Source organism: Somniosus microcephalus, chromosome 22, assembly GCF_052327205.1.
Source record: "Somniosus microcephalus isolate GS21.2 chromosome 22, FLI_Smic_1.0, whole genome shotgun sequence".
In the NCBI taxonomy this organism is placed as follows: Eukaryota; Metazoa; Chordata; class Chondrichthyes; order Squaliformes; family Somniosidae; genus Somniosus; species Somniosus microcephalus.
In genome coordinates this window covers 30957932-31030020 of record NC_141008.1, presented here as the reverse complement: position 1 = coordinate 31030020, position 72089 = coordinate 30957932, and the positions used below count along the sequence as shown (strand labels likewise).

Sequence of the window (72089 nt, the reverse complement as noted above, 5' to 3'; positions counted from 1 at the left end):
CGGAGCGCAGCCGGCACTCTGTGGGGGGCCTGAAAAGGAGGCCGGGGACGGCAACGGGGGCAGGTGCTGGCAGGCGGCCAGCAACAAAAATGGCCGCTCGGCACCTCGCCTTTAATTAGCGTTACCACAGCCGCAGGTAGGCCCCCCTGACCCCGTCGGACATAGCGTCAAGCGGTAGGTCAGGGGGCGCTACCGAAGATCGTGGTCGGGGCGTGAGTGGGGCACAGCGCACACTGATGACGTATTCGCCGGCGGCAAAGCTCCGCGGGGCGCTAACGGCATTCTCTGTAACAGAGCATTATCCCTCTTGACCTTTCTGCATTTTCATCTCAGTCAACCACACGATCCTCACCCAATGCCTCTCTTCCATTGTCCAGCTATGTGGGACTGCCCTAATCAGGTTCCACTGTTATCTGTCTGATTATAGCCAGAGAGTCTGTAGCAATGTATTCTCTTTCCACCACTGTTTGTCAAATTTGAAGTTCCCCAAAGATCCATTATTGCCCCTTTCCTCTTCCTGATCTGCATGCTGCTTCTTGGTGGCATTATCCACAGACGTGGGGTCAGCCTCCATACCCAGCTCTGTCCCTCCAGCACCTCTCCTGACCTTAGCACTGCCTCTGTACTGTTAGGCTGCTTGTCTCTCATCCAGTCTTGGATGAGTCTTAATTTCCTCAGCTAAATATGGGGATTCCTCCATGGCCTTGCCGCTGCGCCCCCTCCCGATATTTGTGGCCTCCTCCAGCATTGCAGCCACCCCACCCTCACCAATTCATCGTTTCTCTGACCGTCCGGTCTATTACGCAGTCCCCCTCCCTTTCCCCCCAAATTGGTGGCTATGCCTTGAATCGGCTAGATCTCTCTAGGATTCCATCCTTAAACCCCTCTGCCTCTCCAGCTCCCTCTCTTCCTTTAAGTACTTTTTAAAAACCCACCTGTGAGCAAGCCCTTCCTAATCTCTCCTTTTGTTCAGTGTTCATTTTTACTCTGGGAAGTGCCTTGGGATTTTTTTTTATATTAAAGGCACTATATATGATGTAAATTATTGTTGCTGGCACCCATGAAGTGTTTTGAGAAGGAAAAAAAAACAGGTATTAAACAACTTGCATTATATTGTGCCATTAATGTAGGAAACGTCTGAAGGAAGAGCTGGCCTGAAATGTTGAGCTGTGGGTTCTCTCAACATAGGCTCACTGATCTGCTTTGTCTTTCCAGCATTTTCTGTTTTTATTTCAATAAACTAACCTCTGGCACAGTGCAACACTGACATCTTGTGAACAAAAATCAAAATACTGCAGATGCTGAAAATTTACACTGCACTTTTATATGCACAAGTGTTGGGGAGTATATCACGTGATTCAAAACTAAAAATTTCACTGGGTATGTTTATGTATGACAGGGTTAATGATCCTCTGAATTTCTGGTAATTTTTTTGGTACATAATGCTGTTGCTGGCAAGATCAAATAAGCACCTTAATAGATCCACTTCATAAAGTACAAATAAGGAGACTACAGTTAAAGTATTTATAAATGCACTAACAAATGCACTCATTCAAATCACATATTAAGGGGGAAAAATTCAGTTCGTTGCGCCTCTCGTTAGCGCCTTAAGAGGGCGATAACGGGACGCAAAGCAACTAGCGCCCAGGCACGGCACTGCCCACGCCGCCCGCAAAATTCAGTGGGAGGTAAGTGGTGGCGCTAACCGGTAGCGCCCTGTGGTGCTGCGCCGCTGGCGATGATGTAATTGGTGTGCGCAGCGCCCCGCTCACGATCTTCAGGAGCGCCCCCTGACTTACTGCCGGACGCTATGTCCGACAGGGTCAGGGGGATGTACCTGCGGCCGGGGAGGCGCAATTTAAAGGCGAGGTGCAGGGTGGCCATTTTTGTTGCTGGCCGCCTGCTAGCACCTGCCTACGCTCCCGTCCCAGACCTCCTGAAACGCCCCCCCCCCCCCGCGGAGTGCTGGCTGCGCTCCAAGAGCCCGGCACTTCTCTTGAGTGCTGGGCTCTTTTGCCTGCACTCCCAATCCCCGGGGGCCCAGCTGGGCCCCAGGTCGCGCTGCACAAGGCCCCTCCCCTTTAAGAAGGGGAGGAAGGCCTGCAATACCACGGCGCGATGTGCCGCAGCGTGTGGCGCTGCGGCACATAACGCTGCAATATTGACTCACAGCGCCCCAAGAGGGATGCGGGGCGCTTCCAGTAGCGCCCCACTTCCCTCTTGGGGCGCAACCACTCAATTTCCTGCGCGGGGACGCTAATTTTTCTGGGGTGCTACTTTTAGCACCCCGGCAAAGTTAGTGCCCCAACTCAATTTTTAGCCCTAAGTGTTTTACTCCTACCCAGAGATTTTTGATGTAACATATAACAAATTTTGGTTCACTGACTGTGCAGCAAATTTGAATACCCATACTGTCCTAATAGGCAAAGGATCCTCCTCTCTCTGCTCCCCTCCCAGTGTAACATTAAGCTATACAAACCTAGGTTTGATTTATAGTTTGTGTTAAGCCAGGGCAGTATTTGGAGTGCTACAAATTCCTTTAGCAACCCTCAGCTAAGGAGAGGGAAAAAGATGAAATAGTCCGAGTTCTCACCCCTAATTGCCGTCAGTGATCCTGGCTGGAAAGTGTGTGCGTGCTTGTTACTTTACTTGGTTGAATAGCTTGCTAACACTCATTGTCTATGCTCACACATGAAGTTAGCACTTGAGCGAGGTACCAGAGAGCTGCTGGCATCCATGGAACCAATCCACATTGCAAATTAGTACCTGCAAGGGAGAGACATTGACAAAAATGCCGTCATTATAATTCACTATACTCAAATTACCCAATGTACCTGTTTAGTATATTGGTGATTAGTTGGTGAAATATTAGTTATTTCTACAAATGTTGCTAGCACTATCCAGCTGCAATTATCAGCCTCTTTTTATCAAAATGAAAACATTGGCTGGGATTTTATGCTTCTGCGCTTTTAGGCCCATTCATTGTAAAGGGAATGTAGAAGTGGAAAATTTTCTCTTGACTACTTAAAAAAATAGAATTCATACTAATTGAGATAAAGGATAGGAAGGGATTGGTCACACGAATAGGGGCATACTACAGACCACCAAATACAGGAAACTCTTTTTTATCCGGCACCGACGGGACCGGCATGGTGCCGGCTCATCAAAACTTCCGGATAACCGAGAGCTATAGTAAAAGATACGGAGAGCTGAGAGCTCCGTATACAGCAACAAACCCTGTTGCTTAGCAACAGGTGCAGAACAATGGCCACAATATCCAAGCGTCCCTGTTGCTTAGCAACAGCTGCAGCCACACCCGATTGCACAGTCATAGATCGAGGAAGGCCAGTAATATGAAGTGAAACTTACCTGAACCTACTCCTGAATTTTGCTGGTTAACTGAGATTTCCGGTTATTTAGGTGCCGGTAAATCGAGAGTTTCCTGTAGCGGTAAGGAAGTGGAGGGAAAAATATGTCGGCAAATCTACGAAATTAGCAAAAAACAGAATCATAATCATGGGAATTTCAACTACCCCCAGATAAACTGGCAAGCAGAGGGAGTGAAAGGGCAAGATGGGATGGAGTTTCTACAGTGTGTACGACTGTTTTCTGACTGAAAGTGTAAGTCCAATAAGGGAGAAAGCACCACTCTACCGAGTAATGGGAAGTCAACTGGAGAAAATAAGAGAAGTAAGCATGGGAGAAGATTTAGGAAGTAGTGATCACCTATAATAAGGTTTAAGATAATGATTGAGAGAGATATAGATAGTACAAAGACAAAGTAGATTGGAAAAAGAAACAACTATGAGGAAATGAGAAGCTAAGGGACGCAAACTGGAGAAAAATATTGAGAGAGGTAGATCAAAAGTGGGCAATATTCCAAGGAGAGAGCGATAGATGTCAGGAGAAATATATTCCACTAACAAATAAGTACAAACTAGCCTGGAATTAGATGCCATGGATAAATAAAGAGGTGAGGATCAAATTGAATCTAAAGAAAAAGGCCTATGAGAGTATTTGAACAATAAAGGAAAGGTTGCCAAAAGGGAATATTATGAGCTTAGGAAAGAGGTAAAAAAAAAGAAAATGAACAAAAGGAAAATTTAAATAGCCACTAAGGGATGAGCAAGATAAATTCACAGGAGATGATACTGAAATGGCAGAGATACTGAATAGATTTTTGGCACTGATTTTAACTCCAAGCGAGTTTTGGTTGGGTGAGTAGGGAGCTGGTAATGCACCCACTGTTCCAGAAATGAGGTCTGGATTATTTTAACACTAGAGAAAGTACAGAAAAGATAGAATCATAGAATGGTTACAGCACAGAGGAGGACATTCAGCCCGTCTAGCCCGTGCCGACTCTCTGCAAGAGCACTTCAGCTTGTCCCACTCCTCCGCCCTTTCCTTATAGTCCTGCAAAAAAATTTTCTTCAGGTACTTATCAAATTCCTTTTTGAAAGCCACGGTTGAGTCTGCCTCCGCCACCCTTTCAGGCAGTGCATTCCAGATCCTAACCACTCGCTGTGTAAAAAAGTTTTCCCTCATGTCGCCTGGTTCCTCTGCCAATCACCTTAAATCTGTATCCTCTGGTTCTCGACCCTTCCGCCAATAGGAATAGTTTCTCTCTATCTACACAGTATAGACCCCTTATGATTTTGATCACCTCTATCAAATCCCCTCTTAACCTTCTCTGCTCTAAGGAGAACAACTGCAGCTTCTCCAGTCTATCCATGTAACTGAAGTTACTCATCCCTGGAACCATTCTTGTAAATCTTTTCTGCACCCTCTCTAAGGCTTTCATATCCTTCCTAAAGTGCGGTGCCCAGAAATGGACACAATACTCTAGTTGAGGTGGAGTGTTTTATAAAGGTTCATCATAACTTTCTTGCTTTTGTACTCTATGGCCCAGTAATTCGGGTCCCAACGCGTGAGTAAGCACCGTGTACTCACACGTGGGCCCGATGGAAGTGCCGGTTTTCAGCATGCACAGCGCATGCGCGGAAAACCGGCATTTCCTTTCCTCTGAACCAAGGGGTTCAGAGGTGGAACGCATGCGCGCAGGAGTCTGCGCGTGCGCGCTGAAATTCCTTTTTTTTTTACAGGGTTGCCCGTGCGATAAGGCCTCCAGTTTTTACGCGAGAAAAAAGCAGACGTAAGTACTTAGTTTTAAAAGGTAAGTGGTCTATCAATTAAAGTTAGAATTTTTTTTCCACAGTTTTATTATTTTTAAAGACTTTTCAGTAAGGTAAGTGTATTTTTAGACCCGATTTGTTAAAAAATTATTTTTTTCAAAAATTTGAATAATTGTTTAAATTAGTTTTTTACAGTTATTAGTTCATTTAATTAGTGGGATTTTTAAAAACTTTTATTTGAAGTTTAAGTACTGTTTTGGGCACCCGGAGTTTTCATGAGTTTGACAGTTCTTACTATCAAACTCATGAATGAACTTTTGCAACCTCCGATTGGTTGCCCAGTGCTCACGTGATCCCAGCCGGCTCATTGCACTAAGTACGCCGCTGGGTCACGCAAGCACAGCGCGCCGGGAGCTGAACCGGGCCACTGACAGGAAACCCACGCAGGGCCAGGCTTCAACTGTCGGCGCACTATGTAAGTGTAGGTTGGGGGCTTGCACTCGCGGGAAGCCCCGACACCAATTTCTGGGCCCATGCCTCTATTTATAAAGCCCAGGATCCCGTATGCTTTGTTAACCGCTTTCTCAACCTGTCCTGCCACCTTCAATGAATTGTGCACATATACCCCCAGGTCTCTCTTGTCATGCACCCCCTTTTGAATTGTACCCTCAGTTTATTATGCCTCTTCTCACTCTTCCTACCAAAATATATCACTTTGCGCTTTTCTGCATTAAATTTCATCTGCCATGTGTCCGCCCATTCTACTAGCCTGTCTATGTCCTCTTGAAGTCTATCACTATCCTCCTCACTGTTAACTATACTTCCAAGTTTTGTGTCATCTGCAAATTTTGAAATTGTGCCCTGTACACCCAAGTCCAAGTCATTAATATATATCAAGAAAAGCAGTGGTCCTAGTACCGAACCCTGGGTAACACCACTGTATATATACCCTTCCTCAAGTCCAAAAAACAGTAATTCGCCACTACTCTCTGATTCCTGTCACTTAGCCAATTTCGTATCCATGCTGCCACTGTCCCTTTTATTCCATGGACTTCAACTTTGCTGGTATGCCTATTATGTGGCACTTTATTAAATGCCTTTTGGAAGTCCATGTACACACATCAAACGCATTGCCCTCATCAACCCTCTCTGTTACCTCATCAAAAGACTCAATCAAGTACAGCCAACCTTTCTAGTACCTCCTGTTTATCAATTTTTATCTTAACTACCTCCGCTTTCACTATGACTTTGGCAGCATCTTCTTCCTTGGTAAAGACAGATGCAAAGTACTCATTTAGTACCTCAGCCATGCCCTCTGCCTCCATGCGTGGGTCTCCTTTTTGGTCCCTAATTGGCCCCACCCCTCCTCTTATTACCCGTTTACAATTTATATGCCTGTAGAAGACGTCTGGATTCCCTTTTATGTTAGCTGCCAGTCTATTCTCATACTCTCTCTTTGCCCCTCTTATTTAGTTTTTTACTTCCCCTCTGAACTTTCTATATTCAGCCTGGTTCTCATTTGTATTCTCAACCTGACATCTGTCATATGCCCCCTTTTTCTGCTTCATCTTACTCTCTCTCTCTTTCGTCATCCAGGGAGCTCTGGCTTTGGTTGCCCTACCTTTCCCCCTCGTGGGAATGTACCTCGACTGTACCCAAACCATCTCCTCTTTAAAGGTAGCCCACTGTTCGATTACAGTTTTGCCTGCCAATCTTTGATTCCAATTTACCCAGGCCAGATCCGTTCTCAACCCACTGAAATTGGTCCTCCTCCAATTAAGTATTTTTACTCTAGATTGCTCCTTGTCCTTTTCCATAGCTAATCTAAATCTTATGATACTATGATCACTGTTCCCTAAATGTTCCCCTACTGACATGTGCTACACTTGACCCACCTCATTCCCCAGAACCAGATCCAGCAATGCCTCCTTCCTCATTGGGCCAGAAACGTACTGATCAAGAAAGTTCTCCTGAATGCACTTCAGAAATTCTTCCCCCTCTCTGCCCTTTACACTATTACTATCCCAGTCTATGTTAGGATAATTGAAGTCCTCCATTATCACTACTCTATAGTTCTTGCACCTCTCTGTAATTTCCCTGTAAATTTGCTCCTCTATGCTTCCCACTAGTTGGTGTCCTATAGAATACACCTAGTATTGCAGAGCACTTGGAAACAGTGACAGGATCAGACAAAGTCAACATGGATTTACAAAAGGTAAATCGTGCTTGACTAATCTACTGGAATTTTTTGAGGATGTAACTGGTAGAATAGATAAGGGAGAACCAGTGGATGTGGTGTATTTGGACTTTCAGAAGGCTTTCGATAAGGTCCCGCATAAGAGATTAGCGTGTAAAGTTAAGGCACATGGGATTGGGGGCAAGGTACTGACTTGGATAAAGAACTGGTTGGCAGGCAGGAAGCAAAGAGTTGGAATAAATGGGTCTTTTTCCGAGTGGCAGGCAGTGACTAGTGGGGTACCACAGGGATCGGTCCTAGGACCCCAGCTATTCACAATATATATAAATGATCTAGACGAGGGAACTAGATGTATTATCTCCAAGTTTGCCGATGACACAAAGCTGGGTGGGCGTGTGTGCTGTGAGGAGGATGCCGAGAAACTCCTGTATGATTTGGACAGGTTGGGTGATTGGGCAGAAGCATGGCAGATGCAGGATAATGTGGATAAATGCGAGGTTATCCACTTTGGGGGCAAAAACAGGAAGGTAGATTATTATCTGAACGGCAATAGATTGGGAGAAGGGGAAGTGCAACGAGACCTGGGTGTCTTTGTGCACCAGTCACTGAAGGTAAGCATGCAGGTGCAGCAGGCGGTTAAGAAGCCAAATGGTATGTTGGCCTTCATAGCGAGAGGGTTCGAGTACAAGAACAAGGATGTCTTGCTGCAGTTGTACAGGGCCTTGGTGAGACCACACCTTGAGTATTGTGTGCAGTTTTGGTCGCCTTATCTGAGGAAGGATGTTCTTGCCATGGAGGGAGTGCAGCGAAGATTCACCAGACTGATACATGGGATGGCAGGAATGACGTATGAGGAGAGATTGGGTCGATTGGGCTTATACTCGCTGGAGTTTAGAAGAATGAGAGGGGATCTCATTGAAACGTATAAAATTCTAACAGGACTAGACAGACTGGATTCAGGAAGGATGTTCCCGATGGCCGGGGAGTCCAGAACCAGGGGTCACAGTCTAAGGATAAGGGGTAAGCCATCTGGGACAGAGATGAGGAGGAATTTCTTCACCCAGAGAGTGGTGAACCTGTGGAATTCTCTACCACAGAAGGCAGTGGAGGCCAATTCATTAAATATATTCAAGAAGGAGTTGGATATATTTCTTAAGGCTAAAGGGATCAAGGGATATGGGGAGAAGGCAGGGACAGGGTACTGAATTTGGATGATCAGCCATGATCTCATTGAATGGCGGAGCAGGCTCGAGGGGCTGAATGGCCTACTCCTGCTCCTATCTTCTATGTTTAACTCTAACCAAATAGATTCTGTCCTTGACCTCTCCAGGACATCCTCTCTCCAGCACTGTAATATTCTCCTTAATCAATACTGCCACCCCACCTTCTTTCTTTCATTCCCTATCTTTCCTGAACACCTTATATCCAGGAATATTTAGTACCCAATCCTGCTCTTTTTTGAGACTCGTCTCCATTATCACCACAACATTATAATCCCCTGTGGCTATTTGTGCCTACAGCTCATCAACCTTATTTACCACACTTCGTGCGTTTATACATATGCACTGTAAACCTGTCTTAGACCTTCTTGTCTTTAACAAACGCCTTTTAGAAATCCATATACACGTCAAATGCATTGCCCTCATCAACCCTCTCTGTTACCTCATCAAAAAACTCAATCAAGCTAATTAAACACGATTTGCCTTTAACAAATTCATGCTGGCTTTCCTTAATTAATCCACACTTGTCCAAGTGACCATTAACTTTATACCTGATTATCATTTCTAAAACATTTACAAATTTGTTACCAGAATTATGAGGATGGAACTATCTGGAAAGATTGAGCAGCCTGGGCTCTTTTCTCTAGAAAAGAGAAGACTACGAACAGATCTGATAGAGTTCGATAGGTGGACATGGAGAAATTGTATCCACTTTTGGATGAATCCAGAACAAAGGGGCATAAATACAAGAAGGTAAAGTTCCCGCTTTGGGCGTAAACACTAAACTGGGCGCAAATTGCACTTGAAACTGCGCTATTTTTCTTAAGGGAAGCTATGGTTTAAGTTTGTGGCCAAACTCATTTGCATATAGCCGAACGTAAGATTTCCCGTGACTCAGCACAATGGAGCAGCGTGAATGGGCGTCATCAACAAGTGACTGGGAACAGAGCCAATCAGACCTCAAGTATCTGGGGAGGGCTCATATAAAAAGCCAGTGTGAAAATTATACCATCAGAATGAGAATGAAGAGAAAAAAAGAGGCACTCTCCTCTATCTGGAGAAAAATGCCACGTGGCCTGACGTATCTGATTGATTGATTTAGTGCATAGCAGTAATGAGTGGTTTCATCGTGCAAATTGATTTAAGGAACTGCATTGATCTGATTGATTTAAAAAGCAGTGACGAGTGTTTTCAATCTGAGCAGTGTGCAAATTGATTTAAAAAAAACTGCATTCATTCAATTGATTGATTTAAATTAATTTTATTTTTAATCATGCATAAGTTTTATAAGTTTCAATCTGAGCAATTTCTCTCTCCCTGCGGATGACTAATTCAAAAATTTCTAAACATGGCCGCAAGAGGGCATACAACTTCATGTATGAGAACTACCACGAACTCCTTGATGAGATCGAGGCACAGTGAAGGAGCCTGGTTGCATCATGTGGGTCGAGCCTTCACGGGCAGTAAGGAGGTGTACCTGGAGGGATGGTGTAGAGATGCCGGTGTTGGACTGGGGTGGACAAATGTAAAAAGTCACACAACACCAGGTTATAGTCCAACAGCTTTACTTGAAATCACAAGCTTCAGGTGACGAAAGAGCAGCGCTCCGAAAGCTTGTGATTTCAAATAAAGCTGTTGGACTATAACCTGGTGTTGTGTGACTTTTTACATTTACCTGGAGGGAGGTAGTGGAGGAGCTGAGTGGGTCAACGTTGATTCCCAGGATGACAGTCCAGTGCCAGAAGAAATTTAATGATCTGACAAGATCAGGGAAGGTGAGAAATTTGTCAAAGCAACAGGAGCAGCAATCTGTCAGAGAGGACTGAACCCTCGTCTCCCAATATATGCACTGCAGTAGATTGTTCTAATTACTTGTCACACATTTTGATCTTTTCCTTTTGTATTTGCAGGCCAAAAATGCCAGAGGATGGACACAGAGTGGTGAGTGAGCAGAGTCTGAAATGTCTGCTGAAATGAGGATGCAACTGGTGATGTAGCACCAGAGGGGGATGGGTTCCCTGTCCTCCATCAAGGACACATTGGACAACCTTGCTGGTCTGGTCTCTGAATCTACTGCACAGATCAGTGACAACATTGGAGACACAGAGGCTGGGGTCCAGGAGCCCATCCAGCAGTTTGCTCACCAGGTGACTGCTGCCTTGGGCCATTGAGCAGGTGAGCTGCAATGAAGTAGAAACCAAGGTCCCCAACTCGATGGATATTCAGGCTTCTGTGGTTCAGGCCTTAGGAGCCAGACTGGAGGTTGTCATAATAGACAGCTTACAGTGTGTTAATGAGACATGGTGGGGCATTGCAGCTGTCATCCTTCCACCCATCAAGGCATTTGGGGAGCTTGTTGGTGAACTCCGCACTAGTGGGTTGGCTTGTAGGGTCCATGTGGCTGTTGCTCCATGGGTGGCAGCACCACCCTGGACTCCAACCTTACAGCAGTAGACACATTGGCAGCTGCACATGGCAGGCCGCACAAAGCAAGTCAGGCTATGAATCCTGGGATGCAGGCAGCAGCATCTCTGCTCCATGAGCAGATGGCCATAAGAGTGGGAGAGTGTCAGACCCATGGCTCATTGGACCTACATTCTTCCACCACACCGCAGGTAGACCTGCCAACCACAGTGGCTGGTAGACAGCGCAGGGGACAGCAGGAAGATGAGCTTGTCTGGGCACAGGGGCCAAGCAAGGTGCCTGTTCACAACCTCCTCTTTCTCCTCCTTGCTGTCCAAAGTGGGGAGTTGACAGAGAGCTTTTTTTAAACATTATTTCATTTCATTGTTTGCACATTTATTATGTTTGAATAGTTGTTAGTTATTTGTGTGCACTTTACTAAAGTTAAATTTTATGAATAGTTGTTAGAATAGTTATTAGCGTTTCTTTGGACTTTTCCAATAATTGTTGAAGCTTCACCTTTGCACTTTTTGAATAAATGTTGAAGTTTTATGTTTGCATTTTCTTAATGCTGAATAATTTTTTTTTAATTTTTGTACTTTCCCATGGGTACATCTTTGAATAAATCTTCCCAGTCTTGTTGATTATAAAGTTACCAAGTTTTATGAAAGAAAGGATCAACGTTTGCTATAACAAACGTGAACAAGAAACAAAGTTAGCTACATTATTCAACTGCAAAATTTTATTAATTTAACGTTAACAGTTAACAATTGGAGATATTTTTAAAATAACATTATCCGATATCCGAATCTTCTTCTGCTCTAAGTACCGGGGGGGGGGAGGGGTTAGGCATGAGGTGGGGTGCATTATGCAAAAATATGCTGGAGGCGCTGAGCCCTGGCCTGTCAAGTAGTTGCCTCCTGTGCAGGCTCAGCGCCCCTCCCGCCCCTCCCCACAGCAGGCAGAGCGAGTAAGTGAGAAAGTGAAGTGAGTGACCATCATGTCTAGCAGCTGAACACTCTTGTTATAAAATATTTGGTAGGAATACAGTAGAAAAGGGAGGAGGAATGGCAGTGTTAATCAAATACAGGAAACTTTGGCCTAGGAATTGGGTATAGCCCCACTTGGGGCGGTAGAATTGGCGCTGCGCAAATTTTATAGCCAGACGCAACTTATCGCCACCTCGCGCGATATTGGGTTGCAGCGCCCCTAAAGGTGATTGTGGCGCAAAATCAGGCGTTACATGGGACTCCTAAGGCGCTAGCCTGGCGGCACTACTCAATATCAGCGCGGGCGGGCGCAGCGCAGGTGCTGTCAATAATCGATGACCACGAGACTTTCAGGCGCCGGCCAGCTCTTAAAGGGGTGGGTCAGTAAGGATCAGCAGCCACACTCTGCGCCTTGTAGGCCTCAAAATCGGCGCTGGCCATTCTGTGGCGTTACAAACTTTGAGAAGATGGAGAGGGTGAGGCAGAGAGCAGAGCGCTTTACCAATGGGGCATTGGATGCTTTGGTAGGCGCAGTGGAGCGCCAGCGAGCTGTGCTGTACCCCGACAATGGCAGGAGGCCTAATCAGAAGGAATACCGCAGAGCTTGGAGGGAAGTTTCTCAAAAGGTCAACTCCAACAGCATGGTGACCAGGAGCCCTGTGCAATGCAGGAAGAAATTCAACGACCTCACTCGGGTCGTTAGGGTGAGTGGTGTTTCGGCAATCTTCTTCATCCCTCCATCTGCACCTGACTTTATGGCCAGAGGGTGCGCGATGCCCCATTGGCCATCTGTCAGCAAGCACCCATGGCCCTTTCTGGGAACACACATGCACATTAAACTCAGGGCATCATGTAAGGGCTATTCCACCATGGGGGGCATGAGATGACAACTCAGGGCATGATGTAAGGGCTATTCCACCATGGGGGGCATGAGATGACAACTCAGGGCATGATGTAAGGGCTATTCCACCATGGGGGGCATGAGATGACAACTCAGGGCATGATGTAAGGGCTATTCCACCATGGGGGGCATGAGATGACAACTCAGGGCATCATGTAAGGGCTATTCCACCATGGGGGGCATGAGATGACAGCTCAGGGCATCATGTTTCATCACTTCCCGTCCTTTCTCCTGCAGGCCAAGCTGGCCAGGAACCGCAAAGAGCAGCTTCGGACCGGAGGAGGACGTCCTCGCCTCCAGACCCTCACGGACCTCGAGGAGAGAGTTCACCAGATTGTTGGAGGCCGGATGACTGGACCTGTCACCACTGGAGCTGCCGACCCCATTGTGCACAGCGATGGTAAGGTCATCACCTTTTTGATCTGTCTCCTTCCACTTGTTCCCCCCACCAGCATGCTTTTCACTCCAGACCCATGTCATAGCATTGCAGCAATCTTGCATCCCTTGCTGCCACCCTGTCCTTTCGCTAAAGCCACTCTTCAACCTCCCTGCTTTCAGATGCTGCATCACCAGCTCGGGAGACAGGCCCTCAAGCTGCCATTGCCACTGACTCTGGAGGCGACCAGCAGGAGGAAGCCGGAACATCCGTGCCAGCCTCAGGCGAGCCAGCCCATCTGGAGACTGGGGATAGTACTTCCCTGGAGGGGAGCGGGGGGCGTCTCCCCGGAGGGCGAGTCAGGCCACGATGACTGCTGCACAGAGCGCGGAAAAGGTGCGGTCCCTCGCTGAAATGAGCGCCCATGCTCTGCTCAGTTACACTGAGCTGATGGCTGCAGTGGCAAGGATGCCTGAATCCGTCGAGACACTGGCAAGGAGTGTCCAAGACTTCGGGGCAGCACAGGCAAGGAGTACGCAGGACTTCGGGGCAGCACAGGCAAGGAGTGCGCAGGACTTTGGGGCAGCACTGGAAAGGACTGTCCAGGACTTCGGGGCATCACTGGAAAGGACTGTCCACGGCTTCGGGCAGCACTGGAAAGGACTGTCCAGGGCTTCACCGAAGCAGTGGAAAGGACTGTCCCGGCCTTCAGCGAAGCACTGTCCATGGCTTCACCGAAGCACTGGCACCTGTCATGCAAGTGCTGAGTGCTGCCACGCAGTCACTCGCTGGCCTCATGCAGACGCAGATTGAGGCCACGCGAGCACTGACTGCTGCCACCCTCGATGGATCAGGCAGGATTACCCGGGGCCCTTGCAGCACCACAGCAGGCCGTCAATCTGTGGACCAGCCGATTGGGGCGCATGCTGCGGTGTTGCCCCGTCAGAGTGCCAGTGTGTTGGCTGACCACGGAGCAGGTGTCCGCTCTCAGGATGTCAGCATTCCTGATGCCACCACTGGGACGTCTCCACTGCAGCTGCCACCACCTGCAGGACAGACTGCTTCCACCCATGCACAGTTGGAGCAGTCAGCATCCGGGCCCTCCAAGCCCAGAGGTCGACCACGCCGTCCCTCAGGGGCTTCTGCGCTTTCGGACACTCAGCAGGCGTCCCCCAGCCTTGATGCAGCTACTGGGGTCCAATTACGGAGGAGCTGCAGGGAGGGAAGGGGGCGATCTCGTAAGAGAAGTAGATCACCTTCAAGGGGTAAAGAGTAGAGGGAGCTGCTGAGACGTCTTATTTGTAGAATTCAAGGCCGTGTACACCTGCTGTGAATGTTAGTAATGTTTTGGGTAGTCTGGCGGGTTTGCGAGACAGTTATGTGTTATTTCGTTAGTTATGCTTTCGGTTGCCATTGCTTTGTCATGTTGGAAGGAAGCACATTTTTGAAAATAAAGAAAAGGTTTTATTTACAATGGCCATCTATACTATTTGCAATCATTCTGGCCTTCATAGGCTTTGGGTGACCCGGACGGTTCTCTCCCAATGACACCAAGCATTCCGTCAGAGGGGCCTAGAGCCGACCCCTTATGAGCCTCTGACGGACGGCCCTTCCAGTTTCTGGAACCCTCCCGTCTTCCTCTTCCTCCTCCGCCTCCTCATCCTCTGCTGGTCCTTCAAGGTCGGCTGGCATTGGCTGGGTGCATTGGATGGCGAGGTTGTGGAGCATGCAGCAGACAACGATGACGTGGGCGACTCGCTCTGCAGGGCGCCCCCCGAATGGTCGAGACAGCGGAACCGCTGCTTGAGCACACCGATTGTGTGCTCCACAATGTTCCGCGTCGCCTGATGGCTGGCGTTGTACTGCTCCTCTGCCGGGGTGCTGGGCGAGTGGAGCGGGGTCATAAGCCAGGGGCACAGAGGATAGCCCTTATCTCTGAGAAGCCAGTCTCGTGGGTGAGCCGGGGCCTCGAAAGGGTCTGCCACTGAGGTCTGTCGCAGGATGAAAGCGTCGTGGCTGCTGCCAGGGTATTGTGCGTTGACCGCGAGGATCAGCTGCCGGTGGTCACAGACCAGCTGTACATTGAGGGAGTGGAAGCCCTTGCGGTTGCGGAACTCCTCGGGATTATGTACAGGCGCGCGCAAAGCCACATGCGTACAGTCAATGGCGCCCTGCACCATGGGGAAGTCAGCTATTGCCGCAAAGCCCTGTGCGTGCTCCCGCTGCTTCTCCGGTGTCAAAGGGAACGAGATGAATTGCCACCTCCTCTTATATAGGGCATCTGTAACTTGGCGGATGCAGCAATGCACCGCAAACTGGGAAATGTTAGCAATGTCCCCAGTTGCTGCCTGAAACAAGCCGCTGGCAAAGAAATTCAGGGCTACAGTAACCTTTACAGCCACCGACAGATAGGTCCTGCACCGTATCTTCAGCTGCAAATCGTCCTGAAGCAGGTGGCACAGCTCAGTCACCACTTCCTTGTGGAATCGCAGCCTTCTGACACACTGCTCCTCCGACATGTTGTGGCAGGAGAACTGCTGCCTGAAAACCCTCGCCGCGTAAGGTCTGCTGTGGCGACATCTGTTGGCCCTCCCCCGTCTGGCCACTCCTGGCCCTCTCTCCCTCCATCTCTGTGCCCTCTCAACATGGTCGACCAGCAGGGCGTTCCCCTCCAGAGCAGCCCCCATAATAAGAGTGAACAAGGTAAAGGTTGTAATGTCTCACCAGCAGCAAGGTAATGTTCACAGGGCTGACGGTCCTCTGGCACCGCTGGCTGAATGGCACTAAGGCTCTCCCACTGCAGCTCTGCAACTCTCTCAAACCAACCAACAAGTTGCGCTCTCAAAATGGCTGACGCTTTGATAACAGTGCAGTCCCCTTTAAAGAGCGCCCCCCTAGCCCGAGAGTGCCTGGGGAATGTTCCAGTGAGCTGTCACTATTAGCGCCAGGCGGAACGGAGGCGGGCGCCACTCAATTTCCGGTCCGGGGCGCCAAAAAGGCATTGCACACTGAAATGACGTCATGATCAGCCTGCGCCCGCAAGCGGGCGCTAAGTTTTTGCACCAGCGCTAAGAGCCCACTCAATATGGGACGAGGCGCTCGCCTCGCGGCGCCCGGCCGCTAGCTGATTAGCCCCCCGCTCCTCGGCCTCTTTAGGCGCTAAGCCCTGGCGCTACCAACCGAATTTCTCCCCCTTTGTGTTATCCGGAGGCTAAATGTCCGGCAAGCTCGAGCCACCGGCAAAAATCAGGAACCGTTTTGTTAGGTTTTTTTTCTTCTCGTGGCTTTTTTTTCCAACAGTCAGGCTCTGCAAAGTCTCTGTAGCTTGGCAACAGCTTCAGGGAGACGCTTCCAAGGTACGGGCCAACTGTTTAGAAGCTGTTGCTAAGCAACAGTGTTTGTTGTCAGATACGGAGATGAAAAGCTCCGTATGCTTCAACATTAACGCTGGTGTGTCCGGCAGTTTTGAGGGAATGGCAACAGCTCGGTCCCGTCGGTGCCGGATAGCACAAAGTTTCCTGTAATACATTACAGCACTAGAACATAGGGATGAAATAGGGGATGGTGCAAATGTTGAACTAAATGGGTTAGAGTTAAGGAATATGAAGGGAACTGTTACTCTAATGCAAGTATATTAAAGATTGCCCAAGAGGGGAAAGGAGATAGGGGATGAGATAGGTAAACAAATTACAGGAAACTTTGTTATATCCAGCACCAACGGGACCGAGCTGTTGCCGATCTATCAAAACTGCCGGACATACAAAGTTAATGTTGAAGCATACGGAGGTTTTCATCTCCGTATCTGACAATAAACACTGTTGCTTAGCAACAGCTTGTAAACAGTCGGCCCGTACCTTGGAAGTGTCTCTGTAGCTTAGCAACAGTTTCAGAGAGACTTTCCAGAGCCCGACTGTTGAAAACAAAGCCACGAGAAGAAAAAAAACCTAACAAAACGGCTCCTGATTTCTGCCGGTAGATCGAGGTTTCCGGACATACAACCTCCGGATAAACCAAAGTTTCCTGTAAAGAAAAATGCGGGAACAACAAGGGCTTAATAATAGATGACTTTAATTATCCAAAAATAAACTGGGGCGAGAGAAATATAACTGACAATTTATCATGCTACTTGGCCAACATCCATTATTAGATGAGCAGAAACTTCTTCCACCCGCCACAAACTCTGTTCTCTAGCCACCGGCTCCATCCCCCTCCCTGGTCCCTGTCTGAGGCAGAAACAGATTGTTCGTAACCTCGGCAGCCTATCTGACCCTGCACTGAGCTTTCGACCCATATCCTCACCATCACCAAGACTGCCTACTTCCACCTCCCTAATATCGCCCATCTCCACCCCTGCCTCAGCCCATTTGCTGAAATCCTCATCCATGCCTTTGTTACCTCCAGACTCGACTATTCCAATGCACTCTTGGCTGGCCTCCCACCTTGCATCCTCCATAAACTTCAGCTCATCCAAAACTCTGCTGTCCGTATCCTAACTTGCACCAAGTCCCATTCACCCATCACCTCTGTTCCTGCTGACCTACATTGGCTCTCGGTCCGGCAACACCTCAAATGTAAAATTCTCATCCTTGTGTTCAAAACACTCCATTGCCTCGCTCCTTCCTAGCTTTGTAACCTCCATCTGCCATACAACCCACCGAGATCTCTGTGCTCCTCCAATTCTGGTCTCTCACGCATCCCCGATTTCAATCGCCCCACTATTGGCAGCCGTGCCTTCAGCTGCGTAGGCCATAACTTCTGGAATTCCCTTCCTAAACCACTCTGCCCCTCTACCTCTTTCTCTTCCTTTAAGACGCTTCTTAATAAAGTTTCTTAAAGATCTAGGGCTAGAAATTCATTATAGCCAGGAAATGGGCAGTGTTTAGACTAAAAATGGTTAAGTAGCGCCACCTGAAAATCGTCTAGGATGCACGCAAAATTCTTCTTACTCTTCATTAAAATGATTGCAGTCATGATTCTCGTCTAAAAACTCAAGCTCATTGGAGTTACACTGAAAAGATGGACCAATATCAGGGACAGTATAAATGCAAGTAATGATTGCCACAGGCTTTTTTCACTACTTAAAGGGAAGGTTCATTGATGCTCCAGCACCTCATTCTCAGCATTGTTGGGTGTGCAGCTGCTTCAACAACCATAAGAAGGACGACAAGGAGAAGTAGCACTTATTTGCAAATCCTGATGGCAGATCACTGCCCCATGAAGAGAGCCTGGAGGTTTTCCGATGAAGCTTTGGAGGCATTGGTTTTAGCAGTGCAGAGAAGGTGGGTGGTCCTGTACCCGGCAACTGGCGGGAAGCCCTCGCCACAAGTCTGCCGGAATATGTAGAGGGAGGTGGCACACCATCTCACGGGCAGCACTGTGCTCCCCAGGACCCACACACAGTGTAGGAAGAAGTTTAACGAGCTCACATGGGTGGTCAGGGTGAGTGAAGGCTTCAACAAATGCTACATACCACCATCTGTATCACAAGCTTCACACACAGCTCAAGGCATCACACCCCCATCACTCACCCACCAACAATCTCTACCTAGCAACACTCACACCCACATCTCACACCTTGCACATAATGACAGCTATTCAACTATGGTAGGCACAAGGGTCATTAGGTATTAGAGTTCATGTGATATGTGTGATTTGTTTATAGATACATTTATTAATTGTGTTTGGAATATTTTGTGGTCTCTCTCTTTTCACTGTTGCACCCAGGAGGATGCTGTGATGTGGCCTGAGACAGGGATTGTATGATGGGGATATTGTGCGCTACAGGGATTAGGGTTTCATTCAAGCGAATTGGAGTCTGTTGAGCCGGTCATGGGCAGCCGGTCCGGAAGGCCGATTATTTCACTGCCTCCGCTCTCCCTCCTGTTCCTCCTCCTCCTCCTCCTCTGCCTCGTCGTCCTCCTGAGGTGGTCCTGCAATTCCTGCTGGCAAGGGCTGCGCCCTCATGATGGCCAAGTTGTGGAGCATGCAGCAGACCACCACGAAATGGGACACCCACTCTGGCGAGTACTGGAGGGCTCCTCTTGAGTGGTCAAGGCAGCGGAACCGTTGCTTGAGTAGGCCGATGGTCTGCTCGATGATGTTCCTCATGGCAGCATGGCTCTCATTATATGAGTGCTGGGCACGAGTGTTGGGGTTGCGGAGGGGAGTCATGAGCCAGGTGGAGAGCAGATAGCGCTTGTCTCTGAGCAACCACCCGCTAGCTTGAAGTGGTGGCTGGAAGAGTGCTGGCACACCGGTCTAGCGCAAGATGAAGGCATCGTGGCTGCTGTTAGGATAGCGGGCATTGACGTTGAGGATTCGCTGTGTGTGGTCGCACACCAACTGCATCTTAAGTGAGTGGTAGCCTTTGCGGTTACGGAAGATTGTTATGCGGTGCCCGCAAAGCCACGTGGGTGCAGTCAATGGCACCCTGCACCATCGGGAAGCCCGCTATCCTGGCAAAGCCACATGCACACTCGTCCTGCTTCTCAGGAAGCCAATGTAGTCCCTTTTCCTGCTGTAGAGAGCCTCTGTGACATCCTAGATGCAGCGATGGATAACGAACTGAGAGATGTTAGACCCTAAGAGGGCAAGGCCTCCTGTTGAGAGCCCTGGTGGCCCTCCTCTTCCCCTCTTTGCACACACATTCCCATCTTTCTCGCTGCCGCCGCCGTACATCCTGCAGGGCAAGGTCGGCTGCCAGTACAGCACCCATGACTTTTAGCAAGTGTTGTAGGTTGAAGCTTTTCAGAAATAATTATGGAGTTTTGTCCTTGCCAGAACACTCCCTGAAACCAAATAACCTTGAAATCCCTAAAGAAAACTCTTGCAGTAGCAGGAAGTAGCACATTGCCACTCAAACTTCAAAAACCGGTCAGTTGCGAGTGATTGGTGATGATCCCTTTAAATAGCATCGCTGGAGCTGGCTTCCTGCTGCTGCTGCACACCACCTGAAGCTGTCGTTTTCTCAAGCCGGTAAGTTCATTGGGTGTAACGAAGTTGGGAGATCGGGCGTCAAGTGAGCGTTGCACACTCACTGACGTCACGATCTCCGTGATGGCGAGGTCCCCGGCGATTGAGTTCAGGGGCAGCGCTACCGGCAAGACTGATATGGCGTGCGGTGCTGGAACTGGCGTCAGGTGTCGGTGGAGGTAGGGTTAGGGTTGTGGCTCGCTGTCAAATTTTGTTTGATAATGCTCCTGTGAAATGCCTTGGGACATTTTACTACATTATCGGCGCCATATAAATGCAAGTTATTGTTGACAAAGAGGAGGGGGGGGGGTCTCTAAAATATGTCCAGGTTTACTTTCTGGATCAATATATTTTTAGCCCAACACGAAAGGGGCAATGCTTAATCTCATTCTTGGAAATAAAGTGGGGTAAGTAGGTAATGTAAGAGTAGAGAACATCCAGGAAACAGCACCCATAACATAATTAGATTTGATATAAAGATTGAGAGAGGGAACAGGCAAAGATAAACGTACGATTGGATAAAAGCCAATTTCAATGACATGAAAAGGAAAATAGTTCAGGAAAATGGAAAAAAAATTGGCATACAAGACAATGCACAAACAATGGGAAACATTCAAACAGAAAATTAGGGTAAAGGCTAGATATAATCCCATAAGCAGTAAAGATAGTGGAGCAAAATCTGTAGATTCTTGGATGAGTAGAAAAATTCTAATTAAAATGAGATTTAGAAAAGAAGCATGTGACAAATTTAGTGCTAATAATACAAAAGAAAATGAAGTTGAATATAGAGAGGAAGCAAATCAAATCACTCAGAAAGGCTAAGAGGGGATATGAAAAAAGATTGGCAGGGAAAATAACAGGAAATAGTAAAACATACAACAGTAAAATAATAATAGAAAGATTAGAGTCAAGTGGAGCTGAAAAAGGAAATCTATGAAGGATGAGGGAATGGTGGAGATACTAAATGAGTACATTGCCTAGGTTCAAAGAAGAGTGTAGCAGTGGGAATGCAAGGGAAAAAAACTACTGATAAGGAAAAGTGGTCCCTGTAAGGTGCGCGGCCACTGCTCCACGGAACCCACGCAGCCGGCTTGTTGGCATTTCAGTGTAAAAACTGCACATGTGCAGTATTTTGAATAGCCCGTGCAGCCCCTTAAAGAGGCCACGCAGGACCAAAAAAATTACAGGGAACATTGATAAGGAAGTCATATAAAAAAAATTGATGGAACTCAAATTAGAAAAAGCACAAGACCCTCAAGGCATGTATCCTAGAATGCTGAAGGAAGTCAGAAAAAGAATATAAGAGGTTCTGACCATAATCTTTCAAACATTTAGATATGGAAATTTCTCCAGAGGATTGGAGGGTTGCCAAATGGAGAAAGTAATAAATAATTTAGCTATAGACAAAAAAACTGATATAATTAGTTGCTAAGCTTCCAGAGGTCATAATACAGAATAAAATTACTCAGCCAGAAAGACATGGGCCCATAATTTGCTGTCAAAATAACAGCGAGGCTAATGGCACTTGCTATTATTTATGCGCAAATGCTACAGCAATTTCAGGCGAGGGCAAATGCGAGGTTAAACGCGGAAGGCCAAAAGTTGCTGTCACAAATGTGCCGCCGCGCTGTTAGCTTTGTGAAAAGGTCATCTCGCTGTCCACCTCACCATTCAATGAATGGCGTGAAGTTGCTGTACTTTTTTTAAAGTTAGTTTTTTATGGAATCTGGGCGTCGCTGGCAGTGCCAGCATTTATTGCCCATCCCAAGTTGCCCTTGAGAAGGTGGTGGTGAGCCGCCTTCTTGAACCGCTGCAGTCCGTGTGGTGATGGTATTCCCACAGTGCTGTTGGTAGGGAGTTTCAGGATTTTGACTCAGCGACGATATACTTCTAAGTCAGGATGGTATATGACTTGGAGGGGAACCTGGAGGTGGTGGTGTTCCCATGCGCCTGCTGCCCTTGTCCTTCTAAGTGAAAGAGGTCGCAGGTTTGGGAGATGCTGCCGAAGAAGCCTTGGCGAGTTGCTGCAGTGCATCTTGTAGATGGTACACACTGCAGCCACAGTACGCCGGTGGTGGAGGGAGTGAATGTTTAAGGTGGTGGATGGGGTGCCAATCAAGTGGGCTGCTTTTTCCTGGACGGTGTCGAGCTTCTTGAGTGTTGTTGGAGCTGCACGCATCCAGGCAAGTGGAGAGTATTCCATCACACTCCTTACTTGTGCCTTGTAGATGGTGGAAAGGCTTTGGGAGTCAGGAAGTGAGACACTCGCCACAGAATACCCAGCCTCTGATCTGCTCTTGTTGCCACAGTATTTATGTGGCTGGTCCAGTTAAGTTTCTGGTTAATGGTGACCCCTAGGATGTTGATAGTGGGGGATTTGGCAATGGTAATGCCATTGAATGTCAAGGGGAGGTGGTTAGACTCTCGCTTGTTGGAAATAGTCACTGCCTGGCACTTCTGTGGCGCGAATGTTACCTGCCACTTATCAGCCCAAGCCTGAACGTCGTCCAGGTCTTCTTGCATGCGAGCATGGACTGCTTCATTATCTCTGGAGTTGTGAATGGTGCTGAACACTGTGCAGTCATCAACAAACATCCCCATTTCTGACCTTATGTTGGAGGGAAGGTCATTGATGAAGCAGCTGAAGATGGTTGGGCCTAGGACACTGCCCTGAGGAACTCCTGCAGCGATGTCCTGGGGCTCTGATGATTGACCTTCAACCACCACAACCATCATCCTTTGCGCTAGGTATGACTCCAGCTAGTGGAGCATTTTTCCCGATTCCCATTGATTTCAGTTTTACTTGGGCTCCTTGATGCCAGACTCGGTCAAATGCTGCCTTGATGTCAAGGGCAGTCACTCTCACCTCACCTCTGGAATTCAGCTACTTTGTCCATGTTTGGACCAAGGCTGTAATGAGGTCGGGAGTCAAGTGGTCTTGGCGGAACCCAAACTGGGCATCAGTGAGCAGGTTATTGGTGAGTAAGTGCTGCTTGATAGCACTGTCGATGACACCTTCCATCACTTTGCTGATGATTGAGAGTAGACTGATGGGGCGGTAGTTGGCCAGGTTGGATTTGTCCTGCTTTTTGTTGACAGGACATACCTGGGCAGTTTTCCACAAAGTCGGATAGATGCCAGTGTTGTAGCTGTACTGGAATAGCTTGGCTAGAGGCGTGGCTAGTTCTGGAGTACAAGTCTTCAGCATGATAGCCGGGATGTTGTCGGGGCCCATAGCCTTTGCTGTATCCAGTGCGCTCAGCCGTTTCTTGATATCACATGGAGTGAATCGTATTGGCTGAAGACTGGCTTCTGTGATGGTGGGGACCTCGGGAGTAGGCCAATATGGATCATCCACTCGGCCCTTCTGGCTGAAGTTGGTTGCAAACGCTTCAGTCTTGTCTTTTGCACTCACATGTTGGGCTCCACCATCATTAAGGATGGGGATATTCTTGGAGCCTCCTCCTTCCGTTAGTTGTTTAATGGTCCACCACCATTCACGACTGGATGTGGCAGGACTGCAGAGCTTTGATCTGATCCATTGATTGTGGGATCGCTTAGCCCTATCTATAGCATGCCGCTTCCGCTTTTTAGCATGCATGTAGTCCTGTGTTGCAGCTTTCCCAGGTTGGCACTTCATTTTTAGGTACGCCTGGTGTTGCTCCGGGCATGCTCTTCTACACTTGTCGTTGAACCAAGGTTGGTCCCCTGGCTTGATGGTAATGGTAGAGTGAGGGACATGCCGGGCCATGAGGTTACAGATTGTGGTGGAATACAATTCTGCTGCTACTGATGGCCCACAGCGCCTCATGGATGCCCAGTTTTGAGCTGCCAGATCTGTTCTGAATCTATCTCATTTAGCACGGCGGTCGTGCCACACAACACGGTGGAGGGTGTTCTCAGTGTGAAGACGGGACTTCATTTCCACAATGGCTGTGCGGTGGTCACTGCTGCCAATGTTGTCATGGACAGATGCATCTGCGACAGGTAGATTGGTGAGGACGAGGTCAAGTAGGTTTTTCCCTCGTGTTGGTTCACTCACTACCTGTCGCAGGCCCAGACTGGCAGTTATGTCCTTCAGGACTCGGCCAGGTCGGTCAGTAGTGGTCCTACCGAGCCACTCTTGGTGATGGACATTGAAGTCCCCCACCCAGAGAACATTCTGTGCCCTTGCTACTCTCAGTGCTTCTTCCAAGTGGTGTTCAACATGGAGGAGTACTGATTCATCAGCTGAGATAGGGCGGTAGGTGGTAATCAGCAGCAGGTTTCCTTGCCTTTGCTTGACCTGAAGCCATGAGACTTCATGGGGTCCGGAGTCAATGTTGAGGACTCCCAGGGCTATGCCTTCCCGACTGTATACCACTGTGCCACCACCCCTGGTGGGACTGTCCTGCTGGTGGGATAGGACATACCCCGGGATGGTGATGGAGGAGTTTGGGACCTTGGCTGAAAGGTATGATTCTGTGAGTATGACTATGTCAGGCTGTTGCTTGACTAGTCTGTGGAACAGCTCTCCCCATTTTGGCACAAGTCCCCAGATGTTGGTGAGGAAGACTTTGCAGGGTTGATTGGGCTAAGTGTGCCGTTGCCGTGTCCATAGCCGCTGCCGAGGTTGATGCTGGGTGGCCCATCCGGTTTCATTCCTTTTTGTTTCTTGGCAGTTAGTTACAACTGAGTGACTTGCTAGGCCATTTCAGAGGGCAGTTAAGAGTCAACCACATTGCTGTGGGTCTGGAGTCACATACAGGCCAGACCAGGTAAGGACGGCAGATTTCCTTCCCTAAAGGACATTAGTGAACCAGATGGGTTTTTACTACAATCCGATATTTTCATGGTTACCATTGCACGGTAGATATGAACTAAACTCACCACATAAAGTTAATTCTTGTCCATTTCAGTCTAAGTATCCTTTTAAAGATGTGATAAATGTTAATTGCTGTCAGTCAACCTCTCTGGCACTGCAAATTAACTATTACAAGTGTGGAAGCTCATTTCTTCAGGTTTTAATTATTGTTGGAGATTTTAAAAATGTCAAATTTAATATTAAAATATTTTTCCTTTTCCTTTCTGTCTCTATTTCCCTTTCTGTACCCGATTTGACATTGAATTCACCCATTCTAAATTACACTTAATTTAATGGAGTTCTTTGAGAGTGTATTGATAAAGGGAATGCAATGGATGTTGCTTATATGGATTTTCAAAAGGTATTTGATAAGGTGCTGCATAGGAGGCTTGATGAGGTTTGAGCATCATTGCACTGAGACCCTTTAGAAAACATGAAAATACCTTAACTTACTGTCATTCAAGTCCATGTCAGCTGTGGCTCCGTTGGCAGCACAGTCGCGTCAGAAGGTTGTGGGTTCATATATTCCCACTCCAGGGACTTGAGTACATAAAGCTAGGCTGACACTCCAGTGCAGTGTTGAGGGAGTGCTGCACTGTTGGAGGTGCTGTCTTTCGGATGAGATGTTAAAACCGAGGCCCCGTCTGCTCAGGTGGACATAAAAGATCCCATGGCATTATTTCGAAGAAGAGCAGGGGAGTTATCCTGGTGTCCTGGCCAATAGTTATCCCTCAACCAACATAATAAAACACAGATTATCTGGTCATTATCACATTGCTGTTTGTGGGATCTTGCTGTGCCCAAATTGGCTGCCACATTACAACAGTGACTCCACTTCAAAAAGTACTTAATTGGCTGTAAAACTCTCGAGACGTCCGGTGGTCGTGAAAGGCGCTATATAAATGCAAGTCTTTCTTTCTTTTGATGTACACGAGTCGCCGATCAGTTTTGTAGCAATCTATTGCCAGTTAAGTCAGGTCGTCTTGTTGGTTTCTTTTTTGAAATTCACTCCATAAGTTAATCTGATAAATTACTCAAGTCCAGTTTCACTCAAGCTCCCATAGAAATCATGTTACTAATTATCTTCTATTTTAATCGGTAATCTCTGATTCACTTGATTTTGACAAGTTGGGTGATCTATTGCCTAATGACTTTTACAGAGCCCCAATGGTGTTTCTAAGTTGCCATTAGAGTACTGGGAGCCAGGTGCTCGAATGGAGACCTGGAAACTATAAGTGCTGCTCTCCTGGTTTATAACCAATAGTGTGCCACTAATGCTGACCTAACAAGGGAGGAAGGATGATGCCTACAGCAACAATTCTCAGCACCTGTGAAAGTTCATGTCTAGGGTGCCTATGGAAGCACAGAGTTTACGGAGAGCGCCATTGACGGTGAGAATATTTTATGTATTGGCAGTGGCAAATTTCATAATTATTAAAGATCTGAAACTATTTGGGTTACTCTTCTTTCAAGTTGGATAGGTGAACTAAGATAGGGTTGAAAATTGCCCCTCTCATGTGAACCAGTTCAGCTGCTTCGGTATTTGTATTGGCAATGGCTAATTTAACATTACTCCAACTATGGTCTCACCAGTGGTTATAGTGTGTCATTACTTCCATACATGTATTTTAACTTCCTTATTCAAGTTCAAAAACATTGACAACAACTATTCTGGCGTAAACAACCATCCTACTGATGTATGAAGTTGAAACTTTCATTAAAGAACAATTTCTCTACCAACAATCCTGTATTTTGTACAGAAATCGGATTGGTCAGTCTGAATCAAGCTCCTTATGAACCAGATACTCATCTGTTGCTGTGCAAATACCACGGGTAGAAGCAACAAAACCTCGTTAAAGATTTGCTTTTATAATTCTCAGTTGTCATTTTAATCCTGACTCCTGGATTTTCGGTAGATACAGATCATCCCAGAGGTGTACTTAGAATCTTGTTCAGCTTCATGTGCAGATGTTGCTTTTTCCCAATGTTCTATTTCTTGCACTTTAACTCTTTCCCATAACCCTTTCTGCTCCATTTCCTCCATTACAGCCTGTAGCTGTTTCTTGTAGAGTTGGTTTGAGGTGTTGGTCCGGGTGGTCATACACACAAAGCCCCCTAAAGAAGAGAACAAAGTTATAGGCCATGAAATTCTGTCCGTTTGCGCCGACCGTTAAGGCCGGTTTGTAAGAAAACTGGCAGCTGCCTCGCTTCTGCCCACTTCCAGCGCGGAATGCAGCGGCCACCATTTTGGGCAGGTCAGCAGCGCTGCCATTGCCTACACTCGCTCCAGATATTTAGATGAGTCAGATTTTGGTTCTTAATGGAAAGTCTCTGTGAACACCACTTGCTTCCAGTCCTGGGAGCTCCAGCTGCAGTCCCCCTTGGGCTGCAGCATCACATGGAGATGGAGCAGGGGCAGCAAAGGGGACGAGGAGAAGGAGAAAAAAGTAGAAGAGGGGGAAGCAGAAGGAAGGTGGCAACCCAGACAGCCCCTTTCTGGCCGGGATATTCGGGATCGAATCATCCGCCTGCGGTACCAGTGAACACAACCCCAAATCCCCTTCCAACATCTGTCTCACACCTTACCTTCCCTCTGTTATTGACCATCACAGTATCCTCTTGGCCACAATGCTGAAATAAAAGCCACCACAAAGCAAACTGTCCAATCCAACTTTATCTATCTATGCATCCAATATGACATCAAAAAATCAACTAATCCCCTTAGTGAGTATCTTGCGTGTGCCTTTGCCTATCCTAGTGAAGTCATGCAGTGCTACCCCAGTGGCTGCAGCATGGCTAGTGGAAGGCTGCTGACTTTCAGTGGAGGAGACTGCAAATGGCTTTGCAGGAGGAGCTCGTGGCTGGGAGTATGAAATCGAGTGACAGTGTGTCTTCTTCACTCTCCTCTCCCTCTTCTTGGTCAACCACTGGCTGGGCAGGCTGGATTTCTTGGGTGTCAGAAATGAGGAAGGCAAAAGGGTAGGATTGTGGTGAGGGGAGGGGGGTAAAGCAAGCTTACACCATGTGCAGCTTGTAAATTAGAACATATTGTGGGATGAGGGGGAAGTGGGATGCGAGAAGGATTATAACATATGAGGATACCATCATCTTGTATTCTTTCAGTCCCGGCGCTAGACAAGGGCTCAACTATGCCACTGCCAAGAATGGCAAGCACCGTCTCCTCCAAGCTGGCAAGGTAAAGCTAGGAATGTAAGGTGTGGCTCGTGTTTGGTAGAGATTGTTAGTAAGCGAGTGACATGGGGGTGGGGGGGGAGGGTCTTGCATTGAGCAGTGAGAGGCTAGTGGTGCAGTTGGTAGGAGAGGGCATTTAAAGATGCATTCACTGACCTTGACCACTCATCTGAGGTCATGAAACTTCTTTGGGCATTGGAGCCAGGTCCTGGATCGACACTGCTGGCAGTGACCACTTCGGCTATCTGGTCCCACATCCTTTTTTCTGGAGGGCCTCCTGGCCCCCAGTGTTGACCCCCTGCATAAAGCTTGTGTGCTGTGACGGAGACCCTGTGTGCCCTTTCCATGGCCTGTTGAGCTATTTGAGTTAGTGCTAAAACACTTTTACCATTTTTTAACAGCAGAAGGCAGCTCACCTTTAGGAGTTGCAGACTGCCTTTAAGAGGCGCAGGCTAGCTTTAAGTAAAACTAGCCTCAATCGAACAACGCAAACTTCAGCCCCTTACTGAGCGTACAGCCTGTCAGCAGCTCATTCAGCACTAGGCTGTGCGCTGCAATCATTATAATAAGCAGGTAGCATTAAGATGTGCTGCCTGTGCTCCTTGAATGGGCGTGGGCATGTGGTGCCCGCACCCATTTTTCACGCTATCCAATTTCACCCACTCACTCGCAAATTGGCATAATGGTCTGTAAAATTCCTGTCCAAGTAATTTACTAGTCTGATGCCGTCTTGAAAAAATCCTACCAGACTTTTCCCAAACCATTCATTAAATGGCATTGCACAAAGTATGCGCACATATGAAAACAGCAACATTTTAAGATCAGAAGTGTACAGATTTGACAAAAAACTTTTGAAACAACATGCGGCCTGATGGCTCAGTGAATAAATGCACTGCCAGATATAATGCTGAGCTATACAAACAAGAACATCCCAGAATCAATTGCCAATTTTGGCTGTTCTCAACTGGAGCTACACTTTGGGTCCTACAATTGACCTCAGTGCCTCTAGACGAAGGAGGTGGAAAATGATCAGATTTACACTCCTCAACCCTGTCCAGAATCCTACACAGGAAAATATGTGTGTGTGGACAGCACGGACATCAGTTTTAAGGCCCTCCATGATCAAATGTCCTGCTGCTGTTCCCTGTCTAGGCCAGTGTTACTACCTTTTGTTGAGGGCCACAACCCAACAGATTTTTTGCTCAAGGGCCACTCTCAGGGATACTAAACATCCTGCACCATGGAGTGGTGAGGCATAGTATGACCCCAGTGAAATCCTAATATAAATCAAGTCACTACAGGAAACTTTCGATTAACCGCCCCCTAAATAACCGGAACGCTCTATCCACCGGCAAAATTCAGGAGTCGGTTCAGGTAACTTTTTTTACTTTTAGTTACTTTTTTTACTCCATTTGTTGCTGTGCAAGGGTGTAGCTGAAGCTGTTGCTAAGCTACAGAGACGCTTGCAACTTGTGCCAATTGTTTTGAAGTAAGCAACAGGGTTTATTGCTTTATACAGAGCTCTGAGCTCCGTATCTTTTACTATAGCGTTCGGTTATCCGGAATTGTTGATGAACCGGCACCACATCGGTCCCATCCGTGCCGGATACCAGAAAGTTTCCTGTATTTGCAATTTTTTTTAAAAGTGGAAGCTAGTTCCCTTTTCACAGGAAATAAAAGAAAGCTATAGGAATTATAGTTCTACTTTAGCAGAGCCCTTTCTCACTGCTGGAAGCTAGGATAATCTTGCCTGCTAATAGAAAATGGAACCTAAAAGGCTGGTAGAGGTCAAAGTTGATCAGCCAGATCTGGTGATGGATGGCTAAGCCAAATGTGTGTCTACAGCCGCAGACTCGTGAGAACAGAGATGGGTGCCATAGCAAAGGAATAAACAGGATGGGCGACCATAAGGGTTTTTCTTGGATTAGGGCATCAAAGAGCTGAGGGAATGGTTGAGCAAATCGATAATTAAATATATTGTGACAAATGGAGGACTAAATGCTAAGCAGTTGGGAGTTTGAAAGTGCAGTTCTAATTGACTTGAAGGGTGCATGCAGAAGGAAGTGGATTTGGAAGATGGTAGAGGGGTGTCTTGAGGAATACAAGGAAGTGGTCAGAGACGTCCTTGTCTGTGATCGAGACCATGGGAGATGGTGAGGTCAAGGAGGTGTCCATGAATATGAATAAATAGTTGAGTTTATATGAAGGATTTAGTGAGGATAGGAGGGCAGGGAATTCAGGAGAGAAGGCAAGAGAAGATGAGATGGAGACTGAAATCACCGAGGAATAGAAGTTGCTCACTGCAGAGGCTGAGGGAGGAAAGGAAGGATATCTAGGGGAGAAACTTGGAGAGTGGCGTGTAGGGGTGGTAGACAATGAGGGCCACACCGCCACTGCAGTAGTTTTGGTGGAGCAGGTGGTGGAAAGTATGCCTATATGGGAAGGCTACAGCAAGTGGCAAGATGTCACCACAAGTTCAAGTTTCAGTCAAAGTCAGGATGTCAATACAATCATCTACAATAAAGTGGGGGATGACTATGGCCTTATTCTTGAGTGAACGCATATTCTGGGTCGTGTCTATTTATAATACCAGATTTCTGATTGGTCCCCTTAGAGGACAAGACAGACGCAACAGTTTGTCTGGAATGTGTAATTTGATCCTGCCTGCTGGAGAGTCATCAAGATCTCTAATGTGTAATTTGATGCACAGGCAGGCTCCAGAGCTCATAGTGCTACCACTACTGCTTTCAGAGAACAGACAGGGCTCATCCTCCCCGGTTAGGAGCACTCACAGAGTTCACACTGCCGAGATCAGATAGGAAGGGGTGAGGCCATGGAGGGATTTTAACATGAGGATGAGAATTTTAAAATCAAGGTGTTGGTGGACAATGTTCCCCCTAATTTTTTTGTTGTTGCGCGATCCCTTTAACGGGCTGCGTAGCCCATTCAAAATTTCGCGCATGCCCAAAATCTCCCATTCAAAAGCCAATAAACGGCCTGCACGAGACCTCCAGTCAGCTGCGCAGCTGCGTTAAATAGGGAGGAACATTGCTGGTAGACCATGAGCCAACGTAGGTCAACAAGCTCAAGGGTGATGGGTGAAGGGACTTGCTGCATCTTAGGATACGTGCAGCACAGTTTTGGATCATAGAAACATAGAAGATAGGAGCAGCAGTAGGCCATTCGGCCCCTCGAGCCTGCTCCGCCATTCAATGAGATCATGGCTGATCATCCAAATTCAGTACCCTGTCCCTGCCTTCTCCCCATATCCCTTTAGCCTTAAGAAATATATCTAACTCCTTCTTGAATATATTTAATGAATTGGCCTCAACTGCCTTCTGTGGTAGAGAATTCCACAGGTTCACCACTCTCTGGGTGAAGAAATTCCTCCTCATCTCAGTCCTAAATGGCTTACCCCTTATCCTTAGACTATGACCCCTGGTTCTGGACTCCCCTGCCATCGGGAACATCCTTCCTGCATCTAGTCTGTCTAGTCCTGTTAGAATTTTATAAGTTTCAATGAGATCCCCTCTCATTCTTCTAAACTCTAACAAGTATAAGCCCAATCGACCCAATCTCTCCTCATACGTCATTCCTGCCATCCCAGGTATCAGTCTGGTGAATCTTCGCTGGACTCCCTCCATGGCAAGAACATCCTTCCTCAGATAAGGTGACCAAAACTGCACACAATACTCAAGGTGTGGTCTCATCAAGGCCCTGTACAACTGCAGCAAGACATCCTTGTTCCTGTACTCAAACCCTCTCGCTACGAAGGCCAACATACCATTTGCCTTCTTAACCGCCTGCTGCACCTGCATGCTTACCTTCAGCGACTGGTGCACAAGGACACCCAGGTCTCGTTGCACTTCCCCTTCTCCCAATCTATTGCCGTTCAGATAATAATCTGCCTTCCTGTTTTTGCCACTAAAGTGGATAACCTCGCATTTATCCACATTATACTGCATCTGCCATATCACCCAACCTGTCCAAATCATACTGGAGTTTCTCGGCATCCTCCTCACAGCACACACGCCCACCCAGCTTTGTGTCGTCTGCAAACTTGGAGATATTACATCTAGTTCCCTCGTCTAGATCATTAATATATATTGTGAATAGCTGGGGTCCAAGGACCGATCCCTGCAGTACCCCACTAGTCACTGCCTGCCACTCGGAAAAAGACCCGTTTATTCCAACTCTTTGCTTCCTGTCTGCCAACCAGTTCTCTATCCAAGTCAGTACCTTGCCCCCAATCCCATGTGCCTTAACTTTACACGCTAATCTCTTATGCAGGACCTTATCGAAAGCCTTCTGAAAGTCCAAATACACCACATCCACTGGTTCTCCCTTATCTATTCTACCAGTTACATCCTCAAAAAATTCCAGTAGATTAGTCAAGCACGATTTAACTTTTGTAAATCCATGTTGACTTTGTCTGATCCTGTCACTGTTTTCCAAGTGCTCTGCTATTACATCTTTTATAATGGACTCTAGCATTTTCCCCACTACTGATGTCAGGCTTACCGGTCTATAATTCCCCGTTTTCTCTCTACCACCTTTTTTGAACAGTGCGGTAACATTAGCTACCCTCCAATCCATGGGAACTGTTCTAGAGTCTATAGAATTTTGGAAGATGACCAGCAATGCATCTACTATTTCTAGGGCCACTTCCTTAAGTACCCTAGGATGTAGATTATCAGGCCCTGGGGATTTATCGGCCTTCAATCTCGTCAATTTCCCTAACACCATTTCCCTACAAATACTGATTTCATTCAGTTCCTCCCTCTCATTAGACCCTATGTTCCCCAACATCTCTGGGAGGTTATTTGTGTCCTCCTTTGTGAAGACAGAACCAAAGTATGTATTTAATTGGTCTGCCATTTCTTTGTTCCCCATTATAAATTCCCCTGATTCTAACTGCAAGGGACCTACGCTTGACTTCACCAATCTTTTTCTCTTCACATATCTATAAAAGCTTTTACAGTCAGTTTTTATGTTCCCTGAAAGCTTACTCTCATACTCTATTTTCCCCCTTTTAATTAATCCCTTTGTCCTCCTTTGCTGAATCCTAAACTGTTCCCAATCCTCAGGTTTACTGCTTTTTCTGCCCAATGTATATGTCCTCTCCTTGGATCTTATGCTATCCCTAATTTCCCTTGTTAGCCACGGTTGAGCCACCTTTTTGTTTTATTTTTATGCCAAACAGGGATGAACAAATTCTGTAGTTCATCCATGCGATCTTTGAATGTTTGCCATTGCCTATCCACCGTCCACCCTTTGAGTAACATTCCCCAATCAATCCCACCCAACTCGTGCCTCATACCATCGTAGTTTCCTTTATTTAAATTCAGGACCCTAGTCTCTGAGTCAACTACTTCACTCTCCATCTTAGTGAAGAATTCTATCATATTATGATCGCTCCGCCCCAAGGGGCCTCGCACAACAAGATTGCTAATTAATCCTTTCTCATTACATAATACCCAGTCTAAGATGGCCTGGTCTCCAGTTGGTTCCTCGACATATTGGTCCAGGAAACCATCCCGTATACACTCTAGGAATTCCTCCTCCACAGTATTATTACTAATTTGGTTAGCCCAATCTATATGTAGATTAAAGTCACCCATGATAACTGCTGTGCCCTTATTGCACGCGTCTCTAATTTCCCGTTTAATGCCATCCCCAACCTCCGCATTACTGTTTGGGGGTCTTATACCACTCCCACTAACGTTTTCTGCCCCTTGGTATTTCTCAGTTCTATCCGTACAGATTCATTGATGGTGGAAGATGGGAAGCTGGCCAGGAGGACATTGGAATAGTCGAGTCCGGCAAATAACAAATAAATGTAGTTATGCATGTTGTAGGAACACAGATGATGCTCTCATTTAAAAAAAAAAATTATTTATTGCCCATCCCCAGCTGCCCTCGAGAGGGTGGTAGTGTGCTGTGGTCTGGGGGAGAGGGTTAAAGAGGAGAGGGGGGTAAGGAGGAGAGGGAGAACGTGGTGCAGGTGCAAAGGGGGTGGGGGAACATGATCCAGGCTTAAGAGGGCAGGAGAACATGATCTATCTTCCCAGCTGGATCACGTTCTTGCTCTCAATTCCCTCCACCTTTAGACCTGGATCACATTTTTCCAGCCACTCACTTCCTCCGAGTTCTTGACCTTCTCTCCCCTCCGAGCTGACCCTTCTGCCCCTCCCCGAGCTTCTCTCTCCGCCGAGCTCTAATCTCCCCTACCCACTTTGAGCCCCCTCTCGATCCCCTCCTCTCTCGCCCTGACCACTTGATCCCCTCTCCTCCCCCCCGCCCAAGATACTCACCTCCCCCTGCCCCAATCGCCTCACCTCCCCCTCAATCCGCTCTCCTCCCCGATTCCCTCTTACCACCTCTCGATCCCCTCTCCTCCCTCCACCCCCTCCCGATCCCATCTTTTCCTCCCCTCCCCTCATTCCCCCCTCCAATCCTCGCTCCTCCCTCCCCCACTCCGATCCCCTCTCCTCCCTCCCCATTCCCTCTCCCCCCCCCATCATCCCCTCCATGATCCCCTCCTCCCACTTGATCCCCTCTCCAAATCCTCTCCTCCCGATCCCCACTCCTCTCTTCCCCCGCCCTGCACCCCCATCCAATCCCCTGACCTTCTATGCACGGAGCCGAGGAAAGCGAGCCGGTGCAGGCTACAGCCAGCGCACCATTTAGTACTGCGCACAAGCGACCGGATCGAGTGCGCTTGCGTAGTACCAAGCTGGGGCGCATGCGCAGAGGGAACAGAACACCGTGGAAATAATCAGAGTGCATATTCTGGAGGAAAATGCAAGAGGGACGGTACAGTGACTGTTGATTTTCTGGCAGAGCCCAAAAGGGGCTGTGCTGGATGAGATGAGTGGGGATGGGAAGGAAGTTGGTGAGGTTAGCTTCCAGTAGCCATGCCGAGTGGGGAGGTTGGTGGTAGGAGATTAAGGTAGTTGGGGTTGCTACTTGTAAGGAGGATCAACGGGCCCTTCAGAGAACGGCGAGAGGCACAGAGGGTAAAGCTTATTCAAAAGGAGGTGGGGGGGGGGGTATCAAGCCTGGGACACGACATGAGAGTAGAAAGGCAGAGGAGTAATGACAGGTTCGGTAGGGATTGAGGGTGGGGAAAAAAGTACCCGAGAGGAAATGGTATGCTGGATAACAGGAAGGAGAGGAGTGAAGGACCCTGGAGGAAAAGAAAGGGAGATGTAATCAATGAGGTTAGGTCTGAAGTGGCAGTCAAAATGCACAACGGAAGTAGGATTACATGGGCATGACAGAGATTTAGTTGCGATATATCATGGTCATAAACAAGAGGACAGAGAGAGAGACGCCAAAGCACCCGACTTCTGCTCGCCATCTCTACAAACCACCCCCCCCCCACCTTATTTTCTAAATAAGAAATCCATTTCCCCCCCTTGCATTGTGCTCCTAGCTGGCTTTCCTTATTTTGTACATTCTATCAAGTTCAAAGGGTAGGTTAGGCTGTAAAAATGTTCATTTATCATTACTGCTTAGTGATCAGCTGACTGGATCAGGAACACTGTGGTCAGGAAATGATTTTACAATTTTTGTCTTACTCTAAAATAGAGACATGCAAGGCAGAGATTGGGCTTCTGGGTTGAATAGATAAGAAATGTGTTATCCCAAAAATCTCCCTGGCCTCTGCCTTTAGACTGATACTCTTGCCAGAAGTTGAATCAAACTGATTCTTCCTCGCATCACTTTGGTACCTCAGCGTTGTGTCCAGGGCCAGCCAACATTAGTAACTCTCCTCAATTAGCACTGTGCTAAATCACCATACATATTTCTCCTCTGTTGAGCACTATATTTTGCATCTAACATCTAAATGCAAGCATTGTGGCTTTGAACACAGTCAGCAGAGGGTTCATGTCTGCTCACCACTATGCCCGATGACCTGGCTAACATTGGTGCATCACTTAGGATTGTAGTTAATGACCAAGCCATCAGTACCTATCGTCTGCTCAGTGGTCTGTTAGCAGTCAGCCACTATCAGTAACTCAGAGTCCAAGGTAAATGGAGTATCTGCTGAATGTTGAACCTTAATATGCTCAGAGCAGAGTCAAGCCCAGATCAGCTTTACAGTGACTGTATCAGGATTCCACCAGCACACAGCTCGAGTATCTGGTTTATGGCAGTTTAACTTCCGAATTCAGTAATATACTAAGCACCTCAGAAAATAAAGGAAAGACTGTGTCATGTCTTGCCACTCCTCTTTACTTGGTCAATCCGAACTCTCAACCACTCAGTTTATATTTAGCTTCTGTTAGTCTGTTCGAGTTCAGCAAAAGACCTGAAATTTTCTTACCTGGCTTGGTAACTCGATGGAGTTCAGGAAGAATGGTATATGGCACCTGTCCTTCACTTAGTGCCCCAACAATCACAACAGCATCGTAACTGTCTGAAACAGAAAATTAAATAAAAAATAAGATAATGCCAGATGACTATCTGTAGAATTTGGCCTTGCACCAGTGAGCAGATAATAATCTCTTCCCTGGTGTGAGAAGACTAGTTTTGCATTAGAAATTAAAGCAGAGTAGTGGGTGACACACTGGGGGACTTTGTAGTGCAGTAGGTACTTCTTCTTTGGTACATCAGTCTTTCACACACCCCTGTGAATGGATTATTAAAAGTAGCAATATGTTTTAAGTCCATTATTTCAATGAAATTTGAAGTAATGTTGGACTGAACTGTCGAGCGTCCTCACAAATCCTATTTACGTCTTTCATTTTCTGAACTTCTTTACAAAGCCAATGTTTCTTAATAATGAGTAAGGTTGTCATTTTTAACTGAATTGCTCTCACCACCATCACCATTCTATTGTCCTCTCTCTGGCAACTGTAATTAAAATTATTTTAAACTTTTAATGGTACCCTGTTATACTGGTCACCGAACACGCCCGCTAGAAGCGGTCTGGACCCAAGCTTGACTTGTACCTCAACCAAGTGGGTTAATCTTCATGTGCGAGCTTAGACAGCGAGTTTGAGCAGGCTACGTGACCAGAGGGCAACATAAGGAACCAAATCCAACCTCACTTGACGATAACATGGGCAGACTGAACAGTATGATTGGGCCATTGGTTGATTGTTCTACTCCATAACTTAGGGGTACAGAGATCATTTGAAGCATTCCAACTGCTGCCCTGGACAACTGGGAATCAAATCTGGGACTTCTGAACTGTATAGGATTGTTGATCGTAGGTCATTCTATTCTGATGCATGCCTTGTACAAAGTGATGAGAACAATTTTGTATCCAAGAAACTGTAAAATGACATGTATTTAATCTAGGCAATGACTCAATTAGAAATAGTACCAGATTTCTTCTTAGAAACAGTTAAAGATCAAAATAATTGCCGGTCTCAGACAGTTACATGTCGCTTTATCTGTTAAGTTACCTGAAGGCGCTGGAAGCGACTCAGTATCCAGCATACATTTCTGGAGGGTTTGGTACACTGATTTAGACCGTGCCAGTTCCAACATTCCTTCACTGCCATCCATTCCATGAAAGTTACAAAACCCAAGTCTCTGTAACTAGACAAAAACAAAGAGATGCAAAACACAGCTGTGTACAAGAAGCAACTATATTATCGATTGGTTACACAACCAGCACTAAACTCAGTTAATAATGAGACTTACAACTCGGTTTGCAACCTGTCTGACAGATTTTTGTGACACGATTTATGTGCAGATGGAGTGCTATATTAGTGCAGACTTTTCAACACAACACACACATCCTAGTAGAAAGAAAGAACTTGCATTTATATAGCATCTTTCACAACCTCAGGACATCCCAAAATGCTTTACAGCCAATTAAGTACTTCTGAAGTGTAGTCACTGCTGTAATGTAGGAAACGCGGCAGCCAATTGGCACATCGCAAAGTCCCATGCAGCATTCATCAGAACAGGGAAATTCAAACCTGTATCTTTCATTCAGTGGCAGTGTGTGTTGGTGCTTCTATGCACTGCATCACATTAGAAAATGCATAATTAGTCCCATTTACGACCTGTACACAAGCATATTTTACACTTAATAACAAATAGCTAATATATTACTGTATATAACATGTCAGAACAACAAATAATGAATTAAGTTGCTTCTACGTGTGGTCTTGAATGAAAGAATTGGGAGGGATCTCACTACAATTCGGTCTGAAATGGAAGAGCTTAAAATGAAAAGAAAGAAAGACAGACTTGTATTTATATAGCGCCTTTCACGACCACCGGACGTCTCAAAGCGCTTTACAGTCAATGAAGTACTTTTGAAGTGGAGTCACTGTTGTAATGTGGGAAATGCGGCAGCCAATTTGCGCACAGCAAGCTCCCACAAACAGCAATGTGAAAATGACCAGATAATCTGTTTTTGTTATGTCGGTTGAGTGAGAAAAATTGGCCAGCACACCGGGGATAACTCCCCTGCTCTTCTTCGAAATAGTGCCATGGGATCGTTTACTTCCACCCGAGAGGGTTTAACGTCTCACCCGAAAGACGGCACCTCCAACAGTGCATTACTCCCTCAGCACTGTACTGGAGTGTCAGCCTAGCTTTTTGTGCGCATGTCCCTGGAGTGGGGCTTTTGAACCCACAACCTTCTGACTCAGAGGCGAGAGTGCTACCAACTGAGCCACAGCTGACACGGACGTGAAACTTAGAAGTAAAATGCACAAATTTTCCACAAGTGAGCCCGGCTCTCATTTTGGTACATCTGCAATGTGCACTGATTTTCAAAACGTCATTATTCTTCTTGATTTTTCTTTAAATTGTCACATTGCTGTTTGTAGGGGCTTGTTGTGTGTAAATTGGCTGCCACGTTTCCCACATTACAACAGTGACTGCACTTCAAAAAGTACTTAACTGGCTGTAAAGCGCTTTGGGATGTCTGGTGGTTGTGAAAGGTGCTATATAAATGCAAGTCTTTCTCAAATAATTTCATTACCACCCACTGATTTAATGTCTTGGCATGCACACTTGTACCCAATAGACAGTCTCCAAATCAGTATAGTGTACACACAGGTCAGGGGAATTTTGCTCAGCTGTAATTCAACTCAGTTAATAGTTCAGAACAAACTTCATTCGGTGAAGCACAATTTACAAATTATAGCCTGCACGGACATTCAAGTATCAAATCGTTTCTAATCTAGTGAAAAATAAGTTTTCCAGGTGCAGCAAGATGCAGTTGACAACAAATGTCACTCACATTTAGAAATATAAACAAAAATTCTAGAACTCCATAAACACAAACCTTATACATCAAAGAGCTTGATTGCTTGGTCAAAAAAGAAACTAAAACTCAAACCAAGCAAGAGAATCTTCAGTGCAGTTCTTGTTCATGAATGTTTAGCATTGTTAGCCTTTATTGGTGATTTGATGTGTCAGAACACACAGCAAGCCACCTCCTGAGGAGGGTTTTAGTACCTCTGATGCCCAGAATGCCAGGTCATTTACACAAGTGATTTTCAAACTTTTCCATGTGGTGAACTTTCTGGAAATAGTCACACACTCCTGTCCAAAACAGTGTGAGCTACTCAAAAATAGTGCTATCATTGCAGAATTATTAATATATATGCACAACAACTTGCATTTATATAGCTCCTTTAGCATAGGAAAATGTCCCAATGCGCTTCAAAGGAGCATAATCAGACAAAAAGTGACAGCTAAATAAGGAGATATTAGGGTGGGTGACTAAAAGAGTCTTAAATGAGGAGAGCGAGCTGGAGGGGTTTAGGGCTGGAATTACAGAGTTTAGGGCCTATAACGCTCAAGGCACAGCTGTTAATGCAAGGCAAAAGGGAGTGGGGGATGCACAAGAGGCCAGAGTTGGAAGAACGCAGAGTTCTTGTAGGGTTGTAGGAGGTTACAGAGATAGGGATGGGTGAGGCAATTTGAACATGAGCATGAGAATTCGGAAATCGAGTTATTAATGGACCGGAGGCCAATGTATGTCAGCGAGCACAGGGTGCGGGTTAGGATATGGGCATGTTACTAGCATGTTATACAGATACAATATGCTAGTAAGTCAACAAGTACAAATTCAGAAACCTGATGCCTTCAGGGACTCTTCCTATGGTGCGAGTGCCCCAGTTTGAAAACCTAATGATCTACACTACAGGTTTATCTTTAACTGCAAATCAGAAGCAACTAGGTAGTATATAAAAGGAGCATTTAAAAAAAAACGAAATATGTTAAGAGTTATAGAACTGTTCCCCATTAATAACAATAACAACCTGTATAGCGACTAGTCCTGTCCCACATGCTATGTCCAGGACCAGTGCTTGGTCACGGTCTTCAAGCATTACTGCCGCTAGACTCTCTGCAGCCAAGAGAGGAGCCTGATAATCCAGACATATCACATCCTGCAGCAGAAGCAATTGAAAAAACAATTAGTAATTTCAGCACAGGATATATTCAGATGAAGGAGGCCATTCAGTTTATTTATTCTCATCCTTCCAGAATACCAAATTTACCATCTGCCCATTACAGCAGCTACCCATTTCTTAAATGAGTAGAGTCCTGTTCTCAATCACCTTTCACAGCAAATGGTTTCTGCTGATCACCTTCTGTAAATATATCTTGATTAAATTGTCCTAAATTTATCCTTCACAACACTGAACCTAGGATTGCCATGTTTCAGTTTTACTTTCTCTATCCCGTTACGCATCTTCTACATCTCAGAGGTCCCCAAGTCTCTTTCAAAGTTGACGAATCCTAGATTATCAAGTCATCCCCCGTAACTATTCTCCCTGACACAATAGATCAGCTTGGTTACTTTCCTCTGCATTGCCTTTAGAGCTGCATTTCCTCCTTATGTCGTAGTGACCACAACTCTACGCAGTATTTGAAGTGTGCTTGATCAGGCCACTGTACGGCTTCAACATCACTCCTAGGGAATTGAATTCAATTAATTTGCCAATAGAACAAATCACGTTATTTGCTTTGTTTATTGTTTCCTCTCATTGTTTAGACGGAGTGAGTGGCAAGTCAAAACTCCCCAGGTCTCTTTCAGCTTCCCTCTTGGCAAGTTCTATCCCATCCATTCAGTACATATACCTATATATATATATACTTTTACCTCCAAAGTAAAACATATGCATTTGCCCGTATTGAACTTAATTTGCCACTGACCTGCCTAGGTGCAAACTTAATGGGTTTCTCTCCTCTGCGTTCACAGTCCCCTGCTAACTTGGTGTTACAAATGAGTTTATTTTAAATACGGCTGGCATCATTATCTATATCTATTTTTTTTTTTTTAAACGCTGAGTGGATTGCAATATTCCATCTCAAAATGCATTGAAAACTCCTATGTTGGGTTTTGTCAATGAAAAAAATATCAAGTTTACAAGTTTTAATATTTACTTGCAGTAACTGCTACACTTGCACTGTAATTGGCATTGACAGTGTTAAATGCAAGTCATGGTAATGTCAGGTGAGAAGCCCATCATTGGTACCCTGATTTGGCTGCGAGTCACAATACAGTTCCACTACAAAGACAAAAAAATACTGCAGATGCTGGAAATCTGAAAGAAAAACAGAAAATGTTGGAAACTCTCAGCAAGTCAGGCAGCAGCTGTAAAGAAAGGATGAATGTTAATTTGTCAAGCATAGCCCTTCCTTAGAACACTGACAGATTATGCCCGGCGTGCTGAGTGTTACCAGCATTTTCTGTTTTTGTTCTAGTAAAGAGACACTGGGTGGCAGCACAGGAACATCTTAAGGTTCAACTTTCACCCTCACGTGGAATCCTTTGCTAAGTATTTTATTGAACTCTGCATTCTAATTTTACAACAAAATTAGTAATCAAAAACCTTAGGAAAATTAGTACTCACTTTAATGTGAAACAAAAAGTAGCCACCACACAAAACAGATTCACCAAATTTCTACTCGTTCACATAGTACTTTTAGAGCGATAACCAATGTGACTTTAAAATGGCAACACAGTTACATCTGTGCATTCTGGTCCAATTATGCCCTTCCATCTAACCCCGCTTCACTTGAAGACTTCATACGGTCTTGACTACCTGTGCTAAGCCACAGGAGATCAACTAGTAATATATTAAAATCAGCACATTGGATATGCTTTCCATTGAAAAATGTGAGGCAAACATTGCTATGCAGATTCTCAAGTGGCCCCAAAGTTTGTTGTGGGGGGGGGAAGCCTTAAAAAAAAAATTGCCCTGCAATACAAAGCCCAGACTCTTGCCCTCTCTCCACCGCTCCCTGGTCCACAACCTGTCCCTTGCCAACTGGCAGCCTTTAGCATTGGCTAAACTCAGGCCCAGCTGAAACCTCCTTCCTGCCACTGCCACCAGGCAGTCTCTACCTGATCTTGGCTGGCAATGGCCTCCTCCTGCTTGTTTTCTGTTGCTCCCTGATGTCTGGCAGTCAGCCATATCCCTCGACAGCTTGTTTCGTGCCACTCAGTGGCCTTTTTGATTGGGTGTTGGCACTTCAGTTCCTATTCTCATGTTTCCTGCTACTTTACCACCTTTCATACTTCAGGTCAAGTTTGCAGGTGGGGTGAGGGGGAGAGAAAGAGAAAGGGAATAGAGGTGAGGGGTGAACATCAAGGGTTGGAGGGGCAGGTTAAGAAGTCAGGGAGAGAGGAATGTTGGTGCGGGGGGGAGGGGGACAAGGGCACAGGGCCACTTAGGGGGCAGAGAGCATGTTAGGGAGAAAATAAATATTAAGGGAGCAAGGGAAATGTTAGGGAAGAAACAAAGACGAGGGGCAATAGGAGACGAGGGATATTTTAGGGAGTGACAAGGAGGAGGACATTAGAGAATTGGGGGATAGGAATGTTGGGAATGCAATGGGCCAGAAGGGGGATTTTAGAGGGAAAAGGGGCACACGTGTATGTTAGGGGATACAAGCAGCTGGTAGCGAGGCAGGGAACAGTGTGGGATGTTGGGGGAAGACAGGTATATTGGGAAAGGGGCCAAGAGGAATGTTTGGGGGGGGGGGGTGTAAAATTCAATGGGGCCAGGAGGAGAGGCAAAGGGGGAATGGAGCTATGGGGAAGGGATGCGATGGGAGCAACAGGGTAGGGATGCGAGGTGACACAGGAGTAACAAGGATGATAGAATAGGAGGGATGAGGGGAAATTGCAAACATAGAAAAATAGTAGTAGGCCATTCAGCCCTTCGAGCCTGCTCTGCCATTCAATATGATCATGGCTGATCCTCTATCTCAATACAATATTCCCGCTCTCTCCCCATACCCCTTGATGCCTTTTGCGTCTAGAAATCTATCTATCACCTTCTTAAATATATTCAGTGACTTGGCCGCCACAGCCTTCTGTGGTAGAGAATTCCACAAGTTCACCACCCTCTGAGTGAAGAAATTTCTCCTCATCTCAGTCCTAAATGTCATACCCCGTATCCTGAGTCTGTGACCCCTCGTTCTAGACCTCCCAGCCAGGGGAAACATCCTCCCTGCATCCAGCCTCTCTAGCCCTGTCAGAATTTTATATGTTTCAATGAGATCCCCTCTCATTCTTCTAAACTCTAGTGAATACAGGCCTGGCGACCAAATCTCTCCTCCTAAGACAGTCCTGCCATCCCAGGAATCAGTCTGGTAAACCTTCGCTGCACTCCCTCTATGGCAAATATATCCTTTCTTAGGTAAGGAGACCAAAGCTGAACACAGTACTCCAGGCGTGGTCTCACCAAGGCCCTGTATAACTGTAGTAAGACATCCTTGCTCCTGTACTTAAATCCTCTTGCAATGAAGGCCAACATACCTTTTTGCCTTCCTAACTGCTTGCATGTTTGCTTTCAGTGACTGGTGTACAAGGACACCCAGGTCCCTTTGTACATCAACATTTTCCAAACTATCACCATTTAAATAATACTCTGCCTTTCTGTTTTTCCTACCAAAGTGGATATCTTCACATTTATCCACGTTATACTGCATCTGCTATGTATTTGCCCACTCACTCAACTTGTCTAAATTGCCTTGAAGCCTCTTTGAATCCTCCTCACAACCCCACCTAGTTTTGTGTCATCAGCAAACTTGGAAATATTACATTTGGTTTCCTCATCCAAATCATTGATATATATTGTGAATAGCTGGGGCCCAAGCACTGATCCCTGCGGTACCCCATTAGTCATCGCCTGTCACCCCGAAAAGGACCCATTTATTCCTACTCTCTGTTTCCTGTCTGTTAACCAATTTTCAATCCATGCCAGTATATTACCCCTAATCCCATGTGCTTTAATTTTGCACACTAACCTCTTATGTGGGACTTTATCAAAGGCCTTCTGAAAATCCAAATACACCACATCCACTGGTTCGCCCTTATCTATTCTACCAGTTACATCCTCAAAAAACTCCAGGTTTGTCAAACACGATTTCCCTTTCATAAATCCATGTTGACTTTGTCTAATACCGTTGATATTTTCTAAGTGTCCTGTTATCACATCCTTTATAATAGACTCTAGCATTTTCCCTACTACTGATGTTAGGCTAATTGGTCTGTAGTTCCACGATTTCTCGCTCCCTCCTTTTTTAAATAGTGGGGTTACATTTGCCACCCTCCAATCTGCAGGAACTGTTCCATAATCTATAGAATTTTGGAAGATGACAACCAATGCATCCACTATTTCCATTGCTACCTCTTTTAGTACTCTAGGATGCAGATTATCAGGCCCTGGGGATTTATCGGCTTTCAGTCCCATTAATTTCTCCAGCACTATTATTTCCTAATACTAAGGCCTAGAAATTCGGTGGGCTGCGCCACCAGTTAGCGCCCAAAGAGGGCACTTAGTGGGTTTAGCGCCACTGGGCACGCCTCCCGTGAAATTTAGCGGGGCGCTAACCGTTAGCGCTGCGCCGCCACGGATGACGTCATCGGTGTGCGCAGCGCCCCGCTACCGCCCCGATCGCGAAATTTGGTTGCACGCCCTGCTGTAACGCCGGTCACAATTTGCGACCGCTTCAGGGGGGCCTACCTGTGGCGGTAGAGGCACTGAGGTGCAGGGCGGCCATTTTTTTTGCTGGCCGCCTGCCAGCACCTCTTCGCGCAGCCGTCCCCGGCCTCCTGAGCCCGCCCCCGCGTTGTGCCGGCTGTCTCCCAAGAGCCCGGCACTTCTCCTCGGTGCTGGGCTCTTTTGCCGGCACTCACGATCTTAGGTCGCGCTGCAGCAGGCCCCTCCCCTTTAAGAAGGGGAGGAAGGCCTGCAGTACCGCAGCGCGCCGTGCCGCAGCGCCATGTTGCGCTGCGAACTTCAGTTGCAGCGCCCCAAGACGGATGCGGGGCGCCTCGAGTAGCGCCGCGCTTCCGTTTGGGGCGCTCAAACTGAATTTCCGGCGGGCGCTCACGACTCCTTCCGGGGCGGTACTTCCGGCGCCCTGGCGAGACTGGTGCCACTGAATTTCTAGGCCTAATTTCCTTTAATTCCTCCCTCTCACTAGACCCTTGGTTCCTTAGCATTTCTGGGAAGTTATTTGTGTCCTCTTCCGTGAAGGCAGAACCAAAGTATTTGTTTAATTGCTCTCCATTTCCTTGTTCCCCATTATAAATTCTCCCGTTTCTGACTGTAAGGGACTTACACTTGTCTTCACTAATCTTTTTCTTTTTACATATTTGTAGAAGCTTTTACAGTCCGCTTTTATGTTCCTTGCAAGTATACTCTCATACTCTATTTTTCCTCTTTTAATCAATCACTTGGTCCTTTTTTGCTGAACTCTAAACTGCTCCCAATCCTCAGGCTTGCTACTTTTTCTGACAACTTTATATGACTCCTCTTTGGATCCAATACTATCCTTAATTTCTTTTGTTAGCCATGGTTGGGCCGCTTTTCCTTTTGTGTTTTTGCGCCAGAAAGGAATGTATAGCTGTTGCAATTCATGCATTCGTTCCTTAAATGTTAGTCATTGCCTATCCACCGTCATGCCTTTTAATGAAGCTCCCCAATCTATCATAGCCAACTGCCTCCTCAGACCTTCGTAGTTTCCTTTGTTTAGATTTAGGACCCTAGTTTCGGATTGGACTACTTAACTTTCCATCTTAATGAAGAATTCTAGCATGTTATGGTCACTCATCCCTAAAGGACCCCGCACAAAAGATTATTAATTGACCCCTTCTCATTGCACAATACCCAATCTAGGATAGCCTGTTCCCTAGTTGGCTCCTCAACGTACTGGTCTAAAAAACCATCTCGTACACACTCCAGGAATTCATCCTCCACAGTATTATTGCTAATTTGTTTTGGCCAGTCTATATGTAGATTAAAGTCACCCATGATTACTGTAGTACCCTTGTTACATGCGTCTCTAATTTCCTGTTTGATGCCGTCCCCTACATTACCACTACTGTTTGGAGGCCTATAGATAACTCCCACCAATGTTTTCTGCCCCTTGGTGCTTCTTAGCTCCACCCAGACTGATTCTACATCTTGATTTTCTGAGCCAATATCCTTTCTCACTATTGCTCTGATTTCATCCTTTACTAACAACGCCACCCTACCTCCTTTTCCTTTTTGCCTGTCCTTCCTAAATATCGAATATCCTTGGATATTCAGCTCCCAGCCTTGGTCACCCTGCAGCCATGTCTCCATAATTGCAATTATATTGTTTTCATCTATTTGCGCTGTTAATTCGTCTACCTTATTACGAATGCTTTGTGCGTTCAGATACAGTGCCTTTAGATTTGTCTTTTTAACATTTTTAGACATCTTAACATTTATTTGTACTATGGCCCTAATTGTCTTACCACTTTTTCTTACCCGGACCCTATTTGTTAGCGCACTCCCTTGTTTGTACGCTCTGTCCCTTCCTGACACAATCTGGTTATCCTTACCCCAATCACTTTCCTGCACTGCTTACCTGTCTTTTCTTTTTAGCATTCTAGATTTCTCTCCACCGGGACCCTTATTTAGTTGAAAGCCCTATCTACCTCCCTAGTTATTCGATTCGCTAGAACTCTGGCCCCAGCATGGTTCAGGTGTAGTCCGGTCCAACGGAACAGCTCTCTTTCCCCAGTACTGGTGCCAGTGCCCCACTAATCAAAACCCACTTCTCCCACACCAATCTTTGAGCCACGCATTCATCTCCCTGATCTTATTGACCCTATGCCAATTTGCTCGTGGCTCTGGTAATAATCCAGAGATTATAACCTTTGTGGTTCTGCTTTTTAATTTAGTCCCTAGCTGCTCAAATTCTGAGCAGAACCTCTTTCTTAGTCCTACCTATGTCGTTGGTACCTACGTGGACCACGGCAACTGGATCCTCCCCCTCCCACTCCAAATTCTTCTCCAGCCCGGAGGAGATGTCCTTTACCCTGGCACCAGGTGGGCAACATAGCCTTCGGGACTCACACTCCTGGCTGCAGAGAACAGTGTCTATCCCCCTAACTGTACTGTTGCCTACTACAACCACCTTCCTTTTTACTCCCCCTACTTGAATGGCTTCCTGTAACACGGTGCCATGGTCGGTTTGCTCATCCCCACCGCAGTCCCCGCACTTGTCCACAAGGGTTGCAAGAACCTCAAATCTATTGGACAAGTGCAGGGACTGAGGCTCCTGCAATACTACCTCCTGGATCCCCATACCTGCCTCACTCGCAGTCACACCCTCCTGACCCTGACCACGTGTCAATTCTTAAGCATTTAATCTAAGGGGTGTGGCTGCCTCCTGGAGCAAAAGGTCCAGGTAACTTTCTCCCTCCCTGATGTCTCGCAATGTCTGCAGTTCGGACTCCAGCTCCTCAACTCGGAGCCAAAGTTCCTCGAGCTGCAGACACTTACCGCAGATTTAGTTGCACTGGACAAAAATGTCCACAAGCTCCCACATATTGCAGCAGCAACACATCTCCTGTTCTCCCATTATTTTATTTATTTATTTAATTAATTAGTTTAGTGCTAATGAAATTATTTACCTCATTTAGTTTATTCAATTAATTAATTGAGAGTGCTGAGAGAGTTTGGGTAAGTGAGAGTTAGGGTAAGTGGGGTGTTAGGTGCTGTTTGTGGCCTTGATTTTCCTGCCAGTCTCAGGATTAGCAGACATCGCGGAGGTGGAGCAGCGACGCGAGGCCCAGTCGAGGCAGCCAGGAGCAGCAGCAGGTGTTGAGTCGAGTCGGAGCAGCGAGGCGAGGCAGACTAAACAGGCTCCACAGGCAACATTCCAAGGGGAGGTCAGAATTCAAAAGTGACATCACAGGCAAGCTGGTAGGTGATTGGCTGGTTGGTGAGTACTTTTCCTTCCCTTTTAAACCTTTATAAGTTGGTAAGTTCAATTAAATAGAGGTGTGATATTCATCATCTAGAATCGGGGCAGAGGGTATTTAAAAACAATAATAATAAATTTAATTAATTACATAGAATGGGAGAGCAGGTGATGTGTTACTGCTGCAATATGTGGGAGCTGGTGGACACCATTGATGTTCACAGTGATCACATTTGCAGTAAGTGCTGGCTGCTCGAGGAACTCCGGCTCCGTGTTGATGAGCTGGAGTCCGAACTTCAAACACTAAGACACATCAGGGAGGGGGAGAGTTACCTGGACTCTGTGTTCCAGGAAGTAGTCACACCAATTAGATTAACTAATTCAGATGTAGTCCGTGGTCAGGTACAGGAGGGTGTGACTAAGAGTGAGGCAGCTACGGGGATCCAGGAGGTAGTGTTGGAGGAGCCGCAGCCCTTGCTCTTGTCCAACAGGTTCGAGGCTCTTACTCCCTGTGGGGACGGGAACGGGGACTGCAGGGTGGATGAGCAACCTGGCCACAGCACCGTGGAATAAGGGGCCATTCAAGTGGGGGGAGTAAAAAGAAATGTTGTAGTGGTAGGGGATAGTATCATGAGGGGGATAGATAGGGTTCTTTGCAGCCGAGAGCGAGAGTCCCGAAGGTTGTGTTGCCTGCCCGGTGTCAGGGTTAAGGACATCTCCTCTGGGCTGGAGAGAAACTTGGAGTGGGAGGGGGAGGATCCAGTTGTCGTGGTCCATGTTGGTACCAACGACATAGATAGGACAAGGAAAGAGGTTCTGCTGAGGGAGTATGAGCAGCTAGGGGCCAAATTAAAAAGCAGAACCACAAGGGTAATAATCTCTGGATTACTACCTGAGCCATGAGCAAATTTGGCTAGGGTAAATAAAATCAGAGAGTTAAATGCGTGGCTCAAAGACTGGTGTGGGAGAAATCGGTTTTGTTTCTTGGGACACGGGCACCAGTACTGGGACGGGAGAGAGCTGTTCCGTTGGGACAGACTTCACTTGGCCAGTGCTGGGACTAGAATCCTGGCGAATCGAATAACTAGGGCTGTAGAGAGGGCTTTAAACTAATTAGTGGGGGGGGAGGTTTCAACAGAGCGAAAAATAAAAATGTCAGCAGAGAAGGCAATAGAGCAAGGTAGCAGTGGGGGAATTCAAAACCAGAGCATGTCAGGAAGGGACAGAATATATAAAGATAAAGGTAAAGTAGTAAAGGGGGTAAAAGCAGGAATAAATTGTCACAAAACATATTTAAAAGTTCTTTATCTGAATGCACGCAGCATTCGTAACAAAATAGGCGAGTTGATGGTACAAATAACTACACATAGGTATGATCTAATGGCCATTACAGAAACATGGCTGCAAGGTGACCATGACTGGGAACTAAACATCCAGGGGTATTTGACTATTAGGAAGGACAGACAGGAAGGAAAGGGAGGTGGGGTGGCTATGTTAATAAAGGGTGGAATCACTGCAATAGTGAGAAATGATATTGGGTCAAAGGATCAGGATAGTGAAACAGTTTGGGTGGAGATAAGGAATAATAAGGGGAAAAAGTCACTAGTGGGCATAGTCTATAGGCCTCCTAACAGTTGCAACTCTATTGGTCGGAGTATAAATCAGGAAATAGTTGGGGCTTGTAATAAGGGAACAGCTATAATCATGGGAGATTTTAACTTTCATATTGACTGGACAAATCAAATTAGGTGGGGCAGCCTTGAGGAAGAGTTCATACAGTGCATTAGGGATGGGTTCCTTGAGCAGTATGTTACTGAACCAACCAGGGGGCAGGCAATCTTAGATCTGGTCCTGTGTAATGAGACAGGATTAATAAAAAATGTCCTAGTAAAGGATCCCCTTGGAATGAGTGACCATAACATGGTTGAATTCCAAATTCAGTTGGAAGGTGAGAGAGTTGGATCTCAAACCAGCGTACTAAGCTTAAATAAAGGAGACTATGAAGGTATGAGAGCAGAGTTGACTAAAGTGGACTGGGAAAATAGATTACGGTGTAAGACGGTACATGAGCAGTGGTGTACATTCAAGGAGATATTTCACAACTTTCAAGAAAAATATATTCCAGTGAGGAAAAAGTGGCGTAAAAAAGACAGCCATCCGTGGCTAAGTAAAGTAATAAAGGATAGTATCCGACTGAAAACAAGGGCATATAAAATAGCCAAATCTAGTGGGAGGATAGAAGATTGGGAAGCATTTAAAAGCCAGCAAAGAATAACTGAAAGATTAATTAAGAAAGGGAAGATAGATTATGAAAGTAAACTAGCAGAAAATATAAAAACAGATAGCAAGAGTTTCTACAGTTATATAAAAAGAAAACGGGTGGCTAAAGTGAATGTTGGTCCCTTAGAGGACGAGACTGGGAAATTAGTAGTGGGGAACATGGAGATGGCAAAAACGCTGAACAAATATTTTGTATCAGTCTTTACAGTAGAGGACACTAAAAATATCCCAATGCTGGACAAACAGGGGGCTATGGGGGGGTGGGAGGAGCTAAACACGATTAAAATCACTAAGGAGATGGTACTCGGTAAGATAATGGGACTTAAGGCGGATAAATCCCCTGGACCTGATGGCTTACATCCTAGGGTCTTGAGAGAAGTAGCGGTAGGGATTGCGGATGTATTGGTGGTAATTTTCCAAAACTCCCTGGATTCAGGAAAGATCCCAGCAGATTGGAAAACTACTAATGTAACGCCCTTATTTAAAAAGGGAGGTAGACAAAAGGCTGCAAACTATAGACCAGTTAGCCTAACATCTGTGGTTGGTAAAATGTTGGAGTCCATTATTAAGGAAGCAGTAACAGGACATTTGGATAAGCATAATTTAATCGGACAGAGTCAGCATGGTTTTATGAAGGGGAAGTCATGTTTGACAAATTTGCTCGAATTCTTTGAGGACGTAACAAACAGGGTGGATAAAGGGGAACCAGTGGATGTGGTGTATTTGGACTTCCAAAAGGCATTTGACAAGGTGCCACACAAAAGATTACTGCACAAGATAAAAAATCACAGGATTGGGGGTAATATACTGGCATGGGTGGAAGATTGGCTATCTAACAGAAAACAGAGAGTTGTGATAAATGGTTCATTCTCGGGTTGGCAATCAGTAACTAGTGGTATTCCGCAGGGGTCAGTGCTGGGACCCCAACTCTTTACAATCTATATTAACGATTTGGAGGAGGGGACCAAGTGTAACATATCCAAGTTTGCCGACGATACAAAGATGGGAGGGAAAGCAGTGAGTGAGGAGGACATAAAAAACCTGCAAAAGGACATAGACAGGCTAAGTGAGTGGGCAGAAATTTGGCAGATGGAATATAATGTTGGAAAGTGTGAGGTTATGCACTTTGGCAGAAAAAATCAAAGAGCAAGTTATTATCTAAATGGAGAGAAACTGCAAAGTGCTACAGTACAAAGGGATCTGGGGGTCCTGGTGTATGAAACACAGGTTAGTATGCAGGTACAGCTGGTGATCAGGAAAGCCAATGGAATCTTGGCTTTTATTGCAAGGGGGATGGAGTATAAAAGCAGGGAAGTCTTGCTTCAGTTATACAGGGTACTGGTGAGGCCACACCTGGAATACTGCGTACAGTTTTGGTTTCCATATTTAAGAAAAGATATACTTGCTCTCGAGGCAGTTCAGAGAAGGTTCACTCGGTTGATTCCGGAGATGAGGGGGTTGACTTATGAGGAAAGGTTGAGCAGGTTGGGCCTCTACTCATTGGAATTCAGAAGAATGAGAGGCGATCTTATCGAAACATATAAGATTGTGAGGGGGCTTGATCGGGTGGATGCGCGGAGGATGTTTCCACTGATGGGTGAGACTAGAACTAGGGGGCATAATCTTAGAATAAGGGGCTGCCGTTTCAAAACTGAGATGAGGAGAAACTTCTTCACTCAGAGGGTAGTAAATCTATGGAATTTGCTACCTCAGAGAGCTGTGGAAGCTGCGACATTAAATAAATTGAAAACGGAGATAGACAGTTTCCTAGCTGATAAGGGAATTAGGGGTTACGGGGAACGGGCAGGGAAGTGGACGTGAGTCTAGGTTCGGATCAGCCATGATCCTATTGAATGGCGGATCATGCCCGAGGGGCCGTATGGCCTACTCCTGCTCTTACTTCTTATGTTCTAAATGAAGTTTAGTTTTTAAAATTTAGTTATATGTTAACTTAAAGCTTAGCCCACAGTCACTACCAATCACTTACCTGCCTTACCTGCGACGTCACACTGTAGTTTTCTCTTGTAGTTGCAGGTCTGCGGCTGCTATAATACCTGCTCTCGGGCCTCAGTCTGCTCCCACTCTGCGGACATAGGGCTCAGGAAGCAGACAAAGAGCAAGGAAATTAGATCTGTCCAGTGGTGTACCGCAGGGATCGGTGCTGGGTCCTTTGCTGTTTGTAGTGTACATTAATGATTTAGATATGAATGTAGGAGGTATGATCAGTAAGTTCGCAGATGACACAAAAATTGGTGGAGTGGTAAATAGCGAGGAGGGAAGCCTCAGGCTACAGGACGATATAGACGGGATGGTTAGATGGGCAGAACAGTGGCAAATGGAATTTAACCCTGAAAAGTGTGAGGTGATGCATTTTGGGAGGACTAACAAGGCAAGGGAATACACAATGAATGTTAGAACCCTAGGAAGGACAGAGGATCAGAGGGACCTTGGTGTGCATGTACATAGATCCCTGAAGGCAGCAGGACAGGTAGATAAGGTGGTTAAAAAGGCATATGGGATACTTATATTCTATGCCTCGGCTAATGAAGGCAAGAGCAGGGGGGTTATGATGGAGCTGTACAAAACGCTAGTTAGGCCACAGCTGGAATACTGTGTGCAGTTCTGGTCGCCACACTATAGGAAGGATGTGATTGCATTGGAGAGGGTGCAGAGGAGATTCACCAGGATGTTACCTAGGCTGGTGCACTTCAGCTATGAAGAGAGACTGGACAGGCTGTGGTTGTTTTCCTTAGAGCAGAGAAGGCTGAGGGGGGACCTGATTGAGGTGTACAAAATTATGAGGGGCATAGATAGGGTAGATAGAAAGGAACTTTTCCTCTTAGTAGAGGGGTCAATAACCAGGGGGCATAGTTTCAAGGTAAGGAGCAGGAGGTTTAGAGGGGATTTGAGGAAAAACTTTTTCACCCAGAGGGTGGTTGGAATCTGGAACTCACTGCCTGAAAGGGTGGTAGAGGCAGGAACCCTCACAACATTCAAGAAGCATTTAGATGAGCACTTGAAATGCAATAGCATACAAGGCTATGGACCAAGTGCTGGAAAATGGGATTAGAATAGACAGGGCTTGATGGCCGGTGCGGACACGATGGGCCGAAAGGCCTCTTTCTGTGCTGTATAACTCTATGACTCCATGTTGCTTTCAGGTACCACTGGAAAATGTGGGCTGTTCCTCTCGGCGGCTCCCTTCCGGTCACCATCCACCACCTCATACATGAAAGGAAATGAAGAAAATAGCAGAAGATGTCGCAGAGATGAAAAAAGATCAAGTGAAGTGGATAGAGAGAGGAGCAGAACGGAACAGAAAGCGAGAGTATATATATATATTTTTTAAAAACTGGTAAACGATAATGCCATGGGAAATCCAATAGTATTACATCAAATTTTAGTCTTTGGCGCCTTATCTACCTACCTGGTTGTACAATATTATTGCAACCAACAATTAATGACACTTTCCTTTTCTTGATAAGCCACACTGTTCCTTTGTTACATTACCTGTTCATAGAGTTCAGACCAGCTATCATAAAAGGACATTTTGCCTTCAACTGTGGACTCCTTATGAGCAGAGAGAACAGTTCTCTGTACATCTGCAAACGTTCTTGGATTGGCTGCCATTCTGGAGATAAAAGAGAGAGCTGCTCAGAAACTGTTCCTTCATTTCACCTTCCATGAACTGAGGAAACCAGGTTATGTCCACATTGTAAACACATTTGTTCATACTGTAAATACAGGTCATTTTGCACTGAAATGTATGGAGCAATTGACTGTTTGCAGGATTCAAATCCTAGTAATTTTTACACTTTAAATAACAATACTTAGGAATAGTATTTATTCTCATATTCTCTACAGCAAAATAAAAACAGAATTCATTAAGCAAACAAACAATTTGGCTTAAAAACCACAAATGTCACCAGAAAAGTTCAGATTGATATAAAATGGAACTCAGATTAATTTGTACATCTATGCTGCATAATTAAAATTATTGTAGATGATATGGAAAACAAGGATTATTGTGGTGCAAACTAAACAGAAATAAATACTATGTATTCTAACATACTGTAGAAAAACAAAGACTGTTCATGGCATAAGTGACCTACTTAAGACATAGTCTAGGCATTTCAAAACCGGAGAAGCTAAGAAATGATGCAATACAAAAGAAATTTGAACTGAACAATGTACAGGTAGTACTGGACACAATCACCAAAAGGCAACTTAGATAGTTTGAACATGCAGGCAGAATAACTGACAACATATTGGCAAATATTTCATAAGCAGAAGGAACAAAACAGAGGAAGAACACGAAAATATTAGTTGGACTGGACCAAGGATATATTAGGGTCAAGAAACTAAGTTTGGTGTAAGCAGTTAATCTTACATCTGATGACAACTTTATTCGTAAAAAACTCTTTTTTTGGTGAAAATCACAGCCTATCAGTTTTTTCATGTAAACTGGTGGAAGAGTTATAAATAATTAACAAATTTGCCAAGTGCTTTTCATTGAGAGCTCTCCTATCTGGTTAACAGTACTCCCAAAAATCACAGGGTAGCATAAAATGGGAAAAGCCATTCAGCCTACAGAGTTTACTGCTTCTATTCCAATTTGAGTGAAAGTCCTGAATATTTCCTGATTCTTTAAGCAAATTAAGCAAAAAAAAAAATCTAGCCCCCATGGCTTCACTATTCAGTCATTTCCTACAGCCCAGGGCCCACAAAAGCAGTGTGTCCAATGGAGTATTTGATCATCTCAATCCATGCCCATCCCGACAACCAACTATTCCAAAATAGTTATTGGGAGAGCTTCAAAGTATCCAGGCATCATAGCCTAGTGTCAGTGGCTTGTCAGAATTACCCCAATCAGCAAGTCTGTATGATGTATTGTCTATAATTAGTCACCTCTTCAAAAAAGAGTCATACGATTTGACTTTCACAAATCCATGCAGACTGTCTTTGATTAATCCATGTATTTCTAAATGCTTACTAGTTTTATCTCAAATTATGGATTCGAAGAGTTTGCCCACAACGGATATTAGGCTAATTGGTCTAAAGTTACCTAGTTTGCACTTCTCTCTTCTTGAATAGAGGTTATTCTCCATTCCAACGATAGAATTTGCATATTAAGGAGGATTGAAAAACTGTGGCAAGAGCCTCTGCTTTCTCTTCTCAATCTTCTTTCAAGAGCCTAGTGTGCATGTCATCAGGGCTCAGTGACATGTCTACCTCGAGTTCAGCTAATTTATTTTAATAATAATCACTCCCTTTTCTAGTTATCTCAAAAAAAAATATTCTATATCCTCCTCTAGTACATCGACATTCTCACGTCTACCCTTTATAAAAACTGATGCAAAATGTAATATCTCTGCCATACATTCATTTTCCATAATTACACTCCCTCCTTCTACCCAGAGCCATCCTATCCCCTCTAACTGTTCTTTCACTTTTTATATGATTATAAAAGCCTTTAATATTTCATTTTATATTATCTGCTAATCTTTTTTCATATTCTCTTTTAGTGCTTCTAATCTGAACAGTCTGTAATCCCCCCTCTACCTCATCTCCACTGTTTGGTGGCCTGCAAGTACACCAAGAATTGTAACTTTTCTTTCCTATTTCTTAACTCTATCCATATGGATTTTGTCTTAACACAATCCCCTAGGCCATCCTTATGTTCTAGAGCAATGATAGAATATTTTACTAACATTGCCATCCCCTTTTCCTCTTCCTAACTCTTGAAAATATTATTCTAACCAGCAATATTAAGTTCCCAGTCCTGTTCAAATTTAAACCACATCTCTGTTATAGCTACTATATCATAATCTTCCATAGTTATTCATGCTTCAAATGCTTTATGCATTCACATACATACTACTTAGTCTTACTCCAATTTTTTTGGGAATGTTGACCACTATTTTATTCCTGGTTTTCTCTTAACTTTTTTGATATTCCTTGCCCATTCTACAACCTTTAAAAAAAAATCTTTCACCACCTCAAAGCCTTTCTTTCCCATCTCCACTGATAATATTTTCTCACTATTTATTTTAGCTGAGCCTTCAACTTCAGCCTCCCAACAGTTTTATTTATCCTTCACTAGTCACAAACTTGACTTTCCCCATCCCAAATGAGGTGAGATGAAGCAAGGTGGGAAAAGGCTCGTGTGGAACATAGGCATGAAGGGCCGAATGGCTTGTTCTATGCTGTAAAATTCTATGTAATGCCAGGTCAGTTTAAATCCTCCCCCACTGCTCTATTTACCCCTCTCCACAAGGAAGTTGTGCCACTTCAGTTCAAGTCAAGGCTGTCACTTTGGTATAGCCTTCCCTTGTTCCAGAACTCACTCCAATACTCCATGTGATCCCTTACCTCTTGCACCATCCAAACAAACATGCATTGACCTTCCGATTCATCACCTTAATCTGTGCAGCATTATGCGCATGAAGCAATCTGGAGATTACCATCCTTGAGGTCTTGCTTTTTAATTTAGAGCCTGACTCCTTAATCTAGAGCCTGATTCCTTAAAGTCCTTCTGTGCAAGATTTCAAATGTACTCATCTACTTCATTGGTTCCAAATGCCTGCCGTTAAGATCAATTGGTTCCACTGATTTGAACGGCAGGGCCTCCTTTGCATCTTGCAGGTCCGCCACCCACCCAGCAGCCTGCTAAATGGACAGTCTGGTCAGCAGGCATGAAGGACCACCAGTGGCAGGAGGCCGCAGCCGGGAAGCCTTGGTGACGAACCCCGTCGATCGGGAGGGAAGCGGGGAGGCCAACAATCTGGGGTGGGGTGCAGGGAATAGTCTGCAATCAGGGTCAGCCGGGGTGGGGGGGGGGGGAGGCTTGCTTGGGGCTGGGGGAGGACAAATGATTCCTTGAGGGGCCTGAGGGCAAGCACTCCTGCTCCTCCTGGCCCACAAGGAGTGCTGAAAGCCACTTACCTTGGGGAGCCAGCAGCTCCCACCTCCGTTTCACTGCCAAGTTTCTTAACCCCCAGGAAACCCGTGCAGTAGCAATTAATTTCAAGTCAGGCTCCCAATTGCACTATAGGAGGCCGATTTTAATATGTTAATAAGTGGGCCATCCACCACCATAAAAATGTGTGTGCGCGGCATGTTGGGATCGGGTTACACGCATTTCACTTTTTACCCCGTCCCCCTGACCCGCTCTCGTCTGTCATGGGGATGGGGTTAATATCGAGACCTAAGTATCTATTGGACAGCTGCTGTAACTCATGGGTCCCTGAACGTACGAGTCCTATTCCCTATGCTGGTCTCTTTTCTCTTTCTGCATTATCCCTGTCATGAACTGTCCCCGTCATGAACTGTCTAGCACTGCCCCTTGGGTGACCAAATTCCGGGCAATAGAAATGCCTCATCTCCTCTGATGCCGGGTTATACCTGCTCAAGCACAGAGATCCTCCGTTCCAGAGTATGAATTTTCTGACACTTAGTGCAAATGTGCTGTCCCTAGACACAGAGACCTTGATGGTCCAGATATTGTACGCCACACACATCAACAAGGATCCCTGCACTCTCATCCATTTGTGTCCAACAAAAATGTAGACAGCTACATGTTCCAAACCACCATGATAGCAACATAGCTCTCATCCTCAAGTCTAGCCTTGGACTATCCTTTCACTCTTCTCGCTCCTTTGCCTCAATTGTACACCTCACACTTTATCACCCTCCCACCTCTTTTTCAAAGTCCACATTGAAGTGCCAGCTTGGCTCAGTCGGTGGCATTCTCGTCCAAGTCAAGGTTGTGGGTTCAAGCCTCATTCCAGGATTTGAGTGCTTAACGTAGGCTTATACTGTAAGTACTACAGTCAGAGGTGTCAACCATTGGATTTAATCAAGGCTCTGTCTGTTTGCTAAAGTGATTCACATGGACACTAAAGATCCTGTTGCACTCTTCAAAGAGGAGTAGGGAAATCTCCTAGTGTCCTAGATAATATGACTCCCAACCAACACCACTAAAAGTAGATTTACTGGTCATTCATCTAAATTTTATCTGTGGGACCTTGTTGCGCACAAAGTGGATACTACATTTGCTTACATAACAGTGACCACACTTCAAAGTAATTAATTGCATGTGATGGGAATGTTTCCAAGGTGCTATATAAATATATTTTTTAACCACCCTGTCAAGTCCCTGGCAACTTCCTCACAGAAGTATTTCCCTATCCTCCTTGCTCAGTCTTTGCATCTGGTAATTCCTCATTCTCAATAACTTGGAACACCTACATTTCTCCTGTTGCCTTTCCTCTTACTTCTCCACCCTCCTGTTTTCACTTAACTTTGCTCTATACATTCTCCACCACCTTAACCTCACCATTAAGCAAGGCCTTGCCACCTCCAAGGTCTCTATCATTGACATGGGCATCTTTAAGCACTTACTTATTTTCTTCACCATCCATATTTCCATGCCTACAAACCCTCTACCATCACCCTCCACCTTGGCAAAAACTATTGCTTAGTCACCCTCTATCTTCAAAGTTCCTCTCCTCTAGCCGTTCACAACACCCATACTTCTGTCAAATCTACTTAGCAACTGCTTTCTTTCAGTTTTCAATGCCCTCATCGCCACCAGATTTCTCAGGGTGTTCCATCCCCACTGCACCATTTGGTGCAACACTCATCTAGGTGTCCTCAAAACTCAGACTGCAGGCTCAAATACACATGGCACATGACCAGCATGGTCATCCATCACCAGATCTGACTTGACCACCTGAAAGAGCATTAGTTCTCCCACTTTGTAGCCAAATCCTCTTATTATTTTAGGGCAACTTCAAACCCCGCTTCTCCAATACAAACTGGCTCTCTGGCTTTCTCCATTCTCATCTCCGATTCCAGCTGCAAGGAGATCATGGATTTCATCATCTGTAACAGTGAGAATACATGCACTCAGCTACCTCCTTTGATCCAGCTCCTGACATTCAACTACCCTGCCTTGCCCAATGCTGACTGACATCATTACTTCCTTCCTCTCAAAGCTACAAACAATGCCTCAGAAAGCCCACTCGGAACCTGTCCAACTACCGCCTCAACTCAAATCTCTCCTCCCTCTCTTATGGTTCTGAAACGTGTCATTGCCACCCAAACCGGCACCCATCTCTTCCATCATTTGTTGGCCAAATTCCATCATGCTAGGCTTCTGTCTTGGCCACACACTGAAACCACCTGTAAATATAAAAGCTGATATCCAGTTTTACCTCTCCTAGACCAGCATCAATTCCACGACTACTGCTGTGCTGTCCAGCTCCTGGTCCTGCATCAGAAAAAAACCTTGCATTTACTGTATGATAGGTGATTTATACCATCTCTCAGAAACATCCCAAAGAATTAATTTTTTTGAAATACAGTAGCTTATGTAAATATGGCATTCATTTTGCACAAAATAAGGTCTCACAAACAATAGTGATTAATACTATTTTTGATGTTGGTTGAGAAAAAACATTGACCAGCTCAAAAAAAATTCCCTGCTGTTCTTTGGATAGTGTGGTAAACAGCAAGGATTTTGAATTAGGAATGTGAAGGATGGAAGAGAGTGAAATGCTGGAAGAAGAGAGGCCAAGGTGAAACTTGGCGATAAGGGCCATACTGCTATCATGGCAGTTTGGGTGGGGCAAATGTTCAAATGTATAGATATGTGGCGTGGCTTCTGCGAGGGAGAGTTGCCAACCATGAGACATGTTTCTATTAATGCCAGGATGTCAGTAGATTCATCCACAAGATGATGGATAGCAAGTCTTGTTTATGAAGGAGCAAACACTGGAGATGTGGATGAGGGGTGGTGATTGTAGCATGGCAGATGGGGTCACAGGCCAGCAATGAAGGGAGTGAGCTGGATGGGGAGGAGCTTTGAGAAGTTGACCTCCAAGGAGCACATTGGGTGAGATGGCTGTTGAGGGTAAAGGATGGGGTTGCTCCTCGGGGAGAGCCAGAAACAGGTGGCATGCTGAAGAATATTGAGGGAGATACGGAAGGATGCTGTGGGCCTATTTAAGGGGATTTGAGCCTAGGATGGTGAATGGAGAGAGGGGAAGCTTGGGAATAGCATCGTATGGGAGAAAGGAATGAGGGCAGGTAGTGGTGTTGGAAAAGAAGCTTGGGTCTGGAGCAGCAACCAAATTCACATGCAAATAGATGGAGGGGGGTAACCTTAATTTACACAAGCTGTGGCAGAAACTCCACATTTTAGCCCCAATTACAGCTGCCTTTCTGACTCCTTGCTCAGCATGAACCGGGTGGCGTGCAACGCCAACTAGACTGAGCTGAGTTTCAATTCCCATATCCAGTTCATCACTAAGACTGTCCAAAATACATCAAAGCATGTCATCTCTAGGCTCTCTACTTGCCAATGTCCCAGGCTTTATCCTACATAAAATGCTTACATCCTATCCCATATTAAGTAGGTTTTACTTACCTATCATCCTGGCCTCAACAACCTCCATTCCTCAGCAAAATGGCCTAAAAATCCCCATCAATAACCTAACCCAATCTTTCCTCACATTTTACCCATCACCGTCTTAATATCCCTCCACCACAGCCACGGTCTCCCCCCGCCCCCAAACCATTCTCCCTTCCTCCCTCCATACCCTAACCATTCTCCCCTACATCAAGGGCCTCTCCTGCCTCCATACCCTAACCATTCTCCTGCACGTTAAGGGTCTCTTCTCCCTCCATACCCTAACCATTCTCCCCTACAGCAAGGGGCTCTCCTCCCTCCATACCCTAACCATTCTCCTGCACATTAAGGGCCTCTTCTCCCTCCATACCCTATCCATTCTCCCCCACATCAAGGGCCTCTCCTCCCTCCATACCCTAACCATTCTCCTGCACATTAAGGGCCTCTTCTCCCTCTATACCCTAACCATTCCCCCCACAGTAAGCGTAATGTATGGTTTGGTATGAGCATGTTCAGTTCATTCTGGCCTAATAAAGCAAGCACATGGACTAGCAACTCATTGTGTCGCTGTCTTTCATTTGGTTGACCCACATATGTTACATTTTGGTGATGAGGATGGGATCCCAAAGCCATTTTTAGGGATCATGGAAGGACACAGTGTTCAATCTTCGAGTAGACAAGTTTAAGGTGAATTTGTGATAGCTAAACTGAATTTTTGTGATGTTTTACTGTTAATGCTCATGCAGAATTGTCTGCACTTTGCCTTCACGGGTATGCATACACAGCAACAGCAGCGTTGATTCTCACATGTACACAGGTAGCGTGCCGAGTCACTGTTTGACGGGATCGGGACAATCATGGCTGCGCCTACGGCATTCATCGGAAACCTCAGCATGTGTGACTGAGCTCGCGAACCATTCAGTTCTTATATTGAGCGGATAGATTTTTATTTTTTTTATTTTTTTAAGGCCAGTAACATTATTGAGACCAAAAGTGCAGATGAGAATGCTCAAGCTCAAAATAAAGTAATTTGTGAACGGAAAAAAAGCAATTTTTCTAATGGAGATCGGGCCAGATATCGACAGAACGTTGACAAACCTACTCGTGCCAAGGAAAGTGAAGGATGCGTCATTTGAAGACATTGTCGAGAAACTCAAGGACCATTTCAACCAAAAGCCATTAGAAATAACAGAGAGCTGTAAGTTTGGTAACAGAAACCAAAATCAAAGAGAAACCATCAGTGAGTACATTGTAGCTCTTAAGAACCTGTCTTTGCATTGTAACTTCGGCACTTTTTGGATCGTGCGTTGTGAGATCAGTCTGTGTGTGGACCGGTGGATGAGCGCACACAGTCCAAGGTACTGAACAGTCTGAACCTAATGTTTGAACATAGCATGCAAAATTGCCCTATCTACGGAGATGGTGTCTAAGAATGCTAGGGAGCTCCATCCAACTCAAGTGACTAGTGCAGCTGAGGTTTAGAGTCACAAAGCCACCGCCAAACCTAAAGCTGAGACCGAGTCAAAAGCATGTCAGTTAGAGCAGTTCAGTGAATTGTTATCGCTGCAATGGAAACCACTCACCACAGTCCTGCCAATACAGAAATGTGAAGTGTTTTCACTGCCAGAAGCAAGGCCATATTGCAACAGCTTGCAGAGCTAGATCTACAGCAGGAAGTAAGAACCATTCTACTGGTAATGCAGAGCAGCGACAACAAAAGGGTGAAGCTCACAATATTTAAGTGAACACACCTGATGTTGAAGAACTAGGCATCTACAGTATCTATGCCACTAGTGGCAATGCCAGCAGTCGTGAGAAAGACATCCGCACAAAATTTTAGATCAACGAGCAATACATTGACATGTGTATCAACATGATAGCGGACTGCTCTACCATGAGTAAGGACACGAGAGTAAGTTTAATCAAGTACCACTTAAAAGAGTACCGTAGAGTTAAAAACCTACTCTGGAGAAATCCTAGAGACATGTGGACAAATGGAATGTACAGTTCAACACAAAGGCCAGTCAGTAAAGCTGCCTATTATTGTAGCGAGCTAAAACAACAGGCCAACCCTCATGGGCAAAGACTGGTTGAGAAAGTTAAAACTAGACTGGAAAAACAACTTCAGTGTAGATGCTTCAAGGAAGCGACTCGACACAATGCTGAACAAGTACGAAAGCATGTTCACAGACAGTTATGAGGGCATCACGCAGATATCCGCAACAAGTCCAACGCAAAGCCTGTCTATTGTAAGGCAAGGTCGGTCCCCTGTGCGTTGAAAAGACAGGTGGAGGAAGAGCTAGAGAAACAGAGAGAACAGTAAAAACTGATAAAAGCGAATGGGCTACTCCGATTGTGGTAGTGCCCAAAGCAGACAAAACTATACACTTGTGCGGTGACTACAAAGTTACTATCGACCAAGCAGTTGACGATGAGCAATACCCGTTACCTATGTTGCAAGATTTGTATGCAGCACTCTCTGGGTCAAAGGTTTTCTCCAAGCTTGGCCTGTCGTACGCTTACGCTCACGCTCAGCTGAATGCTGACAAAGAGTCAACAGTATCTCACCATCAACACACACCAAGCTGCCATATGGTGTAAAGTCCTCCCCCAAAATCTTCCAGGCTACGATGGATAAGGTTTTGCAAGGAGTTCCAAATTGCTTATGCAGCCAAGACGATGTGCTGATCGCAACAAGCAACGAGGAAGAAAATCCAGAAGTGTTAGATATAATGCTTCAAAGGTTGAATGCTCACAATGTCAAATTGAAAAGGAGCCAATGTGCTTTTGTGCAGCCCGAGGTTGTGAACCTTGGTCTGAAAGTTGATGCAAATGAGTTGCAACCAGTGAAGGAAAAGGTTGATGCTGTCATCAATGCTCTGAAGCCACAGAACATGTCTGAGTCAAGATCTTTCCTGGGAATGGTCCAGTACTACACACACTTCTTACATAAGAACATAAGAAATAGCAGGCCATTTGGCCCCTTGAGCCTGCTCCGCCATTCGATAAGATCTTGGCTGATCTGGTCTTGGCCTCAACTCCACTTCCTGTCCGCTCCACATAACCCTTGACTCCCTTATCGTTCAAAAATCTGTCTATCTCCACCTTAAATATATTCAATGACTCAGCCTCCACAGCTCTCTGGGGTAGAGAATTCCACAGATTTACGACCCTCTGAGAGAAGAAATTACTCCTCATCTCCGTTTTAAATGGGTGATCCCTTATTCTGAAACTACCCTGTCAAGCTCCCTCAGAATCTTATACGTTTCAATAAGATCCCCTCTCATTCTTCTAAACTCCAATGAGTATAGGCCCAACCTGCTCAACCTTTCTTCATAAGACAACCTCTTCATCTCAGGAATGAACCTAGTGAACCTCCTCTGAACTGCCTCCAATGCAAGTATATCCCTCCTTAAATAAGGAGACCAAAACTGTACGCAGTACTCCAGGTGTGGTCTCCTGCATTAGCAACCATGTTAGCTTCATTGCACAAGCTCCTCAAGAAAGATGTCCTGTGGAAGTGGACGAAAGTGCAACAGGAAGCTTACGCCGCTTGTAAGAGAAGTCTCTCTAGCAATGCTCTACTTGTGCACTACAATAGAGCGTGAGCTTAAGTTTGTTAGTGTGTGATGCTTCCAGGTACAGTGGAACGGTCATAAGTCACATAATGGATGACGGCCAAGAGAAACCAATCACGTTCGCATCGCAAGCCCTCACAAAGAGCGAAAGAAACTACACGCAAATTGAAAAGGAAGCACTCACCATAGTGTTTGGAGTCAAGAAATTCCAACAGTTGCTGAGTAAGTTTACCCCGATAACTGATCACAAACCACTCCAAGCAATATTGGGCCCAAATCTGCCATCCCTGCAATAGCCATATCAAGAATGCAACATTGGGCTGTGTTGTTGTCACAATATGACCACACGATTGAATATCACACTTCAAAGCAAAACGCAATCGCAGATGCCTTGTCCAGAATGCCATGTGTTGGGAGTGAAGGTGCTATTTTCATGCTAGGTGCAGTTGACAAAGACTTTCCCGTGAATGCAACCGAGATTGCAGGCGAGACTCAAAAAGACTCAGTACTGAAGAGTGTATGAAAACACCTTGAATGGATGGACTGATCAGTGTATGGACACAGAATTGAAACCATTCCATAACTGTCGTACTGAATTGTCTTGTGAGCAAGGTTGTATCAAGTGGGGAAACAGAGTGGTGGTACCTACTTCTTTGATAGAATTCTGGCCGAACTTCATACTGAACATCCAGGCATCGTCAGTATGAAATCAATTGCAAAAAGCTTTGTTTACTGGCCTGGATTGGTCAGTGATCTTGAATCACTTGTCAGCAAATGCAGCATTTGCCAAAATTGCAGAAACAAACCACCCAAAACTCCACTACAACCCTGGTCATGGCCAAGTAGACCTGTTCAGAGAGTATATGTAGACTTCTGTGAGAAAGCAAATAATTATTTCCCAGTACTTGTAGATAGTCACTCAAAGTGGATTGAAGTGAAACACATGGGTTCAAATACTACAACTGAACATACCATAGATGAGTTGAGGTCTATCTTTGCATCTTCATGGCTTACCTGAAGAGCTTGTTTCTGACAATGGCCCTCAGTTGTTCTACTCTATTCCACGAATTCACGAAAACAGAACAGTATCAAACACACTCTCGTTCCACCAGATCATCTAGCTTCAAACAGAGCAGCCAAAAGGTCAGTCAGAAAAGTGAAAGAAGCTCTCAAAAAGCAAGCGTTGCAGGGTTGTTCGGGACTCAGCATGAAGCAACGTTGGGCAAATTTCTTGCTGAAGTACAGAACGGCTCCGCACACAACTGAACACACCCTAGCAAGACTCTTGAAGAGATTGAGAACACCATTGAGGCTTGTTCAACCGAATTTGGCCTCAAGAGTTGAACAGAAACAGCCGAGTCAGAAACGTTATTATGCCACCAATCAGAAAAAATGCAGTTTCAAACAAAACGAGTGTGTTCGTGTTCTCAGTCCCCCTGGCAAGTCGGGTTCACACAAATGAAACGCAGAAACCATAGTAGAGGTTGGTGGAACCAAGAGATATTTGGTTGAAATTGGTGACAAAATCCAGTGTTCAGGTAGATCAAATGATCTCGACTAGAGATAAACCAAGACATGACTGTGAACCACTTGATCATGAACACATATGACTTTGACTCAGTTCAGACTTCAGTAACTGAAGTACCAGGTTCAAACAAGTCTGAGATAGAAACAGGATCATCTTTGATTTCAGAACCGAAACAAAACATCCCGAAAATTGGTTCAACGCCAAAACCTTCTGCAAGGCGATCATAAAGGTGCCGCAAACCTGTCATTAAACTGGGTTTGCAGTTCATTTAAAAGTAAAAAAAAGTCAGGAGTTTTTGTTGTGGTTCATGTAATGTTTGAGACCAGTTTTGTTGCATTCTCCCTCCCCTCCCTAACCATTCACCCCCCCTACCCATTCTCCCCCCCTCCCCTCACCATTCACCCCTCCCCTCCCTTCCCCCTAACCATTCTCCCCCCCTTCTCCCCTCCACTAACCCTTCTCCCCTCCCTCCCCTAACCCTTCTCCCCTCCCTCCTCTAACCCTTCTCCCCTCCCTCCCCTAACCCTTCTTCCCTCCCTCCTCTAACCCTTCTCCCCTCCCTCCTCTAACCCTTCGCCCCTCCCCCCCAAACCCTTCTCCCCTCCCCCACAAACCCTTCTCCCCCTCCCCCCCAAACCCTTTGCCCTTCCCCCCAACCCTTCTCCACCCCAACCCTTCTCCGCCCCACTAACCCGTCTCCCCTCCCTCCGCCCTAACCCGTCTCCCCTCCCTCCCCCCCAACCCGTCTCTCCTCCCTCCCCCCAACCCGTCTCCCCTCCCTCCCCCCCAACCCGTCTCCCCTCCCTCCCCCCCAATTCGTCTGCCCTCTCTATTCACCTTCCCCATTCTCCCACCCCTCCCCATTCTCCCTCCCCCCCACCCTCCCTCGCCATTCCCCCTCCCCTCCCTCGCCATTCCCCCTCCTCTCCCTCGCCATTCGCCCTCCCTCGCCATTCTCCCTCCCCTCCCCTCCCTCGCCATTCTCCCTCCCCTCCCTCGCCATTCCCCCTCCCCACCCTCGCCATTCCCCCTCCCCTCCCCATCCCTACCATTCCCCCTACCCACCCCATCCCTACCATTCCCCCTCCCCTCCCCATCCCTACCAATCCCCCTCCCCTCCCCATCCCTACCATTCCCCCTCCCCTCCCCATCCCTACCATTCTCCCTCCCCTCCCCATCCCTACCATTCTCCCTCCCCTCCCCATCCCTACCATTCTCCCTCCCCATCCCTACCATTCTCCCTCCCCTCCCCATCCCTACCATTCTCCCTCCCCTCCCCATCACTACCATTCTCCCTCCCCTCCCCATCCCTACCATTCTCCCTCCCCTCCCCATCCCTACCATTCTCCCTCCCCTCCCCATCCCTACCATTCTCCCTCCCCTCCCCATCCCTACCATTCTCCCTCCCCTCCCCATCCCTACCATTCTCCCTCCCCATCCCTACCATTCTCCCTCCCCTCCCCATCCCTACCATTCTCCCTCCCCTCCCCATCCCTACCATTCTCCCTCCCCTCCCCATCCCTACCATTCTCCCTCCCCTCCCCATCCCTACCATTCTCCCTCCCCTCCCATTCTCCCTCCCCATCCCTACCATTCTCCCTCCCCTCCCCATCCCTACCATTCTCCCTCCCCTCCCCATCCCTACCATTCTCCCTCCCCTCCCCATCCCTACCATTCTCCCTCCCCTCCCCACCATTCTCCCTCCCCTCCCCATCCCTACCATTCTCCCTCCCCTCCCCATCCCTACCATTCTCCCTCCCCTCCCCATCCCTACCATTCTCCCTCCCCTCCCCATCCCTTCCATTCTCCCTCCCCTCCCCATCCCTACCATTCTCCCTCCCCTCCCCATCCCAACCATTCTCCCTCCCCTCCCCATCCCATCCCTTCTCCCTCCCCTCCCCATCCCTACCCTTCTCCCTCCCCTCCCTCACCATTCTCCCTCCCCTCCCTCGCCATTCTCCCTCCCCTCACTCGCCAATCCCCCTCCCCTCCCTCGCCAATCCCCCTCCCCTCCCTCGCCATTCCCCCTCCCCTCCCTCACCATTCCCCCTCCCCTCCCTACCATTCCCCCTCCCCTCCCCATCCCTACCATTCCCCCTCCCTACCCCATCCCTACCATTCCCCCTCCCCATCCCTACCAGTCTCCCTCCCCTACCAGTCTCCCTCCCCTCCACTCCCCTACCATTCTCCCTCCCCGCCTCATCCCTACCATTCTCCCTCCCCATCCCCATCCCTACCATTCTTCCTCCCCTCCCCATCCCTACCATTCTCCCTCCCCTCCCCATCCTTACCATTCTCCCTCCCCTCCCCATCCTTACCATTCTCCCTCCCCTCCCCATCCTTACCATTCTCCCGCCCCTCCCCATCCCTACCATTCTCCCTCCCCTCCCCATCCCTACCCTTCTCCCTCCCCTCCCTCACCATTCTCCCTCACCATTCTCCCTCCCCTCCCTCACCATTCCCCTCCCCTCCCTCACCATTCCCCCTCCCCTCCCTCACCATTCCCTCCCCTCCCCACCATTCCCCCTCCCTTCCTTCATCATTCCCTCCCTTCCTTCACCATTCCCCCTCCCTCCCCCTCCTTCTCCCTCCCCTCCCCACCATTCTCCCTCCCCTCCCCATCCCTACTATTCTCCCTCCCTCCCCTCCTCCCTCCCCATCCTTACCATTCTCCCTCCCCACCCCTCCCTCACCATTCTCCCTCCCCTCCCCTCCTCTCCTTCTCCCTCCCCACCCATTCGCCCTCCCCTCACCATACTCCCCTCCCATTGTCCCTCCCCTCCCCTCACATTCTCCCTCCCCTCCCCTCCCATTCTACCTCCCCTCCCCTCACTCCCCTCCCATTCCCCCTCCCCTTCTTCCCCTCACCTCCCATTCTCCCTCCCCTCCCCTCACATTCTCCCTCCTCTCTCCCCTCCCGTTCTCCCTCCCCGACCATTCTCCCTCCCCTCCCCATCCCTACCATTCTTCCTCCCCTCCCTCACTATTCTCCCTCCCCTCCCTCAACATTCTCCCTCCCCCCTCCCCTCCTCCACCCTGCCCCCCTCACTCCCCCCCTCTCCCCTTCCCTCCCTCCCGCCTCCCCCTCACCCCCTCCTCCCCCCATCTCCTCCTCCCCTTCTCCCTACACCCCCTCCTCCCCTCCCCATCCCTCCTCCCCTCTTCTCCCTCCCCCCTCCTCTTCTCCCTCCCCTCCCCCCTCCCCTTCCCCCTCCCTTCCTTTCCTCCCTCCCCTTCCCCCTCCCTCCCCCTCCTCATTCCCTCCCATCCTCCCTCCCTCCCATCCTCCCTCCCTCCCCCTTCTCCCTCCCCTCCTCCTCCCTCCCTCCCATCCTCCTTCCCCTCCCTCCCATCCTCCTTCCCCTCCCCCCTCCCTCCCCTTCTCCCTCCCCCTCTTCTCCCTCCCGCCTCCCTCCCCCTCCTCTTCTCCCTCCCCCCTCTTCTCCCTCCTCCCCCCTCCTCTCTCCCCCCTCTTCTCCCTCCCTCCCCTCCTCTCTCCCGCCCGCCCCTTCTCCCTCCCCTCCTCTTCTCCCTCCCCCCTCTTCTCCCTCGCCCCCCCCTCCTCTCCCCCCCTCTTCTCCCTCCCTCCTTGATATACCTATCAATTCGTCCAATGAAAAGCGACGAGTTAGGAAAGTAACTATAGGTTTTTATTGACTAAATAACAGAGCCCACCCTCATGGGTGATCGGATCCAACAAGGAGGAATACCAGCCAGTCGACTACCTTTATACCTGGGCAGGTAGGTGGAGCCATGGGCGGAGTCAGTGATGGTCAGCCCAGGTATAACAGCGTGACAAGAGGCGACCTCGTATAGTGATACAACAGTGAGAACAGTGATAACAATATAACAGTGATAACTATAGTGTAACGATAGTGAACGATAAAAGTGGTTTACCACATTCACCCCTTCTTTAGATTTGAGTCCGCGGGGGTGAAGTGTACTACCAGTTCTGGTATGTCAGTCTGTCCGGAGGCCTCGTAAGCCTCTCCGATCGTCGCAGCGGCGGTGTTGCATTATCCGGTGTTAATGCTGGTGTCTGCGTGGTCGGCGAAGGCTCGTGGGGTTCCGGCGAAGGCTCGTGGGGTTCCGGCATGCCGTCTACCTGGGCTGGGATTGTGGGGGTGGTGGGGGGGTGTAAAGGTGGTGTCTCCGGGGTGCCCGAGGGTGCGAGGTCTCGTAAGGAGACAGTATCCTCCCGCCCGTCTGGGTAGGCCACGTAGGCGTACTGGGGGTTGGCGTGCAGGAGGTTCACCCTCTCTACCAGGGGGTCCGTTTTATGGGCCCTCACGTGCTTTCGCAGCAAGACGGGCCCCGGAGAGGTCAGCCAGGTTGGTAGAGTGGTTCCCGTAGTCGACTTCCTGGGGAAAACAAACATTCGTTCATGGGGGGTGGCGTTAACGGCAGTGCAAAGTAGTGACCGGATGGAATGCAGCGCTGTCGGGAGGACTTCCTGCCAGCGGGAGGCCCTTAGACTTTAGGGCCAAGAGGACGGCCTTCCATACCGTCGCATTCTCTCTTTCCACCTGGCCGTTCCCTCGGGGGTTGTAGCTGGTGGTCCTGCTTGCAGCAATACCTCTCGCTAGCAGGAACTGATGGAGTTCCTCGCTCATGAAGGAGGAGCCCCGGTCACTATGTATATAGTTTGGGAACCCAAACAAGGCGAAGAGGTCGTTCAGGCATTTGATGACCGTGGTACTGGTCATGTCTGGGCAGGGGAAGGCAAAGGGGAAACGGGTGTACTCATCAACGATGTTGAGGAAGTACACATTACGGTCAGAGGACGGGAGGGGCCCCTTAAAGTCGATGCTCAGAGCGCTCGAAGGGGCGGGTGGCCTTGATCAGGCTTGCTCTGTCCGGCCTAAAGAAGTGCGGTTTGCACTCGGCACAGGTCTGGCAGTTCCTGGTCATGGTCCTGACCTCCTCGATGGAGTATGGCAGGTTGCGGGCCTTAATGAAGTGGTAAAGTCTGGTGACCCCGGGGTGGCAGAGGTCGTTGTGGAGGGTCTGAAGTCTATCACTTTGCGCGCTGGCGCATGTAATTCGTGACAGAGCATCAGGGGGATCGTTCAGCTTACCTGGCCGGTACAAGATATCATAATCATAGGTGGATAGTTCGATTCTCCACCTCAATATCTTGTCATTCTTGATTTTGCCCCTCAGCTTGTTATTAAACATAAAAGCGACCGAACGCTGGTCGGTGAGGAGGGTAAATCGTTTGCCTGCCAGGTAATGCCTCCAGCGTCGTACCGCCTCCACAATCGCTTGGGCCTCCTTCTCGACCGACGAGTGTCGGATCTCAGGGCCCTGTAGGGTCCTTGAGAAGAAGACCACTGGTCTCCCCTCCTGGTTAAGGGTAGCGGCTAGGGCGAAGTCGGATGCATCGCTCTCCACTTGGAAGGGGATGGACTCGTCCACTGCGTGCATTGTGGCCTTGGCGATGTCTCCCTTAATGAGGGAGAAGGCTGCGCACGCTTCCTCCGTAAGGGGGAAGGATGTGGACTTCATGAGGGGTCTGGCTTTGTCTGCATAATTGGGCACCCATTGGGCATAGTAGGCGAAGAGCCCCAGGGTTCTCTTCAGAGCCTTTGGACAGTGGGGGAGGGGTAGCTCCATGAGGGGACGCATTCTTTCGGGGTCGGGGCCGATGACTCCGTTCTCTACTACACAGCCGAGGATGGCAAGGCGCGAGGTGTTAAACACACATTTCTCCTTATTGTAGGTGAGGTTCAGCCGTTGGGCCGTACGGAGGAATCTCTCCAGATTAACGTCATGGTCCTGCCGGTCGCGGCCGCAGATGGTGACGTTATCTAGGTAGGGGAACGTGGCATGCAGCCCGTTCTGGTCAACCATCCGGTCCATCTCCCTTTGGAAGACCGA

At 46.9% G+C, this 72089-nt stretch overlaps 1 protein-coding gene across 4 annotated transcripts; it reads right to left on the bottom strand.

Moving 5' to 3' along the window:
• Positions 1–26882: 26882 nt before the first annotated feature.
• On the bottom strand, positions 26883–59986 carry mettl27 (methyltransferase like 27). Of its 4 annotated transcripts, none has more exons than XM_085964375.1 (6): positions 59908–59986; positions 54200–54320; positions 40471–40599; positions 37645–37780; positions 36558–36650; positions 26883–27148 (listed from the first exon to the last, which is right to left on the bottom strand). In XM_085964375.1, the coding sequence occupies exons 2-6, from the start codon at positions 54317–54319 to the stop codon at positions 26922–26924; spliced, it is 705 nt and encodes a 234-aa protein (XP_085820501.1). In that variant the 5' UTR covers position 54320; positions 59908–59986; the 3' UTR covers positions 26883–26921. The 4 variants fall into 4 exon arrangements, with proteins under 4 accessions (XP_085820501.1, XP_085820503.1, XP_085820502.1 ...); XM_085964377.1 differs by having other exon boundaries at positions 37645–37774; XM_085964376.1 differs by lacking the exon at positions 59908–59986 and adding an exon at positions 57635–57726.
• Positions 59987–72089: the final 12103 nt, after the last annotated feature.

Excerpts from the sequence above, each read along its gene's own strand:
- mettl27 (XM_085964375.1), bottom strand. The coding sequence starts at position 54,319 with ATGGCAGCCAATCCAAGAACGTTTGCAGATGTACAGAGAACTGTTCTC. Across the intron at positions 40,600-54,199 it reads GGTCTGAACTCTATGAACAG|GATGTGATATGTCTGGATTA; the intron begins GTAATGTAACAA and ends CTTCTGCTGCAG. Across the intron at positions 36,651-37,644 it reads GTCGCTTCCAGCGCCTTCAG|ACAGTTACGATGCTGTTGTG; the intron begins GTAACTTAACAG and ends TTTCTGTTTCAG.